Source organism: Tasmannia lanceolata, unplaced genomic scaffold (assembly GCF_043159265.1).
Source record: "Tasmannia lanceolata isolate RefF3 unplaced genomic scaffold, GAP_Taslan_0.1 ptg000037l, whole genome shotgun sequence".
Classification (NCBI taxonomy): Eukaryota; Viridiplantae; Streptophyta; class Magnoliopsida; order Canellales; family Winteraceae; genus Tasmannia; species Tasmannia lanceolata.
In genome coordinates this window covers 244423-302500 of record NW_027518714.1, presented here as the reverse complement: position 1 = coordinate 302500, position 58078 = coordinate 244423, and the positions used below count along the sequence as shown (strand labels likewise).

At 39.9% G+C, this 58078-nt stretch overlaps 2 protein-coding genes across 5 annotated transcripts in view; both read right to left on the bottom strand.

Annotated features, from left to right (window-relative positions):
- The window catches only part of LOC143860111 (uncharacterized), a 41450-nt gene extending 16611 nt beyond the window's left edge, over positions 1-24839 (bottom strand). The window contains exons 1-5 of one of the 2 annotated variants that reach the window (XM_077370638.1): positions 24412-24839; positions 20874-21215; positions 10893-11042; positions 7303-7646; positions 6379-7204 (exon numbers count right to left, since the gene is read on the bottom strand). In XM_077370638.1, the coding sequence (XP_077226753.1) occupies positions 6379-7204; positions 7303-7646; positions 10893-11042; positions 20874-21215; positions 24412-24568 (1819 nt within the window). In that variant the 5' untranslated portion in view covers positions 24569-24839. The remainder of the gene's footprint in view (positions 1-6378; positions 7205-7302; positions 7647-10892; positions 11043-20873; positions 21216-24411) is intronic. The other variant, XM_077370637.1, reaches the window with a different exon arrangement.
- A 10053-nt stretch (positions 24840-34892) lies between these two features.
- Positions 34893-54687, bottom strand: LOC143862634 (serine/threonine-protein phosphatase PP1). 3 transcript variants are annotated; one of them, XR_013240400.1, is made up of 5 exons: positions 54059-54687; positions 43699-44258; positions 39060-39272; positions 37799-37863; positions 34893-35148 (listed from the first exon to the last, which is right to left on the bottom strand). XR_013240400.1 is itself a non-coding variant. In XM_077373694.1 (5 exons), the coding sequence occupies exons 2-5, from the start codon at positions 54240-54242 to the stop codon at positions 37849-37851; spliced, it is 972 nt and encodes a 323-aa protein (XP_077229809.1). In that variant the 5' UTR covers positions 54243-54264; positions 54365-54687; the 3' UTR covers positions 37536-37848. The 3 variants fall into 3 exon arrangements, 2 of the variants coding, with proteins under 2 accessions (XP_077229809.1, XP_077229808.1); XM_077373694.1 differs by lacking the exon at positions 34893-35148 and having other exon boundaries at positions 37536-37863; positions 54059-54264; positions 54365-54687; XM_077373693.1 differs by lacking the exon at positions 34893-35148 and having other exon boundaries at positions 37536-37863.
- Positions 54688-58078: the final 3391 nt, after the last annotated feature.

The window sequence follows — 58078 nt, the reverse complement described above, 5'->3', positions numbered from 1 at the left end:
GACAATCTGCTTCAATATGCTTCGTCCTCTCATGAAACATTGGATTGGAAGCAATATGAAGTGCTACCCTGTTTTCACAATGCAAAGATGCAGGAGTGGAGAAGGAATACCAATCTGCATCAGAAGAGACCTCAACAGGTCAACTCTCCACATTATGTTAGCCATAGCTCGATACTCTGCCTCTGCACTCGACCTGGCCACAACATCTTGTTTCTTACTCCGCCAAGATACTAGATTTCCACCAACAAAGGTGCAATAACCCGTAGTTAATCTCCTATCTGCTGGAGATCATACCCAATCTGCATCTGTAAATCCTTCTAATCTCAAATGATTATGCTTCCTAAATAACAAGCCTTTTTCAGGTGCATTTTTCAAGTATTTCACTATCTGTAGGGTTGCTCCCCGGTGTGAAGTACGAAGGGAACTCATGAACTGGATGACTACTCCCACTGCATATGATATATCAGGGCGAGTCAAAATCAAATAAATCAGTTTACCAACAAGCCTCTGATACCTGTCAGGGTCCAACAACTCCTCCGAACTGGATAAAGCTTCACATTGGAATCCATAGGAACCTCGGACGGCTTTGTTCCTAAAGATCCCCATCTCGTCTAATATGTCCATAACATAATTCCTCTGTGATAAGGAAAGACCACCTCGAGAGTATGCCACCTCAATACTAAGAAAATACTAAAGACGTCCTAGGTCTAGGTCTTTAGAGCATAACTCCGTCTGAAGGAACGTCCTAAGCTGTTGAATACATGTCCTATCATCCCCAGTCATCACAATGTCATCCACATATACAGCCAACATGATATAGCCAACATCAGAATAGGCACATAATACTAAGTGGTTGATTGCACACTGCCTCATACCAAACTGAATAATGGCCTCGCTGAATCTACCGAACTATGCTCGCGGAGACTGCTTCATCTCATATAACGCCTTACGAGGACGACATACAAAGCTAATCTCCCTTGAGCAACAAATCCAAGAGGTTCCTCCAAATACACCTCTTCAAAGAGGTCACCGTGTAAGAAGGCATTTCTCACATCTAACTGATAGAGAGGCCAACCACGATTCACTGCCAATGAGATAAACACATGAACAAAAGGTATCTTGGCAACTGGAGAGAAAGTCTCCATATAATCCACACCAAATGTCTGGGTATAGCCTTTAGCAACCAAACGGGCTTTCGAATGATCAACTGTACCGTCTGGCAAATACTTCATAGAGAACACCCACTGACAACTAATAGCTTGGTCACCCTTGGGCAGACGAACCAACTCCCATGTACGATTAGAGTAGAGAACCTTCATCTTAGCCTTTATAGCAGAACCTGAGTGAGCTAAAGCATCTGCAAAACATTTAGGGAGAGCAGCAGATGATAAAGAAGAAAGAAAACTCATAAGATGGAGGAACACGATCATAGGACACAAAATGAGAGATAGGGTGAGTAGAAGAACGAGAACAAATCCTCGAAGCAATGGGGGACGTTACAAGAACAGAGGGGAGCTCATCACCTGATGTGGATCTGGTAGACTTAGGATGAGGCAGATTGGGGTGAGATGACGCGGAGGTAGAAGCAGGCCGATCAGCGAGCACAACATGGTGAGGATCACGACAATACACCTGCAAATGGGAAGGTGGGGAAGCCACAACATGACCGGTCATAGGAAGAGGAAAACCATGCTCATGAACAAGGCTAGTATCACAATGAGAAAAGTACGATACATCCTCAAAAAAGGTGACATCAACAGAGACAAATGACCGTCGTAAGGTGGGACTGTAACACTTATACCCTTTTTTGGAGCGGGAATAGCAAAGAAAGACACATTTTAAGAACGAGCGTCTAACTTATCCAAGCCAGGACCCAGCTTATGGACAAAGTAGACACACCCAAAAACGCATGGAGTTAAGGGAAATGTGTTGCCAAAAGGGTGAAGAACCGAAAAGGGAGAAATGGCATCCAACACTGAAGAAGGGAGACGGTTACTAAGGAAACAGGCCGTAAGAACAGCATCACTCCAATAGACTTTTGGATCTTTCATCTGAAAGAGGAGGGGGTGCAAGCTATATCTAGTGAAGTCCTCATCTTCTGCTCAGGAACCTCATTCTGTTGTAAGGTATAGGCACAAGAAAACTGATGAAAAATACCATGTAACTCGAGAAATGAGCAAAAACCAGATGCAGAAAAGTATTCCCTCTTATTGCTTGTATGCAAACAACCTACAAAGCAATTATACTGATACAAACTTCATGGTAAAAGGTGCAAAAGCAAAAAACACCTCAAAATAATCTTTCAGTAAAAATAACCATGTCATATGAGAGTAATCATCAACAAAGATAACAAAATACTTGAATGCACATAAAGAAGATATTCTACACATAGGGGACCATCCTTTTTTTTTGCACCATGCTCCTCAGATTTACGGATTCGCAGGGGGCTGTTCAACCTACTTAGAGTTGACTTATAATTACAAAGGCTTGTGAAACTAAGTATATCCTTTTGAATTGAATCTTAAGTAGCCCCCTATTAGTAAGCCTATTAGAGTAGAATCAGGGGTGCGAAGCGGTTTTGCTAGACCCCATACATCCGAATGTACTAAATCAAAGGGACGTGCAACTCGACTAACTAGACGCGATTGGAATGGCACACGATGGTATTTGCCCAACTCACAAGACTCACAATGAAATGACGTAATAGGACTCGATACAAGACCAGATCGACACAATTTTTCGACCAAAGGATGTCCCAAACAAGGTTGCCAGAGCGGGAATCGAAACGGGAATCGAAGGCTCCCAGGGAAGAATCCTACTCAAAGTTGCCAGAGCGGGAATCGAAAGCGGGAATTGAAACGGGAATCGAAGCGGAAATCGAAGGCTCCCAGGGAAGAATCCTGCTTCCTTGGTCCCAAACCGCAGTGCCACAGAAATGGGACAACCGAGTTATGTAAAGCAACAATAGTCTTCGGATGATACAAGTAATAAACGCCGTTCACCAAACAACCCGAACCAATTGTCCTCCCAGTCTTCAGTTCCTGAAAAAACACATGAAGGGGAAAACATACAGAACAATTCAGATTCTTGGTTAACTGACTAACAGATAGTAAATTAAAAGGAAATGTCAAAACATATAATACAGATGATAAAGTAAGCCCAGAGGACACAAAGGCGACCCCTACTACTGAGACAGGAGAGGTAGTCCCATCAACCAAAGTAACAAAAGAAGGGGATATAGAAGAAGACTGGAAGGCAGAGAGAATACCAGAGTTACCGGTCATATGATTGGAGGCCCCCAAATCAATGAGCCATGATCCAGAGGTAACAGAGAAAACAAGAGTGGCTACCTTGTTGAGCCAAGGTGGAAGTAGGCTGCTTCCCTTGGTCTTTGTACAGTAATAACTCCTTAATCAGCCTTTGAAACAACGAATGGATCAACATGCTCAACTGACTTAGTGGAGGGAGGAACGCTACCATCAGACACCGCAAAGGAGCCTTGTCCTGCAGGACGAGGAGGACGTAACTCAGGATGAATATCGTAACAATAATCGACAGTATGGCCCTCAAGAGAATAATGAGTACAGAAACGTGTCCAACGAGCACTATAACCACGGCCTACCCCTAAATCTCAGCAAGCACCACGACCACAACGCCCACGACCCCGACCGCCACGAATACCACGGCCACCATGGTCATAACTAGACTGCACAGCAAGTGCAGAGCACTCAACCAATGAGTCACTGGGTCTCAATCCACATGGAACGCTGAATACGTGAGAAAACCTTGTCAAGGGATGGAAGAGAACCGAGGCCCACAATTTGCTGACGAATACGTAGAAATTTGGGCACCAAGGCATCCAAGAACTGCACCACGCGTAAGTCCTCACGTTTGGCTAACACGGTAGCATCCGTGGTGAAGGGCAAGCATATATCCAGCTACTCGCATTAAGTCACGAACTGGGAATAAAACTAGAACACGGACTTATCACAACGCCGCAAGTGTAGGGAGCTCCAAGCAGACATCACAGATCCTCGTCAGATTATTCATCACAATAAAGTGTTTCAGCACATTGCCAAATGTCTTTGGAAGTGCAAAGATACATCATGGAGCCAGCAACTTTCTGCTCCATGCTATTCCATAAAAGGGTCTTGATAATTGCATCCTCCTGTCTCCACTTCCCATACGACTTACCATCAACAGGGGGCATCCGGCTCAATATACTCAACTTTGCCCTGAGCGACAAGAAAGGTCTCAACCGCCATACACCACGGAGGGTAATTAGAGACATCCAGCTTGATGGATGTCATCTGTACCATAAGGAGCTCGATCGAAGACGAACTAGTAACAGTAGTAGAAGAAGCAGACGTAGCCATGAATGCAGTAACCGCAGAGACGGAGGGGATAGCAAACTACAACGACGAAGAAGAAAAATCACAAGGGCGAAAAGAATCAACCCAACACAGCATCACTCGGCCTCGGAATGGAAAAGAACCCTGAGTGGGCAAGCAACCAACCAATCAACAAAAAAAACAGCAACAACATTAGTCCGAGGTGAGAGGGATGGAAGATTGGTTCAGTTGGTTCAGGCCATCAAAGGATGGGTCGGAGGAACCTAATGCAAAGTAAATGGGTGTAGAGAGATGGAAGTGGTGGTGGGGTTTTTTTTTTTTTTGGGCGGGGGCGGGGGAGGGGGGTGTGGGTTTACGGCAACAAAAAGAAAACACAAAAGTGGATTTGGAGGGGGAATAGCCGGATAGGGAGAAGTAGAGGTGGTGGGGTCGAGCAAGGGGCGGATGGAGTAGTGCAGGGACTGGAGGGTGGGTTTGGGGCAAGCGCACGCGCGTGAGGGGTGGGGTGGGGTGGAGAAGTGGTGGTAGTGGGGTCGGGAGAGGGTATATGGGGAGGTGCGGATGGGGGCGGGGTTGGAACTGGAGAGTGGAGGGAGGGGCAGGGGTGGGAACCGGTGAGGGAAGGTGCAGCAACTAAAAGGGGGTTAGAGGAAGGTGGGGCGGCGAATAAAGGAGAGGGAGGATGGGGCGGCAGCAACTGGTAAGGGAAGAGGGAGGTGGGGTGGCGACGGAGGGAAAGGGGGGAGGGGCGGCGGAGACGGGAGGATGAGGGGATGGAGAGAGGGGCGGTGACTGGTGGGGGGGGCGGCCGAGATGGGTGGACGAAGGTGTCAGCTAGCGTTAGGATAAGGTGGGAGTGGTATTTTTTAGTTTTTCTTTTCTTTTGTTATTGCTTCAACACTCCGGGATCAGATCCGGAGCTCTGACACCATGTTAGAAGTAACATGGATTCCATGGAAGAAGAAGAAGAAGAAGTGAGGAAGAAGGTGAGTCTCTTAGAGACCTCTCACAATATATGATATAAAAAAAAAAATGAAGAGTTACACATAAAGACATAAATACACTTCCAACAACCGCCATCTCGGACCACCCTCAATGCGGAGCTCCACCTCAAACGAGAATTTCTCGAGCAATCTTTCTACCCTCAAAGATGCTCTAACTGTGAGCCAACCACAACACTCACGATCGCCTCACCTAGCCTAACAATAGCTCCAATCTAAGCTCAATGCCACTTGTTGAGAAAACCCACCAGGCAAATCTGATTCGATCGTGGACAAATAAACGAAAAAAGTAAAGATAAACACAAGCCACAAGATGACACCAAGATTTTACGTGGTTCAGCCAAGATGCCTACATCCACGGGCGAGAACACGACCTTCACTATGAAAAAAACAATATATAAGTATTACAATGGATTAATCCAAAACCCACAAACCCGCAACCCTTTCCATGCTTCTCTCAACCAAGAGAGTACCAAAGAGTAACCCGAGAGAAAACCCAAGAGTACAGTACCCAAGAGAAATCCCCAGAAGAAAACCCCTTTCTCCTTCTCTCTCTCCTCCTCTCTCTTTCTCCCCCTCTCTCTCTTTCTCCCTCTCTCAACTCACACCCAAGCCTCTCTTGTCAACACAACCCTTTCACCTTCAAGAGAGCCCTTTATGTCTTAGGTTTTTTCAAAAACTAAAAATCCTATGTTTTTTTGGTCTCACACCAAAATAGAAACGCATGGGAAACAAGGCAATTTTGCCAACAATAACTTCATAGCACATTAGGGTAACAGAAGTCATAGACCCTGTAGATTCTTTCCAGCAAATTTTGTGCAAGACTGTAAATCCTATTGCAGGCAAGAGCCCAAGGGCCAAGACAGTGACTTCAAACCCTACCAACAAAATTTCATACCATTTCAGAATGAAAGCACAGATCAACTAACCAGAAGAAATGAATATATTACTGATAAATATATTAAACCGAAATTTAGTACACTGCAAGCAATGGAAAAAACATGTCTAAGTAGTTAGCATGTTACCTTTATTGGAGTTTGCTGGCAGAGGTAACTGCCACAAGTGTTGATCACATCCACCGACTGTATGTCTATCAGTACAACCATACATTCTTTTAGACTGATTGATATCAGAATATATATCCACATTTTCTTGAACCAATAAGTTATTAGGTGATGAACTCAAGAGAAATGCTTCATTTCCTTGATATTTCAGACTGCCTTCAGCTTCCGCCATTTTGCGAAAGAGATGCTCTTTACACCCAAGTTCCAGACGGCCATCTGAAGAATCCACACACCTCTCTGGGAAACACATAACACCGGACCCCTTCTTTGAGATGATCTTATCTTCGTCATGGGATGCTGGAGGACACGTCACGGTATACGACCAACATGGAGGTTTAACACTGGTACAAAGAATCTTCTGAATTTCAGGAGAACCTTCAATCATCAGTTTTCCTGATGGAACCACAGTATGATCATGTGTTACAAAGTTCAAGTTAGAAAAACCATTCCTAACAGTCCCCAGGAAACTGGCATTGCTCCCTATTATAAGCCATCTAACATGACATGTACTCCTATTTGTAAAGAACTTGCCACAATCAATATTCAGTTTATAAGGCCCACTATGAGACAGTGACCAAGGAAATGGCGGCAGGCTAGCTTGGTGAGATTTCGTTGTGCCAGAATGCCGATCTGTCATCTCAAAGGACAATGGAGGGGTGGACGTATCCACTAGAAGGGCATCCAAATCCTTGGCTGGAGGAAGTGCTAATCGTTCCAGAAGGTCTTTAGGTTGATATAGTATGGCATCATTCAGGCTTGCCAAAGCACCAGGCTTGCTACGAGAAACCTGGATATTTTTATTTGTGAAAACAGTGCAAAGTACATGATCAACAAGTTCATTATCAGCATTCTGGTAAGGAAAAAAAAGTAGAATTTTAAATTTACCTTGCTTGATGATTCTAAATCAGCCGTCGTACAGTTTTCCCGAGTGACATGATCTGTGGTGCTTGTGAAACATGAACTGGATCCCAATAAGGATGTATGCATTCTTCTGTTGCAGCTGTGATCTAGCTCAACAGCATTTTGGAACTCTACTGCATTATGGAGTGAAAGAATAGAGCAAGCCTTTCTAACTGAGTGAATAATATTTTCATTCGTATTTGAGACTTTCTTCCCTTTGTCTTGACGTAAATTAGGACATTCGTAACTGCCATCAAGGAGCTGATTCAATGACAGATCATCCACATACTTTGTAACATCATGCAGATCAGATTTGAGACCATACATTCCTGATATAAAATGTTCAACTGATATTATAAGTTCCATGTGTGAGAACCTTCAAACAGATCATAGTCACAGCTTAAAATAAAAACAGTGACCACATAAGTAAAGGACCAGAGTGTTACATGATACAGAAAGTGGAGTGCTAAGGGAAGTGTGTGTCTTTCATCGACAAACCAAGTGTGCCTTTTTCCTTCCAAAGGACCAGAAAGGGGCAATATTCATCTAGTAATTGCAAAGAGAATACCGATTTCAGGTTTGCAACAAGAAAAAATGTTATATGCTATTTACTGTTTCTTGGGAGTTAGATTATTTACTGTATAAAAAAATTAAAACCAGTAGCAAATATGAGATATTTTATAGTGAACATCATCAATGTATTCTTCTCGCAAAGCCCAAAATGTTCACGTTCACAATTTTCATGGATGGTTAATATAAAAAAATTTATACTATAGAACTGTTCAAAGAAAAGATTTTATATTATAGTAGATTATACTTAGAATATATATAGATAAATTTTGCAGTCACTGCCACTTGAAAGTCACTAATGCATCTGCTGTACAGCACCTACAGTCTAAAAGTTTCAATACAGAAAGTTTTCAGTCCCAATCACGGATAAAAGTGCCGGTAGTGACCCCCAAGACATTAGACCGAGGGATCTATTGGCAATAAACAAAACAGAAAAACTACGTCATTCACCTGGTCATCATTGTGTAGTACCACTGCCGAATTCTCAATCCATCCAATGCATCATTCTTTATCTTTGGTCTCAATGTCATCAGCCTCTTTTTTTTCTCAATGATAAAATTTAGCAATTTGTCAGCATCCTCTTTCTCAACAATCAACAAGCATTTACATTTACCTTACTTTTCTGGTAGGTAAGCACTTAGGTCGTACAATTCTGGCCTATGACCACAAAGGATGCAACACAGTGCAATATCCAAATAGGCTACAACAATAATTTCTTACAAGACCGATATATTTGGTACAAACTTCTTTCGCAAATAAGTCCTACTCCAAATGAAGATGTACGTCCCATACTTAGGCATAACATTCCACCTTAAACCTGACATGTACAAATGGATATAGAGGGAAAACCTGCAAAGGGAATGAATATAAATGGAATGATATTTGAAGTGTGCAGCTTGAATGCTTGGCAGCTCAACTGTCAACCTCAAAGCCATCTCAGTCAGCTTCACCAGAGGTGTGCCTAATGGCATATACCTCAAGGAGATTTTTTTAAAAAAACTATTGAGTACCCATCCCTATAACCCTAATTGGTATGAGGAGCAATCCTTTTTGTTTGAGGAATCCTTGTAATCAACCTGTATTTGCACATCTTTCTCTATCAAATATGCACAACAAGGTCAGTACATCAATCTTTTCAGTTTCTTTGTGTTTTGGACCCTAAAGTTGGAAAAAACCAAAATCCATATATCTTATATATTCTTCAAGATCTCAATCTGAGATTTTGAGGAATTGATTTTGTGATTAAACCTCAGCTGAAACACTCAAGATCCCTTACCCTGAACCCCTTTTGAGCCTAGTTGAGACTTTCACCCTTTTCAAGCCCTAAAACTAGTTTTTGAGATCCCTAGCCTAAACCTACCATCAAAACCCCTCCCTAAACCCTAGATTTACTTTATTTTTACCTTTCTAGATCATAACTATAATCTGGACAGCAGTATAATCCCAAAATTCCAGATCTGTAAAATTACCGAAATACCCTTTTAGTCTAAATCTGGACTGCTTTGAAACCCTCACAGTCGTTGATAATTTTTCTGACGTTCTTCATTGGTTATTACTATTTTCATGCTTGTTTACATCTAATTCATGGGTATTTGCATTAGCTTTTAGTTCTTTTATTTGATTGAATGCGTAAAACCTAGTTTAGGACTAATTTTGCTATTAACAAATCATCCTATGAATCTTTATCTTTTGATTGGTTTGCATAAAGTTAATTCTTGTTAATTGCTAGTTTTCTAATTATTAGCTGCAATTTAATTCTCATTATTGCTGCTGCCCGTAGAATAATCACATGTTAATTCAGCCCTAGAAAGTTCCTAAAGCCTTAATCCCAATAGGAGTGTAGGATTTTCCCTTGATTAGGTATTGTCCTGCATCAAAACCTCTTCAGAGTCGGAGAAGTTCTCTGATCCAGTGTCCTCTTCACTCTCTTCATCATCCGTCTTTGCAGCTAAGTCCTGATTATCATTGTCTTGGAAGGCTTCTGAGTCCAGGTCTTGAAGAATGTTGAATGGATTTTCTGCCCTGGATTCGAGGGGAGTGTTTGCATGAGGGCAAAGGACCTCATTTATGATGTTTTCCTCAACCCTGGGATCATTGCCTTTCTTTGAGACCCATTCCATTTTTTGGACTTAGGAGGTTTCTGTCACTTTCTGTTTAAGTGCTGATGGACATTGTGCTGAACTGCTGAAGTATGGCTATTGTACTGAAGTATGGCTGAAGTCTTTGCAAAGGTTGCAGGCTGATGGCTTCCATTCATATTCTACCTCTTGAGTTTCCATTCCCCAGGGATTTTGGATGTGGACAATTTTTGGGAGTTCTTTATCTGCACTAACCTCAACACAAACTCTGGCATATCGTGATCATTTTATGCCATGATTTTCAAATTTATCAACAAAATTCATTTGCCTATGTGTGGTACTGAAAGTATTAGATTTTTCCAATCAAGTAGAGCAAGAGGATTTGCTCCACATCATGTGATAGGGGAGGAGGCCTACATGATTTTCAAAGTAAAACTGGATTGTGGCATTCTGACCCATCATCCATCACAGTAATTTTGATAGGGAAAGCAAAGTATTTCGATCACCTAATATTATTGCAATATACATCAGAGGTAGTCAACAACTATTTGCAACTCACACCTATAAGTCAGCCAAGATTAGAATATTGTAGAAATCCAACCTAAGGAGTAGTTTCATTCATTGCTCTTAGAATACAAAACTAGATTACAATACATCAAAAGCAGGGTACCACAGAATTGAGATATAATATCAAAGCATCTATGTATACATACATATATGAATGTTGATGTATCCATTAGGTTTCTCAGAGTTTCATGTTTGACAATGTGCCTCTGTATTAATTATTAAATAATATTCTATTGGCCAAGTTCTATACATCTCTACAATGTTCTATACAATAAAAAATAACTGCACAAAGGATGCATAAAATAGCAAACACGGCCAACCCAAAAAAAAAAAAAAACAGTAAATGCAGTGACAGCATACCAAGAATGTTGTTTCCAGCAGCTGAATTAGAGCTCACGGAACTAGCCTTTGATAAAATATCAAATTTTGTGCTTGCAGCTGCTCTAAAACCTTTTTTAACGCCTCGCTTACCATCTTGGCCATGCTTCTGTTTGACAACTCGGGATTTCTCTGTAATGAATTAAACATGTATAAGGAAAGAGACTCCCATATGATCCAAGAGTTACAAAAGTTATCACCATACTCTACCAATTGTCAACAAATAATGAAGTAAATAACGAACAATAATTTTAGAAATGATTTAGACAGAATTGATAATCAAGGCATTGTGTTAAACAGAAAATGGAGATTCTAATACGGTGCAGATTGTATTTTGGAACTTAAACGATATAGTTTTCTTTGAACAGAAAATTCATTAATCAAGAAAAAGAGATTAATGAGGTCTCACAACAGAAAACATACAAGCCAAACAAAAAGAAAACAAAGCAACAAACGAAAAACATAACAAAAATACCAAAGTGGGGAGAGTGCTGGTCCGCATTAATCCAGTTGGAGCTATGGAACTGGAGACTTCGCGGTGAGTTGTCAGCCTAGTGGTGGTCTGTGAAAGGAGTCCCTGCACAGGCCTGGTTGATGGAGAACTTTCATATGATCGGAAATAAGGTGAGGAGAGTGCTAGCTACGGATGGGTCCTGTGAAGAGGGTAAGGGATACAACGAAGGCAAAATTTTAATCTCTAAATCCAATGAGGCTCCGGTGAAACCAAAACTACCGATCGAGGAAACAGTTTATTGGGTAGTCATGGAGAAATTGGGGTTGATCCCTTCTCTCGTAGGTGTAAGGGAAGCTAATGAATCTAGGGCGGAGCTGGTAGTCTCTGATCATGTTTCTGTTGCCGTTGCGAGCTCCTTCAGCAGCGTTTCGATCCGGCCAGCGCTTAGAGAAGAGGCTTACGTTAGAGGGCAGGCGTACGATACCGCCATTTCTAATCTTCAAATATTAATTTTCCCGCTAGTGTGAGACAGCTGTGACATAGCCTCTTCGTTATGGGTTCCAGCTGGTGCGCATTCTCGGGAATCAGAGTCGCCCTTGCTTCTAGGAGATTCTTTCCAAATTGACCGGCAGATGGCGGTTTGCGAGTCGGTTCTGATGGAATAGCGAGGTCACCTCTAAGTTAACTTTTTGGAGTGGGTCAGTGGGCCTGGGTGTAAATACAAGTTATACTCTTTGGATCGGGGCTAACAAATGGGTTTGGACCTTGTTAGTGGGCCTTCGAGTATTGATTTAGCATGGGAGGCCCAGTTATTGCCTAAAGGTACATCCATTTACCTTGCTGATCGATTTTCTTCTTGTCTTGCCTCGTCGCGACTCTCCTCCGAAATCCTCTTCTAAGTGTGTCCTAGCATCAGATGCTGGATATAGTTGCCGAGAGAAAAATACTTTCTATCAAGTGTGGAAGTATTCGATCCTCGGAGCAGAGCGAAAGATCTAAACTTTCTAGAGGAGATAGAATTGTCAGATGGAGCAGGAATCTCGGAATCGGCAAACCCTTCCATCAAGCAGACTTCAAGTAGTAAAAAGTGGTGTATTCATGTGGAAGTCGTGGGACTTTCAAGCAGGGAAGAGATCGGAAGGTTGAGGTCGGAGATTTCAGTTTTGGAGATTATGGGGTATTCTCCAGAGACTTCAGAATTGGGTGAGGAGGATTCATCGTTCAGCCTTTGGAAGAAGGAAGCTTGACCATCTGCGGAAATCTCTACAATTCCCCATCTTGGTGTCATTTCTACTGAAAATCACGACAAGCAGTTGGCATTTTCAAAGGTGGAGTATCAGCATTTTCCGTTCCCTAGTTCTCGACTGTCAGGTAATCTTAATCTCCACTATTGTAATTCTTTGGATATATGTAGTCACAAGTTTATCACAAGAAGGGGTGGTTTCCCAGTCAATGAATTCCACGATGTTAATCCTAGTTTCCAAAACCTATTAGAGGATAATTCTCAGAGGGAGGAAGAGGAAAAGATGGTATTGAGTGGTTTGTTCGGATCCAGGGAAAGGGATCAGCGTGCAACGTCAGAGCAGAATAGCTTGGCTTTGGTTTTGCAGCAGGAGGAGGTCGTTCCCCTTGCGTGGCAAGGGCCCGGAGGGGAAATAGAAATATTTGTCAACCATTTAATTTCTACTTGTAGGATTTTGGGTCTAGCTTACTCTGACCTCAAGGAAAAGCTATGGGAGTTCTTTAGACAGACTGAGGAAATTCTAGTCGCGGGATTTATCGGATTTAGACAGTTTGGAGGCTACTAGGAAAATGCTCCGAGAGCTAATTCGGTTAAAATCTGGAATTAACTATGAGAGGCTGCCATAAAAGATCTAAAAGTTAGGCGTAAAGTAAGCAAAGGGCGAAGCAGCCAAAAGTGGAGAGGTCACCGCCAAGTTAGACCCTCATGAAGATCTTAAGTTGGAATATTAATGGTTTGGGCGCTTTGGAAAAAAGGCCCAAGTTAAGGAGGTTGCTAAGAGTTGTAAGCCGGAAATTATTTGCATTCAAGAGACACAGCTGTCATCTGTTGGAAGGGAAATAATAAAGAGTTTCGGCATCCGAGCGCATCAGGACTTTCTAGCTTTGGACGCAGCTGGAGCGTCAAGAGGAATTCTGGTGTTATGGGATGAATCAAAATGGGAACTTCATGATTCATGGATCGGATAATTTTCTGTCTCTATTGTTATTAGAAAGTTGGGTGATAACTCTATTTGGACATTCACAGGTGTTTACGGGCCTACTGCTAGAGAAGAGAAATCCTATCTTTGGGAGGAGTTGGAGGCCATTGGTGGGAGGTGGGCCTTCCCTGGGTGCATTGGGGGTGATTTTAATGAAATCAGGGAGACCATAGAAAGACTTCGATGGAGTAGTTCTAATCTAAATATGTCAGCTTTTTCAGACTTAATGGCAAACCATGAGTTGGTGGACCTCCCTTTGATCACGGTTTTGAATTCCAGTTTCGGAATGCGTTTCTGTCCTCACCGAAACCGAAATTTCGGCTGAAATCCAACGAAATAATTTAAAATAATATTTTATTTAATACAAAATTTCGGCCGAAATTACCAAAATGGCGGTAATTTCAGTTGAAATTTCGGAAAAAATATTAAATAATTAACAAAATCGAAATTTTTGAGTTGAAAGTCCATAAATTTGGGACGAAATTTCAAGAAAAACAAAATTTCGACCGAAATTTCAATCGAAAATTATGTAACATTTCGTGTATTGTGGATTTCGGTTTTGGTCTCGACCGAAATCCAAAATTTCGGATTTCGGTCGAAATTTAAAACCATGCCTTTGACAGGTGCACAATTCACTTGGTCTGGGGGTTGTAGTAGGAGCCAGATTGATCGATTCCCCATCTGCCCTCTCTGGTTAGAGCTCATTGCTGAAGTCTCCCAAAAAGCCTCAGTACACTCTGTTTCTGACCATTGCCCGTTGCTGTTGGATCCTAGATTGGAATCTTGGGGCCCTTCCCCTTTCATATTTGAGTTAGCGTGGTTGGATATCCCTAGGATGGAGGGAAACATGGTTGGTTGGTCGGCGGAACTAAACGCAAATGGGTCGGCGAATGTGATGGTGTGGCAAAACTTCGTCATTAAAAAAAAGCTAAAGGAGTGGAACTCAGAAAAAGTAAGGAACTATCTAAAAGGAAACGATGGTTACTTGATAGAATTAAGGAAATTACAAATGCAAAAGAGAGTGGATTGGCTTCAGAAGGGGAGAAGGTAGAGTTCGGAAAACTAAAAGACGAACACAAACAATTGTTGCTTCAGGAAGAAATATCTTGGCATCAAAAATCAAGGGTGAGATGGTTACAAGAGGGTGACAAAAACAATGCATACTTCCACGGTATAGCCAGTGCGAGGTGGAGAGGAAATAGAATTGAGTCTTTGGATGTGAACAGTAGCATCACTGATCATAAGGAAATAATTACAAAGGAAATTCTTGAATTTTAGTCCATGTTGTACTCATCAAAAGGACTTGAGAGTCCCAAACCTGAGGAGGTGGAGTTTAGCTGTCTCGAAGAGGCGGAAAGGGATTCCTTGGAAAAACCGTTTTCAGGGGAGGAAATTGAAAAGGTTGTTTTCTCTCTTGGGCGAGATAGAGCTCCAGGAACGAATGGCTTTCTCCTAGCCTTCTCCAATCTTGTTGGGGCTATGTTAGGGATTATATTCTGTGTTTTTTCATTGAATTACATGAGGGATTGAAGTTGAACCGTGGTACAGGGGCAACATTTATTGCTCTCATTCCCAAAGTTAGTGGGGCTTCCGAGATTTCTGAGTTTCGTCCAATCAATCTTGTTGGGTGTGTATAGAAAGTGCTATCCAAAGTGCTAGCGGACGATTAAAAAGGGTACTTCCTTCGATTATATCTGGTAGCCAATGCGCTTTTGTCAGCCAAAAACAGATATTAGATTGCTCCTTGATTGCTAATGAGGTCGTGGACATCTATTTTAGAACCAGGGTCTAGTATGCAGATTGGATATGGAGAAGGCTTATGATCGAGTGGATTGGGATTGCTTAGATAATTTGCTTGGAAGAATGGGTTTTGGAAATAGGTGGAGATCATGGATTAGAAACCGCTTGTCGCCTGCTTGGTTCTCGATCCTCATAAATGGATCTCCCAGAGGTTTCTTAAAGTCCTCTAGGAGACTGAGGCAAGGCAATCCCTTATCCCCCTTTCTATTTGTTATTGTGGGCGAGTCTTTGAGTAGACTAATTGACATAAGCAGAAGCCTTGGGCTCATCGATGGGTTCAAAGTGGGTCAAGATGGGATTGTGGTGACTCACCTCCAGTTTTCTTATGATACTTTTCTATTCTACTCCCCTCAAGTATCTAAAGTGATGAATTTGAAAGCCATCCTTAGATGTTATGAGCTGATTTCTGGCTAAAGGTCTAACTTTCATAGATCTAGAATTTTTCCTTGAATGTTGACTCTGAGGTGGCTTTAGGCTTGGCAGGGGTTGTTATGGGTTGCAAATTGGACAAGTTGCCTTCTACTTAGTTGGAACCCTACTGTGGAAAGAATAGAAAGGAGATTGGAGACGTGGAAGCAAAATCTTGTTTCGAGAGGAGGTAGAGTAACTCTTATAAAGGCAATTTTGGCGAATATTCCTATCTATCAACTATCGCTATTCAAGTGTCCCAGTAGTATTGTTAATAGGATTGAACAAATCCAGCGAAGATTCGGTGGGGTCCGCGTGGAGGGGGGGGAGCTCAAAGCGAGTCATTCCTTTGGTGAGTTGAGAAGAGGTTTGCAAACCTCTAAAGGGTGGAAGGTTGGGAATTAAAAAGATTAAAGAGATGAACTTAGCCCTATTAGGAAAATGGTTGTGGAGATTTGGAGAGGAGGAATCACAGCTTTGGGCTAAAGTAATTGCATGTAAGTATGGAGTCGTCCCAGGCCATTGGGTTGCTTCTGACTATTTTAGAAAGAAAGGGGTGACAGTTTGGCGAGACATCATGAATATTAATCATAAGTTTTTGGAAGGAACTAGATTCAGAGTTTATTATGGGGACCGTATTAGCTTTTGGAAAGCGAAGTGGTGCTCTCAGTCTCCTTTAAAAGATCTCTTTCCTGATTTGTTTGTGGTTGCTGCAAATCAGGATGCCCTGGTAAAAGATTACTTTGAGAGTAGTGCTAGCAGGATTTTATGGACGCCGGTATTTGGTAGGAGTTTTTTGATAGAAAATTAGAGTCAGTAGCTCGGCTGCTTGTGGTTTTGCAGGGGTGTTATATCAAAATGTCATGTGTAGACAAAAAGGTTTGGATCTGAGATTCGTCTGGAGTCTTCTCTGTCAAATCCTTCCATCGTCATCTGGTGTCTTGTCCTGAGCTCCCCAAAGTAGCTAGGGTGTGGACTATCCAAGCTCTGCCCGAGTTTGTACCTTTGGCTGGGTAACCCTTCTTGGTTGGATCCAGACAGTTGACTTTCTTCGTACTCGAGAGTTCCTCATAATAGATCATTGTGCCCTTTGCTTAGCGGCGGGAGAATCGGTCAATCATATTTTCCTGCATTGTGCTCTAGCCAGGGAGGTTTGGAGTAGCACCCTTCGCAGATTCGCGATGAGTTGGGTTTTCCCCTTTTCTCTTTCCAACCTCTTGGAAGGTTGGTCTTTGGTTCCTTGGAAGAAGAAAGGAATGATTCTCTCGAATATTTCTCTCCTAGCAGCGTTGTGGGTGCTGTGGAAAGAAAGAAATGCTAGGGTCTCTGATGGAGTATCTAAATCTTCTTCTTTCCTATTTGTAAAAGTTATTGCTCTAGCTATATCTTGGGTAAAATCTATTCCTTGCTTTAAGTTTGTATCTGCCTTTGATCTATGGAATGGAGGGAGGGAGATTTGCTATAGTGTGGAACGCCAGTCCGAAGTGTTGTTGCAAGATTGGGATCCTCCTCTTACGGGCTTCCTAAAGCTTTATTTCGATGGAGATTCAGGATATAGTGGGTGGTTCTTCAATCACTTTTATTCACATCAAGAGGTCGGCGAATTCTAAGGCGGATAGGTTAGTGAGCGGGGGAGGGGGGGGGGGGGGGGGGGGCTCAAGGAGGATCTTGAGATGTTTGACTATCTTGCCCCATGAGTTTTTTTTTTTTTGTTGTTTTTTTCTTGATTGCTTTTGTATCTATATTGAGTTGGCCACCACAGTCTTCCACCTATTAATGAAATTCGTCACCATTGAAAAAAAAAACAAAGAGACCAACGTCCTCAGGAGGAACTTAGTCAAAAATCATAGTCTTGTCATCAACTCCAAAACGGGCAAGCCGGTCTGCCTCACAGTTAGTTGAATGCCACACATGTTGAATCTCTATGCCGTGACCCTCGATCAGATCTCGGACTCCTCAATGGTATTGGCCAACCTCTACAGATACCAAATACTATCTCTCACATATCTGACAACACTTAGAGAATCGTCCTCACTAATCAATTGATCTACAAAAGTATTTAATCCATCAACCGAATCTTGAATCATGGAGCCTGCACTTCACCTTCATTGGAAGCTTTTATGCCAACGGGCCCTAAAAATGACAATCTAAGTTCCTTGTCTGAACTCCTCAATAGAACCCCAATGCCAGCAGGACCCCGAGTTCCCCAAGCTCGAGCCATCAAAGTTTAACTTTAGAATGCCTTGAGGAGGAGGGTCCCATGTAGGAAGGGGGCGCTCCATCCTGTATCGGCTCGAAAAAATCACTTCCCATGATCTGTAGAAGGTATTCGTTGAATAACCTATGAGAGTGAGGAGACTCGTAGCCCGTTGGATAACGATAGAGTGAATTTGCCTTTAGATTCTTTGTGCACTGCTCAAAATGCCTTTAAAGACCCACATGTTCCTTTCCTTCCAAACCATCCTTAAAACAACAGCAAAGATGAGTTTCCAAAGAATAGTTCCTCTAGAGTTCCAGGGAGCAAAGCCCTAAGCCAAAAATATATATAGTTTAATACAAATTTTGGGCAAATCGAAGTTATTGGATGTCTCATAAAAGGTTATCTTGAATAATATTACCACCGATCAAATATTAGTACAAGTGACATTTTATGATTTATTGTCAACACATTTATTAAGCACTATATAAATACATCAATGGTCCTTTTGATGTCAAAACTGCAAGCATTATGTATGGCTGTGAAGCAGGCTTCTGTCTTAACATTTCTTTTGGTTGGTCGACCGATATAGTAAAAGAGTGAAAATCTTCCCTTTTATAACGCATCGTTTGGTTCAGGGAGATACACAGCCTTAGTGATAGGGGTGTGTGTCCGGAAGGCATGTTGTGTCCCGTGAGGAATGGGCAGCATGTCTTTCTTTCTTTCTTTTTTGTTAGTCTTCACCTAGGAAATAACGAGTCCTAGGCCCCGACATGACTATGTTTGGGCTGCGCAGCGATTCCGGGCAAGGGGCCTGGTTACAGGGTCGGAAAGGTTTAGGCATCGACCATACCCGATTGATGAACGATCTCTACTAGGAAGGGAGATGGTATCTTGATGCCTTATGAAAGCAAAGCGAATTCTAAAAAGGCAAAGTAAGCTTTTTTACATCTTTTACCCAAAAAGAGGGGGAAAATATCTTCCGAGGACAATCCGCCCAGGCTCCAACCTATAGGTATGGGTCCAAGCGCAATAGGGCTTCCTCTTTCAGAAACTGCACTCATTCAATGTTCTAGATGGCTCGGTTTCCGTTCGGGAGTCACACCCCCTGACGTGGGATGCCTCTTTCTCTCTTTCTTTTCTTAAGAATCAACAAAACTAGAAATAATGTTATGTTTTGAGACTACTTTCAAAACGATCTCGATTCCACCAGATAATTCTGAATTATTGTGCTGGAGAACCACTCTCGCGGGGTGCTGACATCTTATTGATGTTAAGAACGAATATCCACGTAGGGAGCTTGGAGTTCCGTAGGGACTCAATCGAAGGGGGGAGATTTTGAAGGCGATCGCTAGTCCAAAACCGCATTGGTTGGAAAGGGCCGATGGAAGAGTCTGGGGATGTTTTTCAAGGTTTCATTCTCATGGTTTCTCTCAAACCTCTCTCGTTTCTCTTTTTTTTGTGGGCTCTATTACTCTCTCCTTGGGTACAGTTGTCTTTTATCTGACCTTCAATGAAAGAGGATCCTTCTATTTATAGCCGAGTGGGGAAGGTAAGATTCATAATTCCTAGGGCGTACGGCCATACAAGGACAAAACCTGGGCAGACTGCCAGCATTTCAGGCGTGGGGTGATTTTTTTCTGACGGAGGTTGTTAATTGGCGGTTGTCGTCAGTCTGAAAAGGGTAGATTCCTGGTGGCACCGCTCATGGTTGGTGGACTCCAACCAGAGACACAGACCATGGGGCGATGGCCGCACAGACCGCATGGGGGGATTGCCGAGGGTGATTCAGTTTCAGGTTCTAATTGGCTTGGGGGTTAGGTGTCTAGTCGGCCAGCCCATTCGTCTGCATAGACACCCTGAGTGTTTGGCTTTTTAGTAATCTTACGGACTTTGCAGGCAGTCTTCTTGGTCCTGGGGAGGTTTGTTTTGGAAGTCTCTCGGGGAACGAGTCATTTTTTTCCCCGTGGGGGGGGGGCTCATCATCGGAGTGCTAAACTGCAATTGGTCAGAGTCCGTACAAAATGAGGTGCCTATAATGGCGGGAAAAAAATTGATGGGTATTTCAAGAATTGAATGATACATCACAGTTTTAGCTTATTAAAGAAAATACAAGGGTTGTGCTTAGGTGGACCAAAAAATTGCAATGCATTACCAAAACTAATTGACCAGTCAAACTTTAGGTTTATTATCATCTCTACGGAGTAGCATTTTAATGGCAATTGATACTGCAAGAGAAGCAACAATACATGACAAGACGAATCATAGAGAGCACACAGCTCCAAAACATGCACATGAAATGGGCCATGTATCAGAGCAAGAAGCAATGCAGAACTGCATTTGGTCAGAGTCCGTACAAAATGAGGTGTCTATAATGGCGGGAAAAAAATTGATGGGCATTTCAAGAATTGAATGATACATCACAGTTTTAGCTTATTAAAGAAAATACAAGGGTTGTGCTTAGGTGGACCAAAAAATTGCAATGCATTACCAAAACTAATTGACCAGTCAAACTTTAGGTTTATTATCATCTCTACGGAGTAGCATTTTAATGGCAATTGATACTGCAAGAGAAGCAACAATACATGACAAGACGAATCATAGAGAGCACACAGCTCCAAAACATGCACATGAAATGGGCCATGTATCAGAGCAAGAAGCAATGCAGAAAGCAACAATACATGACAAGACGAATCATAGAGAACACACAGCTCCAAAACATGCACATGAGATGAGACATGTATCAGAGCAAGTAGCAATGCAGAAAATGAAATAAATATGTAGTTTGGACTCCCTCTAGTTTTATTTTGGACAGGTTTCCCTCTTAACTGTCGGTTCATTTCACTTGCTGATTAAAAAGAGCTAAACAATATCATCATTACCAACAGCAGTGCATCTTGCCAGATTTGATCTGCTCCTCTCAAACATAACATTGTCGTCATCAGCTCCAGCTAGGCTTGTTGAATCTTCTAATTGATCTGCTCTTGGTCTCTTACAACAAGGGCTGCTACTTTTTGACATCTTTCCTGATCTCCGGTGCAATTGTTTGCCCATACACTTGGGAAACAATGCAGAAGGATTATCTGCCTCCTTACAACTGAACGGTTTGCTACTGTTTTGACACTCAAAACTGCACAGAAGACTTCCACGCACACAAAGCTCGACATCAGTCCTGTTTGTTGGAATTGGTCTTCGCTCCAAATTAGTAACTGGCCTTGGTATATCTGTCATGAACATGATTCATGCAGATCAGTAATAAATAGTCTTTGCATGCGTTCAATTACTGTAACATGTCATGAGAAAATAATAATCTTCACATCAACCACTGAATGATATCATAACATGGGCAATACAGCAAAGTCAGGCCACAGGAGAGAGAAAACATGAGTCTGGATCAATTTTCAACTAACATTTAATATACACATATACAAACAACCAACCTTCGGATGTAAACAGCATATGATAATGGAGAATCCAGTGTTAGCAGATTTAAACCCCACCTTTACCTGAGGTACACACTTGACCACCAAGTGTAAAGCATCATTTCCATAATCCGTGATTGCACTTGAGCCCAAGAAGGTGGGTCACAAGACCTGACCTGTCTCCAAAATCTGGTGATGAAGGAACCTCCCAAGCTCACAACTCTTCTAGAAGATGGGCTGTCACACCATGATTATGTATTTGAGCTCTCCTGATGGACTAAGAAATTGATACAGACTCTTGATGGACTAAGAAATTGATATGGACATATGCCACTCCCATTCATGGATGCAATAGGACCAATTGATCGAACAATAAATGATTCATGATTGAACGGTAGGGTCATTTGATCAATAAGAGGTTCAAGCTGTGACAGTCCAAATAGGGCCCAACAAATGGATGATATAGATGACCACATAATGATCGAAGTGTACAATGAAAACACCATATAAACTCATTTGATGGAGGATCCTAATCAAAGAACGTTGCATGGAAACAAAGGGTCAGTCCTTTCATAGATCGATTGCATTTCCAAGAAAAGAACCACCCATAGCCTTCAATTTGTTTTTCCAACCAATTATTCGCTCTTATCTCTCTAGCTGGCACTAGTAAATAAATAAAAAAAAGTAGGTCGTTATGTCAGTAAGTCTCAACAAAAACAAAACAAGCTCACACATAAGTCCAGCTTTAGAATGTCCATGTTACCACATTACACCACATGCATCTCAACCCCATCTCATGAAAACCCATGGAAAAACCACATCTCTAAGACACAAGTAGCAGTCCCTCTCATATACATATCTGGTCCCTCTTGCCTTGGCTACAACTGCAGCCGACTCCAGTATCCAACCACCCTTGAATGAAAATCTCCTGACATACTGGTTCTCCACATTCAGCTTCTTGACATCACCTTAACCAAAATATAAACACCAAAACCACATTAGGAACAATACATAGAAGCTTCTTGGGCACCCTGCTAGCAGTAAAGTTCGCCGTGAATCATATTCATCCCTAGCCTCACATGGTAGTTCCTTGACAAAATCATCAGCCGAAAAAATCACCTCATACGTTCTTCTCATTCATCTATAAGTCATCCCAAGATGCAGGGTAATCTTTCACTTCCTGATGTAGTCTACAAGGCCATCTTTTACACAAGGTTTTAAGTTTTGGTTTCGGTTTCGATCATCAACAAAATGGAAACATTTCCGTTTCGGTACGAAATTTCAGCTGAAATCTTGCAAAATCGCGGAAACATTTCGGTACAAAACCTAGTTATAAATTATGTTTTGTTTCGTCTGAAATGGACGAAACGTCTCGTCCTGACCAAAATCCGGAACAGAAATGGCATAGCTTCCGTTTCGTTCCATTTCGGACGAAATCCGGTATTTCTGACGAAACGGACGAAATGCCCCATGTTTTGTTCGAAATACCCCATTTTTGTTGTTTTTTTTTTCTAGATTAAATCCCAAAAGTCCAGTAAAAAAATATCATAGGTCTCTAATATTTTTTCATCTTGTTAGGCACTTGTTAACACAAGCATTTCTATTGATAGTGATTTTCCTTTGAGTAAATGTTTGATCTTTTACATATTGGGTTCATTTAATTGTTTTTTTTTTTTAACAATTTCATATTTTTTTGATTTTTTTTCTTATTTTTAACTATTAAAAAAATTTGGTCGTCATAGTGGAACAAAAAGTTTCGAACAAACGCCGAACGAAATGACCGAAATACTAATAAAACTTTCTATCCTAGTAGCCAAAACGAAACGGCGAACAAAATAGAATTCATAACTATGGGACAAAATCACGGCCAAAACCAAGTAAGATTCTTCACCACTGGTTTTCTTTTTATTTTTGGTCCTTGTTTTAGGAATATCTTAAAGGATTTTTTTTTTTTAACGATTAAAGGATTCTCATTGTTCTTTTTTATGAGAGTAGCGTCAGGGTTTCTGTTGAGATGTCAGGAACTTTGCTTTTTTAAATCTAAAAATTGCATGTTCCGCATATTTCGAGCGAGATATAGTAGTTTTCTGAAACCAAGTGGATTTCTTTTCGGTAGCAGCTGAAATCAAAATGTTTGGCCGAAAGGAAATGTTTCGGCCGAAATTAAACAATTGCTTTTATCGACCTTAAGGCAAATAAGTGTTCTAATTCCTTCATACACTAAACTTTGAACTTCTTCAAAAATTATAAAACATCCTGTTTTCCTAACATGTCAGAGAGGAGCGGTACAAGTGGGTACCCTAACAGGTTAGAGGGAGGATCTCTAGAGGTGGGAAGAAGAGTAAGAATTAGCCCATCTGATAAAATGGTTAAAAGTAACAAAACAGCAAAGCACTTCCACTAAACGTAATTAGAAACATTAAGAAACTCATTGCTTGACTGAAAACTTGAAAGGGCCAATCGGAATTATGCAGGTGCAAACTAGTAAATCAGAAGTCCAACTTGATAAAATAACGGTAAGTCATATTTTACAAAATTGGCAAGTTCTCATTGATTCATCAAGATACAAGTCGGAATCTCAAGGCTGATTTCCAGATTGAAGCCAATTATTGAATGTTGCTATTTAGAACAAATATGAGAGATTATTGGCATTTTAGAGTCGAATGGAAATATGGTTTGCTAGGTCAACATGATTCTCCCTGAATGTGGGACAAGTGGTCGGTCTCGGTCATAAATAATATAGAGCCTGCATTTAGCGACCATAGGTTTAAGTGCCGTCTGTCTTCCTTGTAAATGAAAGAGAGAAAATATAAATATAAGCTGCTACAAAAATAAAAATAAAAATAAAAAAACACAGATACTGGAATTTTTCGGATAAGATTTGATTTCTCAGCACACCAGTAATCAGTCAATACCAAGGCAGTTTACTAGAGAGTATCAACATCTGACAACAAAAATTGTAGTAAAGAAAATAAAAATAGGAAAAGGATAACCTGACCTCTGCCTCTAGGGGTATGAGTAGGTAGAAGGGTTCTGAAATGAGAAACATCAGAATCCAGAGCTTCTGCTTCCTCCGTACCTGCCCCGATTATGCTTCTTAACCCTTGGGCAGCCACAAGTTTGGACAGAGGCAAAGGGAGCTCCACCTTGTCCATAACTGTCAACCCTGCTCTGAAATAATACCTTTCAATGAGTCGCACACAACTCTTTGGAGAAAGACGACATTTTTACCCGGTTCCTCTTCCATAGATTTCCAACGGCAGCATAACCCTAAAAAACTCCAACCTTTTCCGCTCCTATAACCTTCTATTCCTCCTCCGCATATTCCATAATAGAAAGAGCGGACGGGACGGGAGGGTTTGTTTGTTGGAGAAGGCCAGAGCAAAAAATCCCCCTTTCACTTTTAGTTTTAGGGCTGGAAATGAAAAGAGAGACAAAGTATATATAGTTTTCGGAAAACCAACGGATTCCGTCCCGATCGAATATTCCGGCAAGTTTCCCGTCTGTTAATGTCTGCCCGTCTCTTTTTAATTTATCTTCTAAATAAATTAAAATGCATATATAGTGTTGGATCGGATTGAGGCCAGCACGAACCCAACCCAAGGGACCATTCACTCAACCCGACCTGAGTTCTAACTAAGGGAACCCTTCGACTCAACCCCAACCCGAGTTTTTAAGCTTACTAAAAACAAAACAAAAAATGATAATAAAATGTCGGGTTGCCCCAAGCCCTCAACCCGAACCCGACACGAACTCAACCCAAGTTAGGAAAATCGAAATCGATTCATAAAACACCCAACCTGGCCCGACTTTTTTTCGGGTTGAACCTAACCCGAGTTCCACCCCTAATTTGATTAAAAGGGTTCTCGATAGACTGACTCGCAGATCCGACAGATTCTAAAATAAATTTAAATAGATTTAAACACTTTTTTTAATCTTGTGGATCCTTCATATATGCATATTTCATTATTCTAATATATATATGAGAAAACATTTCCTACACACTTGTGTAGATAAGTTACCTACACACTAGCTTAAAATACAGTGGAGGCCCACATTGTTAGGGTGATCCAAACCATTCATTTGAATGGTCCTCACAGAGATAGGGTGTCCACAAAAAATCAGATCCATAGGATCATCCCAACCGTACGATTTGTGGAGGTAAAATGGACGTGTATAAACCTTCACAAATTAGTCCATTTTTTGCCTCCATAGTTTGAATGGTTGGGATGATCCTATGGATCTGATTTGTTGTGGACACCCTATCTATGCGAGGACCATTCAAATGAATGGTTTGGATCACCCAAACAATGTGGGCTCCCCACTATATTTGAAGCTAGTGTGTAGGTAACTTACCTACACAAGTGTGTAGGAAATGTTTTATATATATATATATATATATATATATATAGAGAGAGAGAGAGAGAGAAAATGGTTTCTACACACTAGCTTAAAATACAATAGAGGACATATTGTTTGGATGATCCAAACCATTCATTTGATTGGCCCTCACATAGATAGGGTGCCCACAAAAAATCAGCTCCATAGGATCATCTCAACCCTACGATTTGTGGACGTAAAATAGACGTGTATAAACCTTCACAAGTCTGTCAATTTTTTGCCCCCACGGTTTGAAGGGTTAGGATGATCCTATGAAGCTGATTTTTTAGGCACACCCTATCTATGTGAAGGTCCACCAAATGAATGCTTTGGATCACCCAAACATTGCGGGCCCCCATTGTATTTTAAGCTAGTGTGTTACGGAAAAAGTGTTGTCAAGTAGAACAATTACGGAAAATGTACCGAAAAAGGGTACATGTATATGATAATTACGGGAAAAACTACGCAGCAGAGGTATATATGAGAGAACGGTTATCTACAAACGTGTAGATAAGTTATCTACACACTAGCTTAAAATATAGTGGGGGCCCACATTGTTTGGGTGATCCAAACCATTCATTTTTAAGGCTCTCTCATAGATAGGTTGTCCACAAAAAATAAGATCCATAGGATCATCCTAACCATTCGAACTGTGGAGGCAAAAAATGGACTAATTTGTGAAGGTTTAAAGACATCCATTTTACCTCCACAAATCGTAGGGTTGGGATGATCCTATGGATCTGATTTTTTGTAGACACCCTATCCATGTGAGGGCCTTTAAAATGGATGGCTTGGATCACCCAAACAATGTGGGCCCTCACTGTATTTTAAGCTAGTGTGTAGAGAACTCTCTACACATATGTGTAGGAACTGTTTTCTATATATATATGAGAATAGAGTTCCTAAGGTGTCACCTCATATAGCTTATATGAGGTGGCGCTCACTAAACATAAGGGGCCCACATTTTTGGGGTGATCCAAACCACTTATTTGAAAGGCCCTTAGATGGATATGGTGCCTACAAAAAATCAGGTCCATAGGATCATCCTAACCCTTCCATTTATGGAGGTTAAAAATAGGCAAATTTATGGAGGTTTATACCCATCCATTTCAACCTCCACAAATGAAAGGGTTAGGATGATCCTATAAAGTTCATTTTTTGGGCACACCCTATCTATGTGAGGGCCTATCAAATGAATGCTTTGGATCATCCAAACAAAGTAGGCCCCTTATGTTTTTAAGCGCCACCTCATATAAGCTATATGAGGTGACACCTTAGGAACTCTATTCTCTCTCTCTCTCTCTATATATATATATATATATATATGAGAGAACGGTTCCTACACATATGTGTAGATAAGTTATCTACACACTAGCTTAAAATACAGTGGGGGCCACATTATTTGGGCGATCCAAACCATTCATTTTTAAGGCCCTCACATAGATAGGGTGTCCACAAAAAATCAGATCCATAGGATCATCCTAACCATTCGAACTGTGGAGGCAAAAAATGGACTAATTTATGAAGGTTTAAAGACATCCATTTTACCTCCACAAATCGTAGGGTTGGGATGATCCTATGGATCTGATTTTTTGTAGACACCCTATCTATGTGAGGGCCTTTAAAATGGATGGCTTGGATCACCCAAACAATGTGGGCCCCCACTCTATTTTAAGCTAGTGTGTAGAGAACTCTCTACACATATGTGTAGGAACTGTTCTCTCTCTCTCTCTCTCTCTCTATATATATATATATATATATATATACATATATATATATATATATATATATACATATATATATATATATATATATATATATATATATAGGGAAATGATTTCAGCGCTACCATGTTTTGATAAAGATCCGTGACCCATCTTGTCGTTTAGTATTTAATGGCTTGTAAAAGCTTTTTGAGAACTATAATATTCCTCTGACAACCCTTTAAATACCTTTAAATACTAAATGACAAGATGTGTCGCGCATCTTTATCAAAACATGATAATGCTAAAATCATTTCTCTCTCTCTCTCTCTCTCTCTCTCTATATATATATATATATATATATATATATATATATATAGTAAAAAACCCCATGCAATGCACGGGTCGACAAAGAACTGTACGGACCACATCATAGGTTGATCCAAACCGTCCATGTGATGGAACACAACATCAATAGGTTGTGTCTGTAAAATCATTTCCATAGGTTGATCCTAGCCCTCCAATCTATAGAGGTTTCCATAATTAAAAAAAACATAAAGGAGGGGGGTAGGATTGAAATTATGTGACTTTCATGGGGTGCCTTTGTTAAAAAGCATAAAGGAGGGAGAGGGGGGGGGGGGGTAGGACTGAAAATATCTATATATGAGAAGAGAAAATGAGAGAATTATTTGAATTTCTCCTAAAATTCTAATAGAATTACGCATCACTTTTTTGACTTTTTTTAACAAAGCCACCCATTCAACCCACATATTTTCAATCCTACCCCTTCTTTTATGCTTTTGTAATAAAAAAAAGTGGACTATAGCAGAAGAGAAAATGAGAGAATTATTTGAATTTCTCCCAAAATTCTAATAGAACTAGTTGCAGTCCCGTGTGATGCACGTGGCGATGAATAAATTAGGATGGTTATATGTAAGCTTGCCACAATGGCGCCTATATAGAATCTTAAATAATTAGGAATAGAATATATTCTATGTGCATAACTTTAGGAATAGAATAGGAAATCAGATATAGAATCTTAAATAACCATACTATTATTAATAATTATCATACTATATTATCATGATTAATGTCTTATTCTAATTTAAAATATGAAAATAATCATTATCCATAGGCAATTATAATTAATATTAATTGATAATTTATTATAATGGCCATGTAATAGTTATAATGTGTACATTTACATCATGGTTTTTCAGTTTTTAAATATTTAGAAATTTATTTTCTTTTCTTGTATGAAAACTACTTGATCTAACCCAAAACTATATGATTTTCAAAATTCAATTCCAATCCTACTTGACGACATCAATCGATCCATGCCGTTGGATCATTTTAAATTGATGTTAATTACTGGGGATTTTAAATTGATGTTAATTACATGGTCTCATATAAGGAACTTTGAGTTTCAGGCCTTGAGTGCAAGACCAACTTTGATATCCAAAGAAAGTTCAAGTTCATCATATGGAGAATAAATGTACCATAAACTATTTAATTAACTAAAGATTTTTTTTTTAAAAAAATGTGCAAGTTTGCACAGACACAATATAATGTCTTCTCTTTTTATTTACAAAGTGCCTGCGGGAAAAAGAGAGTAGGATTTGGCCATTTATACTTGTGTTGCCAAAGCAGCTAGTGGGTGTATTGATTTACATGATTAATAAACCAATGGAGACAGAAATGCAACATCCCAGCAGAGAAATGCCTTCTGCGATGGTCCTTAACAAATCCCTATAAAGAAACGACAGATAATATAGAAAGCTAGTGGTGAAGCCCAAAAAATGAAATAAAAATCACATAGAAAAGAAAAGTAAAAAAAGAGAGGAAAAGGAATAATGTCCCTTTTCAATAGAAAGATGTGTTATCCATCTCCCCATTCAGAAATAATAACATAAAAAATTACAATAAAAATTCACAAATCACATAAAAAAGGAAAAAACAGAGGAAAGTATCCCTTCTCAATCGAATGTGTTCCTTGATATAAGGTAGGGTTGCATAACAAAAAATACCTTATTTTTGGTAAAGAAAATTGGGGTTTCAGATGCAACTTTAGTTGGGCACTTAATAAATTTTTTGATGCATTTCTTGAATGAGAAATGGAGCATCTTGCTGAGATCTAGAATCAGTGGCTTTGGTGAGAAAAATAAAATTTTCTAAAAACTTCTCTCTAAGATTACATTAGTCATTGACCTCTTAAAATGAAAAATTTAGACCACGTATAACAACAAATGTTTGTACGTATAACAACCAATGTTTGACTACATGGTTCGGGAGACTGACCCAGTAGAGAAGAACCCACCTTTCAAAATGCTCAACCTTTTCTTCTATTCAAGTGATCTGTTAACAGATAATACAGTCCAATTTAAAAGGAAGCATGCAATCCAGTGAAATGCAGTTTTGTTAGGAACGGTTTTTCATCCCTCATTCTTTGCAAGATTTTATAATAGCTCGTGTAGGAATCCAATGTATATAATAGAGGAGTGCCATTATCAAAACAATAGGGTGGGGATATCTCCAAGTCAAAGGAAGTAATATACTCTCTTCTCAAGTTATTGCCTGGTTGAACTGAAGCCTACATTAAAATAAGAGATCAATAGAAAGGCCATGTTGCCCTGATTCATAATAATTCATGAATTAAGAAAACCGTAAAGAACATCATTGCAACTTTATAAACAACAATAACATCAAGAAATATAATATCATACTGGTAGCTAAATTCTTGTAGACGTTTCACCAAATAACTGATATATCTTAAGAACCCTTGCTTTTTATGTATACAAAAGAAAATCCATGGTGGAATGGTGGAATGGATCTTGGATGCCGGGCGGTCGAACTGCTTCTGGTTTAAATGGTGTCAGGGATCCGTAAGTTCCCACCAATATTCCACTGTCGAAAATCAATCAAAGAAAAACCATCATGCAACAACAAACAAAATCCTATTTGTGCAGTATTGAATTTCTAATGGATGGGAGAATATATATTAAAAAAAGAGAGTAAAAGTCTTGATATAGAAAATGGTGTAGTTGGTTGAAGGACTTCAGAATGGCGATTGTGGACGGCGCTTTATCAAGCTATCTATTTACATGATCGATGCCTGTCACTGAAAGAGCAGTACCCACGAAAATATTTGAGAGATTAGGTTTACGATCAGAATTGGCCTTCTTCTACCCATGCATCCATTTTCCCAAATCAGCCATTGTCAGAACAAATGGGAGACATGGAATATTTATGGAAGATGGAAACAACCTAAGAATTTGGAATAGCTTGACCGGATGCAATGGAATCATTTATTAGGGATATTTCAGGCTGCAATTATTAAGAATAGCAAGCGATTTGCAATGAAACGGTAACCTATGAATGGTATTAGAAAGAATAGCATGTGTTTTGCAATTAAGAGGCGAAAATAATGAAAACAAAATAATTATCTTATTTTTCTTGGTTTTGGAAGAGCTGAGGTGGCAGCTACATGAGACAGTGTATGATCTCGTTATAGGTAAATCGGGAAAGGTGAAGAGACAAATATTTTAGGAAATGGAAGAGATATACGTTGAGAGGATTGAGAAATATTTAATGGGAAATCTTAAATGCTTTAAAATTGCCTTAAAAGTAGCGATGCAATATTTAATACCTCAAAAATAGGCGTTTAAATTCTGCCCAAAGCAACAAATTGCGATTTTAGAAACCTTTGTTAATTGCGATTTTGGAGAGGGGCTGACACGTGGCACCACCACATATATGATTACACATCACTTTTTTGACTTTTTTTTAACAAAGGCACTCATTCAACCCACATATTTTCAATCCTACCCCCTCATTTATGCTTTTTAACAAAGGCACCCATTAAAGCCACATAATTTCAATCCTACCCCCCTCCTTTATGTTTTCGTAATAAAAAAGTGGACAAAGTCAACATAGTGACGTTTTTTCTTTGCAAAATTACGGATTGGGTACATATGTTACATAATACTACGGATTTTTGTGAACATATTACATAATACTACGGATTCAGGACGTCTTTCAAAGTATTGACGAACCCGATTATTTTTTAATACAGAACGTGTTCATTTAGTACATAATACTACGGATTTCGGCCACCTGTCAAAATATTTCAGGTCCCACTCGAATGCATGGGTTTGGCTATAGATGGTGCGTGAGACCCACCTGTCAAAGCATGAGTGTGAAATACTCCACCGTATCAAATGGGAAAGTGATTAACCATTTATATTTCTCACCCCGTGCATCGCACGGGTATTTTTACTAATATATATATATATATATATATATATATATATATGAGAGAACATTTCCTACACACTTGTGTAGATAAGTTACCTACACACTAGCTTAAAATACAGTGGGGGCCCACATTGTTTGGGTGATCCAAACCATTCATTTGAATGATCCTCACATAGATAGGGTGTCCACAAAAAATTAGATCCATAGGATCATCCTAACTATTCAAACTATGGAGGCAAAAAATGGACTAATTTGTGAAGGTTTATACACGTCCATTTTACCTCCACAAATCGTAGGGTTGGGATGATCCTATGTATTTGATTTTTTGTGGACACCCTATCTATGTGAGGACCATTCAAATGAATTGTTTGGATCACCCAAACAATGTGGGCCCCCACTGTATTTTAAGCTAGTGTGTAGGTAACTTACCTACACAAATGTGTAGGAAATGTTCTCTCTCTCTCTCTATATATATATAGCAGAAGAGAAAATGAAATATTTATTTGAATTTCTTTCAAAATTCTAATAGAATCACACATAACTTTTTTTTGCTTTTGTTAACAAAGGCCCCCATTAAAGCCCCATATTTTCAATCCTACCCCTTCACAATACCTATTTTACCCTTTTTCATGAATTTTTTATTATACATTTTGTCCACAAAGTGAATATGGTGGCGTTTTGTTTTTGCAAAATTACGGATTGAGTGCATATGTTACATAATACTACGGATTTTTGTGAATATATTACATAATACTACGGATTCAGGACACCTTTCAAAATATTGACAAATTTCGGGCACCTTAAGAGGAAAAACATATTATGGAAACCTCTATAGATTGGAGGGCTAGGATCAGCATATGGAAATGATTTTATGGGCACAACCTATTTCTGTTGTGTTCCATCACATGGATGGTTTGGATCAACCTATGATGTAGTCCGTACAGTTCTTTGTCGGCCCGTGCATCGTACGGGTTTTTTTACTAGTATACTATATAGTAGAAGAGAAAAATGAGAGAATTATTTGAATTTCTCCCAAAATTCTATGAGAATTACACATCACTTTTCTTGACTTTTTTAACAAAGGCACCCATTCGACCCACATAATTTCAATCCTACCCCCTCCTTTATGCTTTTTAACAAAGGCACCCCTTAAAGCCACATAATTTCAATCCTACCCCCTCCTTTATGCTTTTGTAATAAAAAAAGTGGACAAAGTCAACATAGTGACGTTTTTTCTTTGCAAAATTACGGATTGGGTACATATGTTACATAATACTACGGTTTTTTGTGAACATATTACATGATACTACGGATTCAGGACGCCTTTCAAAATATTGATGAATTCCGGGCACCTTAAGAGGAACAACATATTATCAAAACCTCTATTGGAGGGCTAGGATTAGCCTATGGAAATGATTTTACGGGCACAACCTATTTCTGTTGTGCTCCATCACATGGACGGTTTGGATCAACCTATGATGTGGTCCGTACAATACAGTTCTTTGTCGGCCCATGCATCACACAGGTTTTTTTTACTAGTACTTCTATATAGCAGAAGAGAAAATGTTTGAATTTTCTAAATTATTTGAAAAAGCTGTGGAATTAATACGTCGACGGTAATTTCGAATTATTCTTTCTTGTCGTTTTCGCTTTTATAGGTATTTGCTAACCACCTTCTCCAAAGGCTACGTCTCGCCCATCCTTTGCAATTGTATGTGTTCAAAGATTTGTCTTTTAAGACGTGGTGAAAACTGCACGGAAATACTAATTCTTGAAAGGTGGCTAGCAATAATAAGTACCGAAAGAAGCTACAAATAATAATCATTAGGTATTAAAGTTTTGGAGGAAAATTACGGACAAAGTGCTTGAAAGTCGCAAAATTACAGAAAAAGTACTGAAACGGGTACCTGTATGTGACAATTACGGAAAAAACTACAAAGAAGATGTATAGAAATATGACAATTACGAAAAAACTACTTAACCTGAATAATATTTTGAGGATATTACGAATTTGGGACACCTTTAAAAATATTTACGAATTCCGGGCACCTTAAGAGGACAACATATTATGGAAACCTCTATAGATTGGAGGGCTAGGATCATCCTATGGAAATGATTTTACGGGCACAACCTATGGATGTTGTGTTCCATCACATGGACGGTTTGGATCAACCTATGATTTGGTCTCTACAGTTCTTTGTCGGCCCGTGCATTGCACGGGGTTTTTACTAGTGTGTGTGTGTGTGTGTGTGTGTGTGTGTGTGTGTATGGGCTCGAGTAGATAAAGTTATCTACTCGGTTGGCCATAAACACAGCGGCCCCACATTGTTTAGGTGATCCAAAGCATTCATTTGATAGGCCCTGACATAGATAGGGTGTGCCGAAAAATCAACTCCATAGGATCATCCTAACCCTTTGATTTGTGGAGGTAAAAAATGGACAAATTTGTGGAGGTTTATACCTGTCCATTTTCACCCACACAAATCGAAGGGTTGGGATATTCCTATGGAGTTGGTTTTTTTTTTTTTTTCACACCCTATCTATGTTAGGCCCATCAAATGAATGATTTGAATCACCTAAACAATGTGGGCCCTCCCTGTATTTTTGGCCGATAACGTATCTACTTGACCGAGTAGAAACATTTTTCTCATACCCTTCGATTTGTGGTGGTTAAAATGGATGGGCATAAACCTCCACAAATCTATTCATTTTTTTTTACCTCAAATCGAAGGGTTGGGATGATCCTACGGAGCTAATTTTTTAAGCACACCCTATCTATTCAGAGCGTATCAAGTGAATGCTTTGGATCATCCAAACAATGTGGGGCCATTGTGCTTCTGGTGACGAAGTAGATAACTTATTCACCATAGTCTTCATTTTCTAAACGGGAGCCCTTTTAGAAGTTTTTTCCTTAGTAATTTTTATGACATAGCCCAACATTAATTGTATAGAAAATATGAAATATTTACTCATTACAATAACATTAGTTCATTAGTTTCAACATAATGCCATAATTCAACCCATTGACACCCTATCTGTTGAGAAAGTTGCTTGGTTTCCCAAGCTACTAGTTTCTTAGCTGTGGGTGGGAAACAAAAGAGAAAGTTTTTCTAGGTTTTTAGAAAGCCTAGGTTTATAAAAATGAAAGAAAACATGTTTCTTATTGGCGGAGGCTGCTCTTTGTATGGCAGCTACAAAGAGGACACAAGAGAGAGAAGGAGAAAGGGCTTTTTCTCATCTCTCCCCAAGAGTCAAAGCAAAATAAATAATATTATCTATACATCTTATTCAAATACTCACTTCCTAAGAACCGAAAACAATTAAACTAATCCTCTGAGTCCAAATCCAATTCCAAAGCTAAGCGTCCCGTTCCTCATTATCTTCACGAGGGCCAATACCTGAAAAATATTAAATAACCACAGTCAGCTGAAAAGCTCAGTACATAATAAAGCACTACTCTAAGTACAGTCTAATCATAAAAAGGCTCAATAGGGTCAGATAACAAAGTCAGAACTGAATATTGAATTCTCAACTGAACAGTAAGCACAAAGTAGATGTAGTGCATGTCAAATAAGGTTCTGAATTCAAGGTGCAATAAAACAATTCAATGTCTAAGTTCGGATCAAAGTCAAAGGTTTTCAGAATTCAAATACACTTCGGAATCATCGGCATGGTTCAAAAGATATGTTATTGCTTATACACCGACAGTCCACGGTGTTGAAACTAGTTTCTCAAGTTCAGATACAAGTCGACAGGGCCAGCATTTTATCCCACTGACAGGCCAGAAGTTCCAGTGTACTACCCCCACGGTGGGTTTTAGAATTTGCCAATTTTACTACCCCCATATGGAAGGGTTTCAGAAATTATCCAAGCCTCCACAGAAGTGTTCAGAAGGTGTCCAAGGTTCATATTCAAATAGTCCTAAGTATTCAAATGGTTCCAATAATTCAAAGTTCAAAACGATAGTTTCAGAGGTTCAAAATTCAGAACAGATATTCACAACAGTTATTTCAAAGGTTCTAAAGTAGAAGTAGGTGAAACAAATGGTATGCTAAACTCAAAGCTAATTCAGAGGTTTAAAGGTATCAATACTGATTTTCAAAGTCCATAATGATTCCAAGTGAAGAGGGTTTACAATACCCAAAGTAGTACGTTATTACGTACCTCAGAGATGTTCGATTCCATTCTTAATTCTGGTTATGATTCAATATCCTGATTTGAACAGAACATATGTAACATATAAGGGCCCACAAAGGTAACCCAAAAGCCAAAGAATCGAAATCCAGAACTTAAAACATATTCTCAGATTCAGACAAATTTTCGAACATTAAAGGCGTTCCAGTCGACTGGTTCTTCACTACTGTTTTGGTCTCAAAATGCAGTTTTGGCGATCCAGTCAACTACTGTTTCAATTTTTTTAAAACACAGTTCTGGGGCGCCAGTCGATTGGTCCGACCAGTCGACTGCCCCTCTATTACTGTTTTAACGAAAAACATAGTTTTGGGCGAGCTAGTCGACTGTCCTAGGAAGTTTAGTTAAAATAGGAATTGCAGTTAGTTTGAAGTTTTGTTTTATCTTCTTGCTATTTTAGTTACTTGTTGAAGTCTGATTAGAATAGGAAGTTGGAGTTGGACTCATAGAAGGATTATTATTAGTTTTGTTTATAAATAAGAGGGAGACTGAAACGTGAGTAGTAGTGTGTGAGCAGAGAAGTAAAAAACGGCAGAGAATAAAAAACCGTGAGTACCAAACTGGCTTACTGTGGTGTAATACTTCTTATTATAATATTCAAAAAAGCTCTCTCTCTCTCTCTCTCTCTCTCTCATGATCTGTGTTTGATTTTTGTGGGTGTTGCTTCTTGATTTGATCTTTGTGTGAACAAGTGACATCAAAGCTTGTTGCTTTGATCTCATGATTTTCTACACATGGGTCGGGTCAGATCAATGGAGTTGATTTAAGTCTCAATTCTCAAATGACAGTAGAGACTTTCATTGATCTCAACTGCCCGTTTCATGGGCTTTGCTTTGGATCTTTTATGGTGCAAAAATAATGCGAGATCCCAACAGACAATCATAATACGTGTGGTCTTAATAAGACTGGATGTTGGGTTTGATGCACACAAAAATATAATCACGCAGAAATTATATTGGCGATCCTTGTTTAGATAGCCCACCCGAGATGAATGCAGATTCAATTAGCTCGATCACGACCTATGTCCCTATGATTGCAGATTCATCTTATGATCCAAATTGCCAGCTTCATCATTTATTTGGTTTTGGTTAACAGTGATGAAGAGTGGAACTAACCACTTTGCTCAGGGTGTCTTCGCAAAATGAAGGTAGAATAGTAGTAACCAAGGGAAGTTGGCTTGATCTAGCCCTCGGCTTAGAAGGATTGTGTCGTCCCACCGCAAACTGAAACCAAGATGGACACAAACATAGGCTGGTAGAGACAATCAAGCTCCATGTTTATACCAACTTCAGAAGAGCTAAAAAAATCACCCCCAGGCATCATTACTTTCACTACCAAAATTGGACCGAAAGTTGTACCAACACTCGCACATCTACTTTAGTAGGTTGACTTGGTTCCACTTATATGCCAAGGTCAGTGAGGAAGAGTTGCCCGGATGCCGAGGATTGGTAGGTAAATATCGTCAATGGATATATGAACTTTGGCTAGGATTCCGTTGACTAATTGCAATATAATTTACATGCTGAGGATTTTTAGGTAAATATCCTTGATGGAATACAAACTTAAGTAACCATCAAGGGCAAGGGCAAGGGCAAGCAGTGTAAGACGAGCACTTGTTATCATTTGATGACAATTTGTGATTTAAGCATCTCTCAATTTACTTTTTACACATCAAGAGAAAAAGCAATAAGACACCGGCCCTAAAGTCAATTAAGTCCGCCTACTCGCTCATCAATCATCAACGATAGCTTAGCTAATAATCCTCATATATCCTGCTTCTTCACAAGGCAAGATCAACATATATATATAAAGATCTAAAACTGAAAGGAAAACCTTATGCCAAGCCGTGGATACAACCTCAAGGCTTGAGAGTCCGTCTTATAAAATATTTGCATCCAGCATGCTTATCAACCCTTGCCACCCTGAAAATAGAAAATCAACATATTACCTTTACTAACAGCAAACAAGTCTAATCTTTCAAAAAAAAAATAAAAATGCAAACAAGTTTAAAAATACCACTGAATCACTGACTCATGCATTATGCTATTGTGAAGAGAACCTGCGACTCATTACACTCATCAACCATACTACCATGTCGATGGTTGTAATTTTCCTTTCGAAACATAATGGTGTATATATTGTTTTTGCCAATTTTTTGTGTACAATAATTTAGAGATGGGAAGTTAGGAAGATTTTGGGGATCGCAAGCATAAAAAAAATTGGAAAATCAAAGATGGGGCAGCCCGGTATTTTCTGAAATGAGAGATATCTGACTATTATAAAACCAATATTGTTGGGGGACAATTCATGTGATAACCAATTAACAAGGGTGATAGGGATGATCGAAATAAAGAACCAAAAATTGAGATAATTTGGAACAATGTTTACAGAGATGAAACAAAAATGGAGATCACAAATCAAATACACCCAAATACTTGACATCCAAAAACACTGGTGTTGGCATGGAGACACCTTTCGATGGTGAAAGAGACACCTGTTGCCGCTGATGGGAAACCATGACCAGCAACCATCTCAATTGTTCAAAGAAAGAGATGACCAGGGTTTGAGAGAGGGTAACAATCTTTGTCATGGTAACAACATGACAATTATTACCAGTTACTACGAATATAATAAATCGTCTCGGGGTAGTTACCGTAGGGGGGACTGGTATTGCCACCCACAGGTTTAGCCACATCCACCCAGGTTAGTTTATCCTTAAGTTTTGGGCGATTATACTTGGTTTTGGGCCCACCGAGTTAATATAGAACACATTTGACTCACCCATGTCAGTAAAAAAAAAAAGAATTCACAGCGAGCATTGACTACCTGAAGTTGGCCCGGTTCTACCTTGGGAAATTTTTTGACCAAGTACAAGTTCTTAAACACTGGTTTAACATATTTGCCATAGTTTTACTTTCTTAAATGTAGGGCAAAATGACAGGATGGAAATGCTATAACATTGAGTGGCAATACGAGACACGTTATATCATGATGGCAATCTCCAAAACCATTCGGTATGCTGATATTTTAACCTATGATATGGGAACTAATACAACACTACTATTGACAGAATCAAATATTTACAAAATATGGATTGCTAATGCAACTTAGGGCATACCTTTCGTGGTGGGGTTCCAGGTCTGAGTGTGCTATTGCCAAATCCTATCTTTCCTTTCTTCTCAGATGGCTTGAGGATCTGAAAGGAACATGTCAAGGTATCATCCACACTCATCATGGCACCGGCATTGTCGAACTCCCCACAGTAATTTGGAGCAGAAAATATGGTTACCAGCTGCCGCTTAGCGAAGAATTCGTACCCATCTTCCACAACCTGCTTAAACACATAATAAGCTTAAAGATATTGACATACTCCATCCTCAATAATTACTTTGCACTTGGTAGCCTAGTCCAGCACAGTTTTTCAACTACAAAATAAGTCAGTGTATTATATTTTTCCCCAACATCTATTATTCCATTTCCATTCCCAAATACACTTTAACAGATAAGTATAGCAATTAATGAGAGTAGTCCTTTAGATAATTTTAACCATTTATGTGCAATCAATTGTGAACAGGAGGCAATTGAAAAAGGGGAGCAGGGAAGTCCGGGCTTTGGCTTTGGTTTAAGCATCGGGTATAAGTTTTTTTTGGGTAATATATAGTGTCGTAATAAAGCCAGGTTTCTGGAATATCAGGGGTTTGGGGAGTGATAAAAAGGTAGAGGCGGTGAGGGTCTTAATCCATAGTAGGAAGTTTGATCTTATTTAAAGGCGCAATATATGGTTTAAGTGACATTCTACTCAACTGGAATGTGGTTATATGGGAAAGAAAATCAGTCGTGACGAAATTTCCAAAATGGGAGGCACCTCCGGAGCCGGAGGGATGAATGAAACTCAACTTTGATGGCAGTTCTATAGGTAACCCGGGTAGGGCGGGCATCGGAGGCACGATCATAGACAACTGCGGAAGGAAGGTGATGTCTTATTCTGGGCCCGTGGGTACTTTTGATGCAAATGAGACTGAAATTAGAGCCCTTCTATTTGGTCTGAAATGGTTTACAACATCTAGATTCAAGGACTTAATTGCGGAAGGGCACCCATCAAATGCAATTTCTTGAGCCCCAGAGGCATCTTGTGGACCTTGGTGCCTTCGGAACTACATTACGGAAGTGAGGGATCGGGTCTTCATCATTTGTCCGAAGGTCAATCATAGGAGGTGGGCAGCCAATGAAATGGTAGACGCTTTAGCAAAAGGAGGAGTGATGTTGGAGGAGATATGCTTTCACACTGTGTAAAAACAGTAGGGGAATGTAATGGGATAATGGTGTAAATGACTTTTTTTTTTGGGCGATGTACTGAATGGATGATATGATTGTTCCCCACCTTGGGGATGCTTTCATCCAACCTTTTCTGGAGTAATGAAAGTCAATTTTCAAAAAAATAAAAATAAAAATAAAAATAAAAATTGTGACCTGGTGGTCACAGGTTCAAGTCACGGAAACAGCCTCTCTGCAAAGCAGGGGTAAGGCTATGTACATCTAGCCCTCCCCAGACCCCGCAATGGCGGGAGCCTTGTGCACTGGGCCGCCCTTTTCTTTGTGTGTAATCAATTAATTGGAGTTCGTGAAAATTGACCAAAGTGGCAACAACCAGTGATTGGGTGGCTAGGAGAGTTTGGGGAGAATCCTAATAGATGTGAAAATTGACCTAATTGCTTGGGGCAGAAAAGAAGAACTAGGAGCAAACTATCAGCTAGCTAACATTTTAAGAGAATGGCAGACGATCACGAATGAGCAAAAAGCACGGAAAATCATTGATCCAAAGTGGCAGCCACCACCGACTCAACTCAACTCAACTCAACTAAGCCTTTGTCCCAAAACTAGTTGGGGTCGGTTAATGAATCCTTTAGAAAATTTCCATGAAGAAGGTGAAAGAATCTACCCGGCTCAAATTGACTTAGTTTAATCTTGACACTAGTTGGGTTCGTCTACATGGATCATTTTCTTCCATTCTCTCCTATCCAAGGTCATGTTCTCTGTTATGTTCCTACCCATCAAGTCTTTCCTCACTGGGTCTACCCAAGTTGTTTTCGGTCTGCCCCTACCTCTTTTTACTCCATCAACTTGGCACAAGTCATTTCTTCTCACTGGAGCATCCAAAGGCCTACGTTGGATATGCCCAAACAATCTTAAGCAATGCTCTCTCATCTTCTCCTCAATTGGTGCCAGCCCCACCTTTTTACGGATGTCTTCATTTTTAATGAGAGGCAAAAGCCAAGGCACTATTATGAGGGGCCTCAAGTGGTATGCAAATGCTCGTCTCGGTCCCCTAATAATCGAAGGAGATTCAACCAACGTCCTTGCTTGGGCGTCTAACAAGGTGAAAGGGCCATGGAAATTAGCAACACTTAGTGCCGAAATTAGGGACCTTATACGGATTGTTGATCCTCAACTTCAACATATGAGGCGATCAGCAAACGGAAGTGTCGATAAACTGGCTAAAGATGGGGTGGATAGAGCGGGAGTTCAGATTATAGAGGCTGGCATTATTAACAATTATAATCCACCGTAAGGGGTTATATTCTCAGTACTGTTGCTAATCTGGAGGTTGCTGCTTGCTGCTGAGAAGTTTAGGGGCCACAAATTTGTCTTTGCAGTTCACAGTTGGTCCAAACCTAAGTTTTGACGAGGAAAAGCTCTTGTGGAATCTATTGTGGTGATTTCGTTCTGCAAACTTTACACAGGGGAGAGGGCATGCATTTTTTAAATTACATTGGTGGGACAACTTGTCCCAAAGGATGTAATTCTGGTTTCACTTGTTTAATAAAATTTCAGCTAGTCTAAAAATAATAATAATAATAATTAATTGGAGGCTTGGAGCCCATTATTAACAGAGTTTAAAGAGCGGGAGTTCAGATTATAGAGGCTGGCATTATTAACGATTATAATCCACCGTAAGGGGTTATATTCTCAGTACAGTTTGCTAATCTGGAGGTTGTTGCTTGCTGCTGAGAAGTTTAGGGGCCACAAATTTGTCTTTGCAGTTCACAGTTGGTCCAAACCTAAGTTTTGACGAGGAAAAGCTCTTGTGGAATCTATTGTGGTGATTTCGTTCTGCAAACTTTACACAGGGGAGAGGGCATGCATTTTTTAAATTACATTGGTGGGACAACTTGTCCCAAAGGATGTAATTCTGGTTTCACTTGTTTAATAAAATTTCAGTTAGTTTAAAATAATAATAATAATAATAATTAATTGGAGGCTTGGAGCCCATTATTAACAGAGTTTAAAGAGCGGGAGTTCAGATTATAGAGGCTGGCATTATTAACGATTATAATCCACCGTAAGGGGTTATATTCTCAGTACAGTTTGCTAATCTGGAGGTTGCTGCTTGCTGCTGAGAAGTTTAGGGGCCACAAATTTGTCTTTGCAGTTCACAGTTGATCCAAACCTAAGTTTTGACGAGGAAAAGCTCTTGTGGAATCTATTGTGGTGATTTCGTTCTGCAAACTTTACAAAGGGGAGAGGGCATGCATTTTTTAAATTACATTGGTGGGACAACTTGTCCCAAAGGATGTAATTCTGGTTTCACTTGTTTAATAAAATTTCAGTTAGTTTTTTTTTTTTTTTTAAATAATAATTAATTGGAGCCCATTTCCTATATGGTTACTTCATTTCTTTCTTGTTGATTTAATAGAGTTTAAATATGACTTCCTTTGTACTCTTATTATTTCAGAAATTCAAAATTAGTTCTGTAAAACAAATCATAATTCTGAAAGTCAAATGCCTGGGCTGAAAGACCAAATGATTCAGGTTGTGTATCAGGTTTGATACACAACCCTTCCATCTAAATGTCATCTTTCTTTGCAGCGCCATTAAAAAAAAGGTTTGAGAACATGTTAGAGCCTTTCCACAAGAAAAACCAGAGTGGAAGGGTCTAACCCATCAAATTTAACTACGCATGACATTCATTCCTTGATTTGTGTGTCCATGTTTCTGCCCATTTTTCCCATCCACAAATGGCAGGGTTAGGATGATCCAATGGGGCTGATTTTTGGTCCACACCCTATCCATGGAAGGGCCTTCGAAGTGAATGCTTTGGACTCCCAAAAAATGTGGGCCCCCACCCTGTTTCTGCACTCATGTGCAGGTAAGCTTACCTGCACATGTGTGCAGGAACCCTTTCCTCATATATATATATGAGCATGCATTTGCTGCGCTCGAGCACAGAAACAGGGTGGGGCCACATTTTGGGTGGGATCCAAAGCATTCATTTGATGGGCCCTTTCATGGGTAGGGTGTCCACCAAAAATCAGCTCCATTGGATCACCTTAGGGTGTCCATTTGTGGGGCCAAAAATGGACAGATTTGTGGACAAACAGTATCTGTCCATTTTTGGCCCCACAAATGGACACCCATTGGTGATCCAATGGAGCTGATTTTTTGTAGGCCCTCCATCCATGATGGGGCCGTCCAAATGAATGCTTAGGATCACCCCCCCCACCCAAAGACCCCACCCCCCTGTTTTTGTGCTCGAGCGCAGCAACCCTTCTCTCTCTCTCTCTCTCTCTATATATATATATATCTATATATATATATATATATATATATATATATATATATATATATATATATAATAGCAGGTTAAAATGTAATTGACTAATTGACAAGATAAAAGAACAAAGGCAAATCGCAACAAAAGGAGAAATACAAAAGAAATTAATGCCAACATATGTTTGGTTGGGCTCAAGAACGCTTACCTGGTGAGCTCGACAAATGAGGTCAAGGTCATGTTTGTGAAGGAACTCCGCAACCTTGTCAGCTCCAAAAGTGTAGGAGACACCCCTGTCATTCTCTCCCCAGCCTTCGATGTCTTTATCAGGATCAGCCCACAAGAGATCACAAAGGAGGCCCTGGTCAGGGACATCCACTGGGCGAGCAATATTTCTTATTTGATCCAAGTTCTTCAATTCAGGGGACAACCCACCATGCATGCAAAGAATCTTCTCGTCAATAAGTGCAGCCACTGGGAGACAGTTGAAGCAGTCAGTAAAGATTTTCCAGAGACGAACATTAAACCTTCTCTTGCATTCATCATAGAACCCATAGATGCGATTAATGGAAGCACACTCATGGTTCCCTCTGAGAAGAAAGAAGTTCTCCCGGTATTTGATCTTGTATGCAAGGAGCAGACATATGGTTTCTATGCTCTGTTTACCACGGTCAACATAGTCCCCTAGGAACAAATAGTTGGCCTCTGGTGGGAACCCACCGTATTCAAACAACCGGAGAAGGTCAGAATATTGGCCGTGAATATCTCCTGTCAAACCGAGCAGAGTAGCTCATCAACTACAAAGTAATTAAAATAAAAAAACAGTAGTAAGAGTATAAAGTTCCCAGGACTTTGCTCTATGATACATTAGGGTATTAAGGAGTTATACCCCAAGGATGGAGAACTGTTTTATACATTTTAGGAGTGTTTTGTTCAATTTGAGGCAGTTTTTGGCAAGGATGAAGTTTGAACACCTAGCCTCAATGATATGCACTTGAAGGGTAACGACTCACCTTTTATTTTGTTTGAAATGGAAATTATAGTTTCCTTCTTGTTTCTGTGTGATGCTTAATGTGTACAGGGTATGATGCACCGAGAAGAAGAGACGTGCTTGGGGGTAGATGGGCGATGTGTCTTAGGTTTGGGAGTATTTTATTTACGGACATGGTTATTTATATTTTAATAGGATTTTTTAGCTTTTAATTGCATCTTTATGGTCCAAGATGTCGGAGATATCCATATAAACCCATGGTCCACCCTCTACCCTAAACCAAAGCCCAAATCCACTTAAAGAGGCCTTCTATCCTATTGGTCCTCTACCATGACCCACTACTTACCTTTTTAAAACCACATCTTATATCTTATTGGCTGCCCCCCAATGGACAAGCACTTAAACCCCCTAAACCCCTCTTAGTTCCCCTCTTTTATCCCATTGGTCTTCCATATGTCCCACCACTTAATAATACCCCCTCTCATATAAAAATCCCCGCTCCAATAACTAGTAAAAAAAAACCCGTTTTGGGCACCCCCTCTTTCTCCCTCCTTGTCCCCGCCTCCATTCCCCCTCACGGTCAGGGTGTATCCCAACTCTTCTCCCCCTCCTTTCTCCCTCACAGCCTGGGTGTAGCCATCCAATCTCCTCCTCCTTCCTTCCTTGTCCCCGGCTCCCCGTTGTGAGCCCTTCCTTTCCCGTTCTCTATTTTGTCTTACCTTCTTTCTCATCTCCTTTTCTTTCTCTCCCTAGGCTAATATAAGACCAGCTTATTCCTCTTTTTCTCCTCTCAGACATTACCTGCAACACAACGATTAAGGCACAAAGCCCGACATACCGACCTAGGTATGAATCCAATCATCTCTATTTTGCAGTTCATCCTATATACCTTTCCCTTTGAAATCTTTCTCATTACCATTACAATCCTTGCCTCATCATTCCCCAAAGTGGCCACATTCATTTGGTAACAAGTGCTCGGCTGGTTCCGGATCAGATGGGTTTTCCCTCACTCGATCAAAAATTTGATTTGGTGTTGGAGAGTAACAAGCCTTGGCTCCCTTGGTTTAATCCTCTAGCAACTGATACAATTTGCAGTATTTTGGAACATCTCGATAGAAAGGAATTCTGCCTTAATCGTGAGTTGGATGGTATGGAAAGTTAGATTCAAGGTGGTAACATGGGCCCTTCAACATCGGTTCTTTACAAGTTATTCAATGGAAACTGGAAAGCACTATTAGGAATTGGAATTTGATTATGACCCATAGTTTGGGATTTGATTATGACCCATAGTGTTCCCGCAGCTAAAGTGGTAGCTTGATGGAAACCACCTCACAGGAACGTCTAAACTTACTGTTGACGGGTATTAGAGACATTTTTAGGAACTCTTCGGGCAACATCATCTATTCCTTTGCATGCCCATTGGTAATACGGATTCAACTGAAGTCGAGGTCCGAGCTCTTCACCGGGGACTGTGCATTTTCGTTAGTCAAATGGAGAGGAACTTGGTGGACCAAAGAGAGTAGCGATGGGACGTGGAGATTAGCCATGTTTATTGATGAGAATAGAGACCTACGCTTTTATAGAGACTTACTTTTCGCTTGTCCCTAGAAGTGCTAATGATTTGGCTGACTGTCTAGCTGAACTGGGAGCTTCTAGTGTTTTCTTTTTAGAGGTGTCTTCTTTAGACCCTGATGTGCACTCAATCCTTTCTTTTAATAATGGGTATCTTCTTCTTCAAAAAAAAATAAAAATGATTACCTACCCAGATACAGTCATCCACAATTACTCCCATACCTCATTAGTATGTTTTGGGCCACAATTATTTTCTTTATAGATCTGATTTCAATGACATTTGAACTAAGATATGATTTTATTCGTAAGCTGTTTCCCTTAGTTAGAACGTATTACGTGGAACTTGTCTCGATGAATTAATTTCTATTTGATGAATGACTTTTAAAGCTCTGAATTTCCACAATAATTCCAATTGTTTTTCACTACCATGTCACATTTTATCATAATTGGAATGCATGTTGCTATTTTAATGAGCTAAACCCCATTTGTGTCAAAAACTTCCCCTGCAAACCCTAGGTTTGCACGAATTTGGGATTAGAACTCATAGCATAGGTCCCTTGGACGATATGGCAAGTTAGATTCACGGTCGAAACATGGGCTCTTCAACATCAGTTCTTTACAAGTTATTCAATGTAAACCACCATTAGGAATTGGGATTCGATTATGACCAGTTGTTCCCGCAGCTAAAGTGGAAGTTCAATGGAAACCACCTCACAGGAATGTCTTCAAACTTAACGTTGACGGGTATTGGAGACATTTTTAGGAATTCTTCAGGCAACAACATCTATTCCTTTGCATGCCCAATTGGTCATACAGATTCAACTGAAGTCGAGGTCCGAGCTCTTCACCGGGGATTGTGAATTTTTGTTAGTCAAATGGAGAGGAACCTGGAAGTGGAAAGCGACTCTTCCAATATGGTGGGCCAATGAGAGTAGCGCTGGGACGTGGAGATTGGCTATGTTCATTGATGAGATTAGAGACCTACACTTTTATAGAGAGACTTCCTTTTCGCTTATCCCTAGAAGTGTTAATGATTTCGCTTCTAGTGTTTTCTTTTTAGAAGTGCCTTCTTTAGCCTCTGATGTGCACTTGTAATCCTTTCTTTTAATAATGGGTATTATCCTCTTCTTAAAAAAAAATGATTACCCACCCAGACACAGTCCATCCATCATTACTCCCATACCTCATTAGTATGTTTTGGGCCACAATTATTTTCTTTATAGATCTGATTTCAATGACATTTGAATTAAGATATGATTTTATTCGTTAGTTGTTTCCCTTGGTTAGAACGTATTGTGTGGAACTTGTCTTGATGAGTTAATTTCTATTTGATGAATGACTTTTAAAGCTCTGAATTTCCAAAATAATTATTTTTTTGTGTGAAGAAAGTAGCTAAATTTATTAAAAGAAAGGGACCAAGATAGTCAATACTGGGGAAGAGAAACAAAACAAAAATAAAATACAACCGAGCAAATAAACATGGTGGAAGAGAGTAAAAAAGAGCCAGCGATTCCTTGGAGACTTCCAATCGAGCAAGGCTGTCTGCTACCTCATTGGCCGAGCGGCGCACATGCCAGAAAGTTACTGGGGTGGATTTCACCTCGTCAAACATCTCATCAAAAAGGTAGTCAAATCTCCATGGTGGTTTTTGAATGCCCTTAAGCCACCGAATCACAGTCAAATAATCTCCTTCCACGACCACATTCTCAAGACTATCTCTTACCAAGATCTTCAAACCTTGGTGCACTGCTCGCACCTCTGCTTCTGTAGCATCCGCCTCTCCTATGGGCCTGCAAAAGCCCGGACAATTTCCCCTCTCTCGTTTCGCAAGACGCCCCCAATCCAGCAGGGCCTGGATTCCCAAAACTAGAGCCATCAAAGTTGAGTTCCATAAAGTCACGAGTAGGGGGAACCCAAGTTGGGGCGATCTTTTGCATTATAAGTACGATAACTTTCATGGCAAGATAACCGGGACTTTTGGAGACTCCTTTAAGTATTCTAGCATTTCTTTCCTCCAAATCACTCAAATTGTAGCTAAGAAACATACATTCCATAAGATTTTACCTTTTCTCTTCCACGGCACCGCAGACCATCCTAATAGAGCATCCATTAGATTTTCAGGAAATACCCAACTAATGCCAAATCTACATAGAACTTTATCCCATAGCACTCTAGCCACTTCACAATGAATGAGGAGATGGTCTACTTATCCCCCATCCTCAAAACAACGCGCACAATGGTTAATGATAAGAATCTTCCTCTTACGCAATAAATCCACCATTTGAATCCTCTTTCTTAATGCCGCCCAACCAAAAGTGAACATTGTGGGAGGAGAATGAATTGCCCACACTCTAGCAACCTTGGAAGTCACCGGGTTAGGCACTAAGCAACGATAAAATGTTTTTTCAGAGAAATCTCGAGCTGTGTTCCAGATCCAAACCTCCAACATTTGGCCAATAGATGCGAGCTCTCGATTGAAGAAATTCCTTCTAAATTGAGGCTTCCAAACTATTCTCCCGTTGCTTCTCTCCAAAGTTTCCTTGACAAAGATTTCCTTGTGTACTCCAATTACACACAAATCTGGAAACAACTCTATAAGAGATCTATCGCCACACCATATGTCTGACCAAAACCGAATTCTATCACCAGAATAAACCTTGAATTTGATGATGGATCGAAACAGATAGTTAAATTTCATTATATCCCTCCAAATCGTTCAACCTTTGCATCTGAAGTTACAGAAGGGTGCCCACTGACCTGGAAGAGCACCATATTTGGCTTCAATAACTCTGACCCAAAGTAGGGACTCATTACCAAATCTCCACAACCATTTGCCCAACAGGGCAATGTTAGTCTCCTTAATGCTTCTGATTCCAAGGCCTCCATATTTGATGCCTCCATATTTGATAGGTTTACATACTTTTTTCCATTTTACTAAAGGAATTCCCCACTTCTTCTCTGAACTCCCCATAGGAACCGTCTTTGAATCTGTTCAATTCTTTTTGCAACATTGATAGGACACTTGAAGACTGACATTTTAAGTTGAAGAGTTGAAGTGTCAGAATTTCGTTTACAGGAATTTTTTATCAATTCATTTCCATCTGTATCTGTCGAAAATTCAAATTTGAGTAGAAAATTCTCTTTATTCCTTCGTTCATACGTATGGTAAATCGGAATGTTGGCTAGCACTGCCTTAATCAAAGGGATTCTACCCCCCGTGGAGACTAAATTTCTCTTCCAAGTGTCCAACCTTTTCTCCACTCTTTGAACCACATGGTCCCAACACATTTTTTAGCTCTTCCAAATCCGAGCGGCAGTCCAAGACAAGAAGTGGGAAGAGTCCACTTTGCATCCTATAATGCCTACGAGATCTAGACTTTTACTCTTCTCCACATGGATCCCAAAGGCTTTGGATTTATGAAAGTTGGATCTTTGCCCTGTAATGGCATCGAAAACATCGAAGTATGGCTTTCAAATTTAGCACCTTTACTCCTCTGGAGTGCTGAATAAAAGTGAATCATCTAAAAATTGGAGCTGAGATACTTCGACTCCTTCCCGATCTTAAATCCTTCTATTAAACCAAGATTTTTGCCCTTTTCAATGAGCTTATCCAACGTTTCCGCCACTATCACAAAGAGGAAAGGAGATAGGGGATCCCCTTGCCTTAATCACCGAGTAGATTTGAAAAAACCTTTTGGGGATCCATTAATGAGGATAGAGAACCAAGCTGAAGATATATATCTAGAAATCCAACCCCTCCATCTAGTACCAGACCTCATTCTCTCCATAAGATAATCTAAACATTTCCATTCCACTCTATCATACGCCTTGTCCATGTTTAACTTGCATATAAATCCACCGCTCCCAATTTTATGGTAGTAATCCACCACTTCATTGCCAATCAAAGATCAGTTGAGAATTTGCCTCACTTACAAATGCAGATATGATTGAGGGTTTGGTTCATTGGTTCATATCAATTAGGGCATCGTTAAATAGTTATTTATTAGTACTGTCCCAGGTCTTAGAGTTTACCTCATATCATTTAGGTGCCAATTACTATTTCTGTTTAGGTGTCTAAGTATTTGTCTAGTGTCCTTTACGCACGCACTTTCAAGCCATGGTTATTATATTTTCTTAAAGTTGCCCACCTTAAAATTGGGATTTTCCCCAAGTTGATAGGGTTACCCCCTAATATTCGGGATTTTTTCCCCATATGTTGAATTAGCATTTTTTCGTGTAAAGTTCCTATATTATAGGGTTTTTTAGTAAATCCCTCTCAACGGGCCACCTAAATTAATCTCTATCTCTCTATCTCTGACTAAAAATCTAGATAAAGGGCTAAGGGAATGTCACCTTAGCTGCATAACTGCATAAGTGATTATGACATTTTATATGTTCGGTACACGCAAAGTATTTTTCAAAAAGCATTGCGGGCCCACTTCATAGGATGGTCCAAACTGTTCATTTGTTGGGCCACAACAAAAATAGGTTGCACATCGTAAATCATCTCCATAGGTAAGTATCGAAAGAGCAAGTGGGGAAGAAACACAAAAGAAGGGGAAGAAGGGGAGATTGGAGATATTGCGAAACTGAAATGCAAGACGTTTTGAGAGGGCGGCAACAAGAGAAAAGAGAGAAATCTAGATGGATCGGAGATGTTCTCAATGTCGCTTCATCAATTTTAAACGACAAATCGCCTGTGAGAGATGTGGAAAAATCTGGTCACCCAATGATCAGAACATCTCCATCCGTCAAAGGAGAAAACATAGGTTCCGACAAAAATATTTCCTTAGACCAGAACACCAACGCGATGAATCCGGAAAGAGATGTACCAACAGCTGGATGGAGCCTACTCAGAACCGTTATCCTTCAATCTATAAGAAATGCCAGGAGAGAGATTTGGTGTAAGACGACGCCATGGTGGTATGGGACAATCGAATCGCTTGAAAATTGGCTCGTTAGAGTGGGTAAAGTTACATACATTATTCACCTCTACCGGGTAGATGCATTTGAAGTGTAAATAGGCCTCCTACCGGAAGAAAGCACGGGGATTAATGCAACTGTGGCAAAGCAAGGAATATTCACCCTTTGAAGAACTAATGCACTAGTTTAGTAAATGTTCAACAAATATGATGGCAATTTGGTGGGAGATTTTGAGCATCCCACCATATGCATGGTGCAAAAACAGCTTATGGGTGATAGGAGGAAGGATAGGGAGTGGTCGCATTCGACGAATCGTGTAAGGCAAGCCATGGATAAGGGATAAGGAGAATCCTGATTTAAACCATACTTGCATCCCCAAAATCCATATCGATCCCAACTTCCATCGATTCAACGATCATGACGGTGTCGGCGAGAAAGTTGAGGGAAAAAGAAAACTCTAAGCCAACAAATACCAGGAACTCGGGTGAAGAAGAGAGGACAAGACCACAGGGAAACCTAATGGAGGATACCATATATCCGGGTAATGGGCAAGGTCAGACCGGTGCAAACATGCTTGACATCGCTCCAGTCAGGGTAGAGATGCGCTGCTTGACAGAGGTAGATGAGAATGACGACACACTGCCATTGTCAGCGGGTGATAGAGGAGAAACAAGTATTTTGTTTCTCCGCTATCACTTCGCCAAAACACATTGTGGAATGAAACGATTGAATTTCTAGATTGTATTATCTTTTTAGATGCTTCAGGTTTATTTTTATTTTTTTTGAATTTCAGGTTTATTTTCTTTTTTCTTAGATGAATGATGATTTATGTTTGAAAAGAAGCACATTTTCTTTCTAGAACATGTACTATTTTTTTATGTTTCTCTTTTTTTAATTGTCCTCTTTATATTTCCTTTTCAGATTTTAGAAAATAAATCACAAGGTTTCTGCCTCGGCCCTTGGGGCTTATGCGTTGCCACATTAGACTTTTATATTTTTCTTAATACTTTTATATTTTCTTTATTTTTATAAATTTTTTAATATTAATATTAAAAATTAAAAATGTGATGGCTACGTTACGCCTCACCTCATGCTAGTGCTGAGCACCTCGCCCATTCTCTTAGTTGATCAATTTTCCAATTCCCAATATTGATGAGAAGGTGTATGTGATGGGAGATTCTCTTGCTAATCAGAAGAATGACGACACACCGCCATTGTCAGTGGGTGATAACGGAGAAACAAATATTTTGACTTTTGAGAACCATCCTCTAACATGCACCCTCGTATTTCCTGGAGATGGAAGATGGCTGTAAGCGGTTTTGTTGGGTGAAACGAGGGACACTAGAAGGAACAAGGGGCAGGAAACCATTGGATCATCTTTAAGGCAACCAGCTTTATTCCAGAGTCATCAGACGGCGCAGTTATTGCATGTGGGTCCTAGTTCTAAAGAACAGAGCTGGTGAGATCTCATGAGAACACTCGAGTATTAAGGTAGGAACAAACTGCCCCTAGAGAGCGAGGCGCAACATGGCAGATGTATATTAATGGGATGGTGATGGGCCCCAGCCCCATGAGAGATGTGGAGATATACTTAAGAAGGTTTGCATGGCCCCTATCTGCAGGAACAGATCTCGCATCGGACTGAATGAAGAACTGCCCAACCCAACACCCATGGGCCCACCTAAGCTTTCCATGACCATCGTTGGGCTCCCATTTTCTAATTTTCAAGTCTCTTTTAAGTGTTTTTTCAGTCCTTTGAGTTAGAGGGCGGGTACTAAGGTTTTTTCCATCAAAATTACTTAATTATATGTATATATATAATAGATGATGCGTTGAACATAAGAATTATGTTGTTGAGCTTTATGTCTACCAAAGTTAATGGTTTTGATATGACACCATAATTGTATGCAGCAGATATAGGTTATTCCACACTATGGGCATAGAGTTAGGATGAGCCAATAGACTGTCATCGTTTACAGAATGGGTGTCTTTTCAAATAAACTAGAATTTGCATCCCAACTAGTTCTTTGAGAGAATCATAAATACAAGGCCTTCGACCTCGCATTATCAAAACAGATGGAGAGGGTCCCTTAGCTTCTTTTTGCATTACACAAATCGAAGTGATAATGGCAACCTATTAGTTGAGCAAGTGAATTTTCTACCTTCCAAATGCAGGTTGATCGGCCCCAGCATGTGGATGAAAAGATCAAATCGATGAATGCTAGTAGTCACCCCACTGTGATGTATTTTTTTTAATTGGAAAATCTGATGGTGTTAAATTTCCACCTAGAACCATGGAAAAGATCCCCCCACCCCCCAACTCTTCAATTTCACGATAAAGGTCTGAATGAAGTTTGGGATCATAGAGACCATACACCAAAGAAACCATCCAATTGAAATTATCCTCTACCACTCTGGAGATAACAAAAATAACACACCGGCCCACCTTGCAGTCTTCCCAGATGAGCTGATCAGCATCCCATACCACTAATAACAGCTCCTGACATCCCCACAGCTGGGAGACAAACCCATTCAAAAGGTCCACTTCCTTAGAAAGATAAAATTAAATAAGAAGGGCATCATCTGTCTTTGTTATTGGTTTCCAAACAGCAATAAGCTCCTTGATTGCCGTGATCGGACATTGAGCCCAGCCCCCTCATGTTCCATGATATCATTATTCATCATCATCACTGACCAACACTTGACTGAGCCTGGTGGTACAAGCTAGATTGAATCAATAAAAATTAATTACCCTTGCAAATACTAGAGGTTGATTTTTATTCAGGCCCTAAGAAATTAAGTTACACAATTAACATCGACCGGAGGAGCTAGATCAGTCTTCTGCTCAAGTAAGTCGTAAAAAAGCAAGTAATGCCCTTGAAGTTTAGTGAACTGAGGTAGCGTCACGTGCTTGATCAAGTGGCCAAAATATAAGCGCATAAACAAATAGGGCCGGGAAAGAAAGAAGAAAATGCCGTTTTTAATTTGTTGGGCATAAAAGCAATGCATCAGAAACGAGGAGTAAGCAGCAGCAGCACAAGAGATGGTGTGTCTAAAGCAACAAACAACAAAATGGTGTTACCGCAGATCTTGATTGGGGCTTCAAGCTCCAAGAGGTTGGGCTGGTTGATGAAAATCTCCTTGGATGTAAGGCACAATTGGCGGATTTCGGCCTCCGTCAGCTGAACCTGCTTCGAGGTCCTCCCGTTCTTGGCGTCCAGAAGCCTGCGTATGATGTCGTCCAACACACTCTCATCCATCGCCATCCTACCAAAACCCCCCTATAGCCTAGCAGCAGCAGCAGCGGAGAAATAAAAGCTTCAGATCAATCAAAGAGGGAAAAGAAAAAGGAAGAAAAAGGAAAAGGAAAAGGAAGGAAGAAACGAACGATTCGATTCCCCCGAGGATTAAAAGATGAAGAAGAGAAGATTCGGAGAATTAGGGTTTGGAAAAGAGTAGCGGTGGCCGTGGTGGGATTCAACGGTGTTGGAGGGGTGGAAAGGCGGAGATCGTGGCAACGAAAAAGGCATATTCCTCTCTCGCAGCCGCAGATTCGCAGACGGTGGAAGGTAGGTAGGTCAATGGGAGCGATGGGTGCTGCCCTCTCTCCCCACCTCCGTAACTAATAGAGCACCAAAGGATAATACGTACAAAACACCTCTTTCCCTCCCCCCCTCGCTCGCGCACACCTCCGCCTTCTTTTCTGTTTTAGAATATAAATAAAGAGAAATTGCACGGTCAGCCCTAGAGTTCTGAACCCTATCCCTATCCATCCACGCCTCACCTCGGCACGTGCACAGTCACACACATGAGTGTCAACTACATGGTCCCATATGGCCATAAGCCTGATACATCTTACCTTTGAACATCGTGTTATATCAACCGATATTTTGTTATCAAAAGGGTGCCGATCGATATATTGATATCGAAAGGGTGGCGGTGGGGCCAATGGGCTGATATCTCATGAGATTTAAAAGGATGACATAAACCAGAATCATTGCCTTTTTCTAAAAAAAAATTCTTTCTTATTTTCATTTCTTTATCACTCCTCTTCCTTTCCCTTCTTTCTCTTTTCAAATGAAACCCTTGCGTAGTAGCATCTCAAAGAATACCAAGGTCGTCCTTGTCACTCCATATCCTTCCAATAAGTGATTCAACATTTTTTTTTTCTGGGTTAGCAAAGATTTTATTTAAGCAGAGTAGGGGCATAGAAGTATAGAACGATCCCCTACAATATAAGAAATCAAAGATGCTATTTCTTTTTGCAGGAGAAGTAAAAAATTAAAAAACAGGAACAAAGAGGTAGTTGGTGGTCAGCTAAACCATAAAAGGCAATTAAAGAAGAAAGGACAAGAAGGAGAGAGGAGAACTTGTAAAACTACTTTTAAGTTGCGCGATCAAATCATAAGCATGTGACTGAACAAATTAAACACGAGAAGAGATCCGGCATCCATACCTCCTTGCATGGCTTTTGGTCCTGAGTAGAAACGTGGGGTTCGATCCTAAGATGATATCACTTGTCTGCAAAATGAAGAATGTTATGGGCAGTCATCTACTCTCCACTTCCTTATGTGTATTCTAATGGGAAGAAATACAACCTTATATGTGAGATTATGACCAATCCCGTATTTATAATAACATAAAAGAAACCCTAGAACCGACCCATTACAGACTATTTTTCTTAAATAATCCCACAAACCTTATTGGGCTTACAACGGGCCCACACATTATTAACCCATTACCATACCTCTTCCAACGTGATCCCATATGGCTAAGGTGCTCCCGGCTCAAACTTTATTGATCACTAACCGTATATGAGCCGATCTGGATTACTCTTTACCATAATCAAACATTCTCTACAATCCAGCTTTACAAAAGCTAAAATATGTACTATGCAAGTCCATAAAAAATCTTACAGAATTGACAGATACTAATTCAACAACCAACAAATGAAATTGAAATTGAGGTATTCCATTTTGCATCGCTATTGAATTAGCAAGCAACGTGAATTGCAGTTTGCCCTTTCATTAGCGAACCTATCGGCAGCCCTGTTGCCTTGTTTATAGGTTTGGAGATGTTCCATTGGAAATTTTGGCAGCAGAGAAACAATCACATTGATGATAGTGGTTAGATGCCTTCCGTGGGACATCAAATGAGGAATCACCCCAAATCCTCCGTAAGTGGATTATTGCCACCACTTAGGATATAATACATCAAGAGAGGGTGCAACGACCCGGATTTCAGAAGTTCCAAAACCCGGCCCGTTAACTCACTTACAAAAAAAATCTTATGAAAATAAAACCAATATTAAAGAAACGTCCACCATTACAATTTGTCTTAACAACATTTAATGAAAAATATAAAGGAAGCTAATTCCTAAGATATAAGTAACACAGAACTAGAAATTTATACCAATCTATAAAGGGAAACTAAACCAAAAATCACTAAGGCGTCGCTCCTTCGCTAGTTCCCATCCTCGGCCTTATCTTCTTTAAGGTAAATGGTGACCACCCTGAAAATATTTTTGGTTTGAGTTTCAACCACAGAAACATAGTAGGGAAAATAAAGTTTCATATCATCTAAAAGCATGAAAAGGACAGTGATAATCTATACTTTAATTCATTCTCTTTGTTATATTAGTATAAATTACAACTAATTAAAACATGGTACAACATTACTACATCATATCTTAAAGTGGATATTCATTTATCAGTTTCTCTTTAAAATACCGTGATCCTTACATGCAATAAAACCATTTCTAATAAAACCATTTTTTTATGCAAGAAAACTTATGCAAAATGCATCATTTAAATATTCCATTCCAAAGCTGTGCACATAGACTAGATGAGCTTAGTCGATAAAGGTATGAATGCCAATACCCACCCCTCGTAATGTCCACCCTACGGCCTATCTCGGCAGTGGTACGAGAAGGTCATAACATATCATCATAATATACCCAGTCCACCCGATTTACCGGTGTGCGAAAGGGGTGTTTAGTCCAACCAATTTACCGAAAGCGACTTAGGCGGACTCTGCGCAGGCCCTCATATCATTGGTTTAAGGGTGCCACCTTAAGGACGCGGAATGAATCTACCCTTTTCATAACTATACGACATTCCATAGTGCTTTGAGATGTATAAGTCCTTAAACCATTTTCTTTCTTGTTTTGCAAAAATATGCAATTACACCATATACATAAGATCTTGGTTTGCAAAAAAATGCACATATGCTCTTGAAGACTCATGATACATAACCTTTCATTGCGTAACATCTTATTATTCTTTTAATCACAAATTTCAACATCTAAATAAATGGATCAAATATGGGTCAAATATTAACATAGAGATATCATTTTATCAACTATATTGCTATCAACATTCAATATGATACTGCGAGTATCAATCTACTTAAAATTGTAAAATATCATGAAATTGAAAACCAATTAGTGACATTATCACAATATGGTACTGTGAGTATCAATCTACTTAATTTAATCATTTTTTAATGTGTCAATATCAAAAGTGAGGGGATAAAAACTCACTTGACTTTAGGATGTTAATATGAGAATTAAGTGTCATAATATCATTATGACTGATATTTGTAACCCCTTATAAAAATCCTTTTTAAACTATTTCATATATGGTGCCTTTATTAAAATAGAAGGGTCAATAATTTAAGACTAATCATTGCACTTGAAACAAAATAGTCTTAAAGTAAATATCGACCATTTCCTTTTCTTTTTCTTTTTTTATCAACATTACTCTATTTATAATCTAAAAGAAACTTACGATCCAAATAGCTTAAGATTAATCAAATTTTATATTCTTAAAAAGCATTTGTAAATCTAATATGTAGGAAAATATGCCCTTCGTACAATTAAGTGCCACAAAACATAAATTTTCACCTACCTCTTTACGTGAATCGAAACCCCGGATCGTCGAAGCTTCCGACGGAAATCTCCACCTCTCTCTCTCTCTCTCTCTGGGTGGGTGGGGCGTGGGTGGTGGGGGGGGGTGTTCGTGTGTGTTACCAACAATACCTCTGTTTTTTCTAGAAACAACAAAATCCTCTTCTTTAACAGAGGATGGCCAACCCCCCACAA

Excerpts from the sequence above, each read along its gene's own strand:
- LOC143862634 (XM_077373693.1), bottom strand. The coding sequence starts at position 54,242 with ATGGCGATGGATGAGAGTGTGTTGGACGACATCATACGCAGGCTTCTG. Across the intron at positions 44,259-54,058 it reads AGCCCCAATCAAGATCTGCG|GAGATATTCACGGCCAATAT; the intron begins GTAACACCATTT and ends TCGGTTTGACAG. Across the intron at positions 39,273-43,698 it reads TCATTTGTCGAGCTCACCAG|GTTGTGGAAGATGGGTACGA; the intron begins GTAAGCGTTCTT and ends GTGTTTAAGCAG.